Raw genomic sequence first — 65,578 nt, 5'->3', positions numbered from 1 at the left:
CACAAGTCTTTATGTACCACAGCAGAACTTCTCATTGTATTTTGCAAACGCTGCCTGCCTAGACAACATTCTGTAAAGCTACTAAACTGGCTTCCAAGGCAGCATTCCCAAAAGATACTGAGCTGCCTGCTTAAGCAACATTCTCTGAAGTGAGTGCTCTACCTAGACAGTGTTATTGGGCACTACACACTCATTTAAGCTCAAACTGAACCCCTACAGTAGGATGACTTGAAACAAACGGAAAGATGGCCAAAACCGTTGACGAGCCTACTGTAGATACTGTATCTGTGTGGAAGAGTTGACATGTTTAATTCATTTTAAGGTTATGGTCGTTTCGTAACAGTGAATCAAGGAGACCATGTAATCAGTAAGACACTTACGTTCTCCAACCAACAGAATCCTCACGTCTTTTCGCATATTTCTCACTTGTGAAGTCAGAATGACCCTATTATAATCTTCATGATTTTACATACGTCCACAACAACGCACATCAACCCCGACACTAAGTAAGCTTGACATTATGAACAATGAAACTGATTAGAAGATTTTCTTTAAAATCATGGGATACGACGTTCTCTAGATGTTATTAGCATTGGCATCTATTGGTACTGATGGAGTCTAAAGGGATGGAGACACTCAGCGGCTGTTAACTGATGTAGATGTGATGCACACACACCTCCCTCTGACCTCCACCATGCCTACGGGTTTCATTGAGGGACAAACGATGCTAAATGAAAAAGAAAACGCATGATTCATTTGTTTTAAATTAGTTTAAAGTTGTAAGTTGAAAACCACTATTTACATATGTTATCAAGATGCATCAATAACATTACATCTATTTTATTAACCATTAAGTTTACAGTATATTACAGCAATCAGCAGTACATTTGCATGCGTGTAGGCTAGTCTTTAACTTTTATCTATAGCGCCCAAAATACAATGAAGAAAACATCATAAAGGAGCCAACAATTAGCAGTATCACAATCCAAAATTGTAGAAATAATTAGGACAGCAAAAAAGGGACATTCTTTAGTCCTATAGAATAATTGATTGTGTGATAAATGGTTAACAGAAAACCAAATGACATTACAATGAAATACAACATTCCTTTATATAAAATAGCCTACATATTCTGTAAACAAACTGGAGTGTATAAAGTAGCCTATTGTAAATGCTACAGATCTTTGTTATCCTTAACTTAGTGTCTAGGAAAGGTTAAGGCATTGTGTGGCAGTCCACAAATCCAGAAGACAGGTGTGAATCCACCTGGAAACTGTGTAATTCAAGCTGGCTATCACACAGACTCTGAAAGGACAACTGTCCTTTTTCCATGTCTAGAATGACTCTGATCCCATTAGGGATGCAATGCTTAACAGAGGTCTTAATGTTATTGTGCCAAGCTTTCAGTTCTTCCCAACCTCTCTTTACGCATCAGACTGGGATACGCCACACCAACAGCCCATGCAGTGCTGAATGTGGTGTCCACATCCCAGTAAACCCACCCTTCTATAAATTCCTGCTCTGCCATCCACTGACAGGCATCAAAACGCCCCTGTGATGTTCTTGCTTGTCGCGCCGGTTGTATTTCCACTGTACAGCTCTCTGTGTGAAAAAACAGCCGTCTGTTTCCCAGATGGGGAGAAAAGGAAATCTCAACAAACTCTGAATGAAGAGCAGATGGGAGGGAGGGAGAGACATTTAAGTTAGAACATGTATATCACGAAAGACACATTTTTAATTCCAGTGTGCATAAAAATCAATGTTAGCAAAAAAAACATTACCCTCAGCACTGTCTCTGTTGAGCTGCTGCGCACCTAGACTTGGAGTGAGATGAGCATCCTCAAACAGAGATTCTGAATTCTCTGGAGCCTCGTATACAAACTCCTGTGAACTCTCCTGAGAAAGATTATGTTTTTAACAATCAGCTCCTTCCCATGAGTAAATAGCATTGACTATATATTTGTAAATATATTTCTCAGAATTCTTCATTACTTAAATTTGATCAAGATCATTGAATCACTAGTAAATACATGTACTGTACTTGCTAGGTCGATTTAACAAAAAACACTTTGGTTCCCAAACCTCTCATCTAGACATCTCACCAGAACATTACTGGGTCTCATTCACTTCCCATGTGTTCACACTTATGCTTTGAAATAATGTGTATTGTATAAAGTGCTATATAAATAAAGGTGACTTGAAATATAATTTATAACGAATAAGGAATGTTTGCACTAACGTTTACAGTTTTTCTCATTTGCTAAGACACGCTCAGTGAAACTGGGATCCACTTGATCTTCATCATCACATTCTTAGCACAGCAGAAGTCTTCTCTTTCAAATGCCTTAACACTTTTTCATTTGTTTCACACATTTTTCACACCCTTTGTCAAAACAGTCACCACAGATCTCATTGAAAGATCCCAAACTCCATTGGATTCACTGTGTTGAACAAAAGCAAAACATCTATTCACAGTTGATAGAAAGTACTTGCATAATTATGAATCTCCAATGCACCTGTGTGAAACTTGTTTGCTCAACTCTTCAAACAGCAATCAATCCTCATCCCTCTACAAAAGATGCCACCTCTGTATTGCTATTTGCAAGCATGGATCAAAGAGGCCATAGGCATGGAAGGAGAGTAAGAGGCCATGGCAGAGGGGCCCGAGGAAGAGGAGTTTGTATGCGTGGTGGAGGAGCTTCAGCAGCAAGAGGACAAAATCGAGCTCAAGTTTCAAATGAAATTCAGGCAACAATTATTGACCATGTCATCAATCATGGCTTGTCCTTTAGAGAGGCTGGACAAAGGGTCCAGCCCATTCAGAGTCAGAGCACTGTGGCATCTATTGTCAGGCTTTTTCAGAATGAGAACAGGTAATTCACAGTGTTACTGTAATGTATACCACTGTGTATTTCAGCTTTACTTCATTGCCCTGTTAGCAGAACAAACTGTGTCTACAGTAATGCAGATGTTTTATCAATCCCATTTATGTGACTGTCATACAGTAATGTCAATTTTGACATGCTTTTTGCTTTTACTTTATAGAATCCACACATTACCACACACTGGTGGCAGAGGAAAGATATTTGGTATTGAACAGGAGTCTGCCATTGTAGATATGGTAGTGGCAAACAATGCAATCAGACTGCGTGAAATCCAGACAGCAGTAATTGCAGATCAGGGAGCATTTAGAAATATAAACAGTGTGAGTTTGGCAACTATAGATCAAGTCCTTAAACGAAACCACGTCAGAATGAAGCAGCTGTACAGAGTTCCATTTCAAAGAAACTCTGACATCGTAAAGGAGGCACGATTCCAGTATGTGCAGGTACAGATTTTTTATTGTAATACCTTGTTTACCATAGTTACATGCGACTGGAATAATTTGCTTTATGAATTTGCTCTTTTTCTTAGAGAATAATGGAGTTTGAAGCTGAAGGGGCACATCACAAATTCATTTTTGTGGATGAAGCTGGCTTCCACCTCTGTAAAGTGAGGAGACGTGGGAGGAACATCATTGGGCAGAGGGCCACTGTCACAGTGCCAGGTCAGAGGGGTGCCAATATCACCATGTGTGCTGCCATCTCCACTGATGGGGTCCTTTGCAACATACCAACTATTGGCCCATACAATACAGAACGCCTCATCACATTTCTTGATGCGTTGAAAGAAATACTGATTCCACCCGAAGAGAGAGGGCTGTTGAGGCCTGGCATGACTCTGTATGTCATAATTTGGGACAATGTGGCTTTCCATCACTCTTGCCTTGTGAGCACAGCCTCGTATTATGATGCAATTCCTCCCTGCATACTCGCCTTTTCTGAACCCAATCGAAGAGTTCTTCTCTGCTTGGAGGTGGAAGGTGTATGATCACCAGCCATATGAGCAGATGCCCCTCCTGGAGGCAATGAATGCTGGTTGCCTGGCAATAGGTGCAGAGGACTACCAGGGATGGATACGCCATGCAAGGATGTATTTCCCTCGGTGCATTGCAAGGGAAAACATTCAATGCCATGTTGATGAGAACCTGTGGCATAATCGTCAAGAACGAATGGACTAAATGTGAAAGATTGTATATATATATATATATATATATAATTTTTTGATGGTATTTGATGGAAATATTTGCTTATGTTGCATGTTTTTAATGTTTTGTGAGTGTTAGTGCATTTTGCTAACAAAATGAGTAATTTTGGCCATTGAGCTTCAGTTTTATTCTGTGTGTTAACTGTTTTGAAAATGTGATGTCAGAGTGGGCAAATGTGTTTCAGCAATCGAGAAAAATGGTAACAGTTTGGGGTACATAAGATTTTTTTTTTAATACTTTTTGAAAGTCTCCTGTGCTCAGCAAGGCCACATTTATTTGATAAAAAAAAATAGTAAAAGAGTAATATTGTGAAATATTACAATTCACAGTAAATGTTTTTTTTTATTTCATTACAATAATATTTTAATTGTATTAATACATATTGCTGAATACAAATAAGTTGCAAATGGAAATGCAGATTGATATGTTAATAAATTGGATAAATCAGTGGCCTTACAATAAGCATAAAAACTCACCATTTCTAGTTTTTGCCCATATAAATGTCACATTCTTTGTTTAGCAGATCAAAGGACATTTGAGGTGCTTTCTGCATGTCAATCACTTACAATGTCACAGCCAGAATCAGAGAGTGCTTTAGACAAACTATTTGGGAGGTCCAACAACAATAGCTTAAAAACGGCTTAAAGAGACTACAAAAGAAGCAAGACGTATGTAAACATCAGTAAAGCTTTCAGTAAAGGAAGCTGAGAGGGGCAAAGTGCATTTGAACAGATGCAAATCATACTTTGTGGTTTGTAGATAGGGAGTGGCTTATGTTAATAAGTGTTTTCTCACACAGAGAAAATGTACATACAAACACAACTTTTCGTGGGTCTTGCTCGGAGTCATAATGTTATTGTTATAAGGTAGTTACAGTATATCATCAGATACCAAAGGTGTTGTACCTCTTCAGACTGAGAAGGTAGTTCCTGGTGATCCACTGATGTCTGACTAAAACGTTTGCTTGCATAACAACTTGAACCATCACTGTCTAAAGATGAACTGGAAACATCCATCGAAACAATGCAGGAATTGTAAATGCCTAAACCATCCTGAGTGTGATACAAAATTCACTCATTATTTCTTAAGATACATTTTTTTGTCATATACTGCATGCAAATTTACAAGTATTAAGCCTTAAACTTATTACCTCAGAGGCCTGATTTGAATTTAGCTCAGCTGAAAGTATATCTTCCGTCTTTTTGATCTCAGCTTTTAACCAATCCAGACGTTTCATTAAATTATCCTGAAGAGCAAGCAGTTGCGGTAAAAGTTAGAAAGTTAGCAAAAGCTCAAAGTTAGCACTCCAGTGGCCTGTTTCATAAAACAAGTTTACCAAATAGGCCAGGTTTATTTCAGTTAGTCTGATGTATTGTCAGTTAATTTGGTTAAAAATAAGTCAGACTAACTGAAATAAGCCTGGCTTATTTGGTAAACTTGTTTTATGAAACAGGCCCCAGATATTTATCTGCCCTGTACTTATGCATGAGTGTGTGATTAACATCAGGGGTGTATTCCAGAAAGCAGGTTATGTGACATACCCGGGTAAGTTTGAGGATAAGTGAACGGATAAACTCGGCTTTCGGTTCCAAAATCGGAGGTTACTTTTAGGGTATGTAAGTAACCATAGTAACTTGCTCTCTGAAGATAACCTGCTCGGAGCAGGTTATGTTCAAGGTTAGTTCACTTCAGTGCTATCAGTGCATGCGTGACACTGAGCAGCCTTCAGTGGGCCTGACAGATAAAGCACAACATTATATAATATTAGATTATATAATATAGCCTTATATATATATATATATATATATATATATATATATATATATATATATATATATATATAAGCGCTAATATAAGTAATAAATAGGTAATATATTATTCTAATATGGTTATTTTATTTATTTTATTGGCATATATAACAGTTATCTGTATAAATTATAAAGCACTATGACCAGGTAATGTTTAATTTATTATATTATATATACTTATTACATTTTATATTATCATCTCACACATGGACTGGCATTTTCTATAATGTATTTCTATAATAAAAATACATATCTGATATGACTTATATTTTTAGTTTGAAACTAATTATATATTAAGTCATATTCTCAAGGATTAAAGATTAAACGTTAAAAAAATTATTACACAACCATCAATTAGGTGGCGATATGCACTGAGCATGTAAACGACCATTGAATAAAAGAAGAAGAAAGAAACAGCATGGTGCGCTGACCAGTAATAGATTATGGATGCATAGTATATAGCTCAGCATCAGCATCCGAGTTAAAGAAAATAAATGTTATTCAGTCGCAAGCATTACGAATAAGTAGTGGGGCATTCAGAACATCCCCTATCCCAGCAATGCAGGTAGAAATGGCAGAGATGCCTCTGGACGTAAGGAGGCTACAATTAAAAATGTCATATTGGTGTACACTAAAGGGACATGATGAGAATCACCCAGTGAAAAAGATCCTAGAAAAATGCTGGGAGTATGGAAAAAGAGAAATTAATAGTTTTGGATGGAATGTAGGAAAAGAAGCCCAGAACATAGGAATAAATAATATAAATATTAGTCCCACAGTGGTAATGCCATCAATACCTCCATGGCTTTTCCCTAAACCAGATGTAGATCTAACATTGCAAGACAAGATGAAAAAAAAGGAAATAATCATAACAAAGGATACAGTTGTGAAGCAGCATCTAAGTCAAGAATATTACAATAGTATTCAAATATTCACGGATGGATCTAAGAGTCCAGATACTGGACATACAGCGGCAGCAGTTTTCATTCCTCACTTTAAATATAGTATTGAAAAAAGAATTACAGATCATGTTTCAGTGTACACCGCAGAAATGATTGGTATTTTAATGGCACTTCAGTGGGTGGAAGACGTTCATCCTATGGATGTAGTGATATGCTCAGATGCATATTCAGCTTTAATGAGTATAAACAGTGGAAAGTCTACATCCAGGCAGGATATTTTGTATGAAATACTTCAAAATCTGTACAGAATATACAGAATAGGAGTAAAAATTTCATTTTTATGGGTTCCAGCACATGTGGGGGTAGAGGGTAATGAGGAGGTTGATCAGATGGCAAAGAGATCTCTGAAACGTAATGTAATAGATATTAATGTATCACTGAGCAAAACTGAAGTTAAAGCAATAATAAAATCTGCTCTAAACAAAATGTGGCAACAGAAATGGGACAAGGAGACAAAAGGTAGACATCTGTATAAAATTCAAAATAAAGTTGGGGTTGAGAGAAGTAAATACGGAAGCAGAAAAGAAGATGCCATAATATCTAGGCTTCGAATAGGGCACACATGCCTTAATTATTCACTGTTTATCATAGGAAAAAGAGTTTCTGAGAATTGTGATAAATGTGGCTTGCCAGAAACAGTTGAACACGTGTTGATTCATTGCATAGAATACAACAGAGAAAGAATCAACTTTATAGAATCATTAAGATACATAGGTATTAATACACTGTCAGTAAATAGCATATTTCAAAACGCACAGAAAGAGACAAGGGTTTATAGTGCTCTAATGAGGTATCTAAGAGAAACAGAATTGCTTAACAGAATATAGTTTATGTATATAGATAGACGTGTTTTTTTTTTTTTTTTTTATATATATAATTAGTTGACTTTTGCTTCACTCGGTTAACGCTTCACACTCCTGTCCAGTTGGTGGCGGTAAATGCACCATTTAGCTGGTTTGCCAACCGCCATAAAACTCCGAAAGAAGAAGAAGAAGAAGCATGGTGCGCTTTTTCTTAGCGTCCGTTTCCATAGTGACTCGTCGATTCGTCGCTCTGTTGAGAATGTCTTGAGTCTTAACCAGGAACATACTCTGTGTGGACGCGTTTTTGGAACCACATTCCTCGAGTAAGCAATGTTTGGGGTTAATCAACCTGAAGTTCAGGGTTTAGCTGTTTTCGGAATCGAAACTGAAAAACCCACGAATCGCTTTATTTTCTTCAGCAAAGCGTCCACTCGTGCTCGGAACCAAAGTCGCACACGCCGTGTTTCCACACGAGCCCTTTACGTCGGACTCTGAGGGCAATGCATGCAATGGGTCCCTTTCATATGTAAGAGAAACGCAGGGCTGTGGCGATCAAACATGTGGATCGCAAAACGCCTCCTGTCCTCCATCTTTCTCAAAGGTAATAAAAATAACACTTGTAAAGATATTAGGTATGAAATTCAATTGGAACTAACCCTTGCGGTGTCAATCTCAAGAACTATGAGCCAGTTATCTTGCAACATCACAGATCTTGTTCGATGTTGGATTAACAGTTGCACTCATTTTTTTGTTTGTTTAATGAAGTTTCTTAGTTGGGACTTAAAAGACTAAGATCTAACTCTATTGACGCTAATAAGAACACAAAAACTTAAACAGAACTGAGCTGAATAATGACACTTGTCTTTTGTGGAGCTGCTTATAGCTGAAATTTGATTGTGGTTTGATGGTTTACTACGACTATAATAAAAATGTGGCTTGACTTGAATTAACGGTAGATATTGTAGTCTTATAATGCATGCATGTTTGTTTGATTATTTTCTGACTAAATCATTGATTGATTACAGGGCATTACAGTCTGTTCTGTCGCCCCCCGAGCTCCTTGCCTGAATATGAGCTAAAATTTTTGCACTGCACCTGTTGCAGAAGGAGCAGGATCATGATCTCTGGGCTTGACACTCTGAATGCATCTGTTTCCTCTGAATTATGCCAAGAAAAGGACAAACCCCTGGACTCATGTTATACAGCAGAGCAGCGTGCTGTCATCCTCCAGCGTCTCAATGTAGCCACAGAGTCAGAACTGGAACAGGTCAAATTGCTACGAGGACGGAAAGCTGTTAACATTGTCAAATACAGAACCGCACATGGACCATTCAACAGTCTGGAGAGTGTCATGAATGTGCCCTTACTGAAACACAAGAGTGCTGTCATAGTCTTTAACTCTATCCTTAATCCAGCTGACAAGAAAGAGAGGAAAAAGGGAAAAGTCCATCTGGCTAAGTTTATAAGACCTGAGGTTGACCGAACTCTGTTGGAGGTGAGGCAAATCTGTCTAAATTGACTAGCTTTTGTGAGTGATGCATTCTTTGCTATGTTTTATTTCTGAATTTTTTTGCAGGATGCAAGCTCTATAGTGTCCATTGTTTGTGGTACTAATAAAATTGCATGGACACACATGGATCGTGCAAGAACCGTCTTAGACTGGCAGCAAGCAGAGTGCAAGAGTTTTATGAAAGGAATGTACATGGCATCCGATTATTTGGAAGATGTGAGTTAATAAATTGTGCTTTTTGACATTCATTTTTTGAGACTCAGCAGTATTGAGGTTTATATTCATATTACAATGTATGCATATTCTTTTAAGAAAGCAAACCAGCAACCCTTGTGGATTGAAGAACTTACAGCAATGTAACGGAAGTAGCGACAGATCCTTTCCTTTGGTACTGTGACACAGATCTGAGTTAAAAGGATTATTGTAAAGAAACGGATGTAGGGCAGTTCTGTGCAATGGTTGTTGATTGGATGGAGGCAGATCTGAATGCAAGCTTGCAGTCGATAGTAAGAAAGGGGCAAATCAAATCATAAAATGATTGAGAGAATTCTGATCGAATATCCAGTTATGACATTTTGATTAAAAATTATTAGGCCAAAACTGTTTAAAAATGAAACACAGATGAATTTTTCACAGTAAGATCGATAACATGCTTTTAGTAAATAGATTTGTGAATTTCTAATTCAAAGCATCGTTCCTCTAAAAATTTTAAATTCTTTAAAAGAAATGATTTACTCCCCGCCCATGCTGTTCCAGATCTGTATGTATTTCTTTATTACGCAGAACAATGGAAGATATTTTGAGGAATGTTTTAGCTGTTTAAGCTCTCCTTGTCAATTGTTGCTGGTTTACCTTCTGTATAGGGCATCTTATTTGATAGTGAATTTGCACTGGAATAACCATATTCTTTGTCAACACTAGATCTCCACTGTTATTTCAAGCTTCCCTCCTACCGACTTTTTTTTGGTGGAGAAGCCAAGCATCTCTCCCCAGAATACTTCTCTTTATCCAGTCTTGGTCCATCTCCGAACAGTAGAGGCCATGCTATTTGCTTTACTTACTCCAGCGAGGGACCCAGGAAGCCCCCCAAAAGTCCTTAACATGATGCGCACAGCTGTCGGCCGCCATTTCAACCTAATAGTGGGAGATTGTCGGACAAGTGGAGCTGAAACAGTGAGGAAGATGATGACGGAGTCTGTGATGAAGCAAGATCCACGTGTTCTTTTTCCTCATGACTTGGTGTTGAAGCACAGAAATTCCTTTCAGATGAGCAGTAGGAACAGAGGGGAAGAGCTATGCGACGCTCTCCTGCAAGCTGTTGCATTTTTCGAACTCCTGCGGGAGTGAATCGCTACTCATTTGTTGGACATTGGAGCTCCTTCTCCCTTCCACTGAGTAAAACTTCATGCAATGCTTTCTCTGAAACAAAGACTATATATTAAAATAAATGTATGTTGCTTGAAACTGACACAGGATTTTATTTTATTTTCTCTAAGTGTTAAACTAGAACCTAGTCAGTGTTGAGGAGAAACACCTACATTTCACTGCTGGTTATACCCTGTATAATTGTGTATGTGACAAATAAAAACTCTTGAATCTTGAATCTTGAAACTTTACAAATGTAAATGTTGAATAAAATCTGCAGTAACATTCTATTATACACATTGTTATAGCAGTGTTAAAGAGGGACAGTTAACCACAAGATGAAAATTCAAATTTTATTTGTCACATACATATGCATACATAGTACGACATGTAGTGAAATGTATTGTACGACTGTCCAACAAATTGTCCAACAAAATTAAGAAAAAAGCTCAAGTTTACAAAAATACAAATAGAAAAAGTACAGTAAACATATATATAGAAATAAACTAACAATAAAATAAAATAACAAATAGATATGAAGAATAAAAATAGAATATGATTCTATATAGATTCTATAAAAAGTAAAGTGTATGTCAGTGATAAAGTGTCCGTGTGCTGTGCAGTGCAGTAAAGTGTATAAGTGAGTAAAAGGAATACAAAAGACAAATGGTATGTAAGTCCCACTCATTTATCCTTACGTGACCTTCTACAAATTAGTGCAGATTGTAATGAATTGTTATTCATTGTTATCATTTGCTCACCCTCAAATTGTTCCTGTATGAGCTTTGTTCTGTTGAATGTCTTGAAGAATGTGGGTAAGCAAATAGTTGCTGGTAGCCATCGACTTAGTATGAAAAAAAAAACTGGAAATCAGTGGCTTCCAGCAACAGCAAGTTTGGTTTCCAGTGTTCTTCAAAATATTTGTGTGCAACAGAAGAAATTCATTCATACGGGTTTGGAATGACTCAAGGGTGAGTAAATGATGACAACATTAATTTTGAGGGAACTATCACTGCCACACTAAAGTTTATACAATATTTAACTGTTTATACAATATTTAAATTATACTCTTCAGAAAAACACCCGACTCAGAAAGACATCAATTCATTTCTCAACAATATCAACCTACCTCAACTTAGTAAACATCAAATAAATACTCTTGAATCTCCGTTAACAGAACATGAATTTTTTAATGCCCTCAAACTTATGCCGAATAATAAAGCACCAGGTCCTGATGGATACCCTGCTGAGTTCTACAAACACTTTTGGTCCATCTTATCACCACTCTTTATCCGAATGACAAATGAATCAAAACAAAAATCAAAACTCCCAGATAATATGAACACAGCTACAATTTCGCTTCTTCTTAAACCCAATAAAGACCCAACACTACCGTCAAGCTATCGTCCAATTTCCCTAATCAATGTAGACATTAAAATCATCGCCAAAGCACTAGCCTATAGATTAGAAAAAGTCACACCATCTATAATACATCCAGACTGGTTTCATTAAAGGTAGACTTGCATCTAACAACACACGTAGACTTTTTAACTTAATGTATTATTCATCAATTCACAAAGCCAAAACCATCATAGTCACTCTTGATGCAGAAAAAGCTTTCGATAGAGTAAACTGGAAATTCCTGTTTTCCGCATTAGAGAGGTTTGGTTTTGGGGAGTCGTTCATTAATTGGATTAAAATTCGATATACATCACCTTTAGCCACCGTCATCACCAATGGACTAACATCACGTAGCTTCACACTGCACCGCGGGACTAGACAAGGATGCCCACTCTCCCCCTCACTTTTTACCATTTTCATTGAACCATTAGCAGCAGCCATCCGTCAAAACAGCAACATAAAAGGTATTCAAACACTAAATATACACCACAAAATAAGTCTTTACGCTGATGATATATTATTATATTTACAAGATCCTCCATCATCATTACAAGAAACGATTAAACTCATTGACTCTTTTTCAAATATCTCTGAATACTCAATCAACTGGAGTAAATCTGCTATACTTTCATTACATTCCACTAGTTTGGATGTGACATCCCATACATCACCAATTCCTCTGTGCACCGATCATATCAAATATCTAGGTATTAATGTTTCCCCCAGGCTGTCAGAGCTGTTTGGACTCAACTACACTCCACTACTTAAAACAATAGACGAGGATCTTCAACGCTGGATGAACCTACCACTATCTATTATGGGCAGAATATCAACAATTAAAATGACTATACTCCCTAAATGAAACTATTTATTTACAATGACACCAACACAACCCACCCTTTCCTGGTTTAAATCACTAGATTCAATAATTACCAAATTTTACTGGAAAAACAAGACCCCAAGAATCAAATTGACCACCCTACAGAAACAGAGAACACAAGGAAGACTGGAAGCACCACATTTTTACCACTACTTTCTGGCCAATCCGCTCCAAAATATACACAAATGGATTCAACCTAACTCATCAGAAAGCACATGGCTAGATGTTGAACAAACAATTTGTAAGGACATTAATACTTCAGATTTACCCTTCTACAATCAGACAATCGAAAAGCATCACTGTTTTAAAATGCCGACAATAGCAGCAGCTCTGACAGCCTGGTGGAAATTCCATCAAATCACAAACTCTCCTCTTGCACCATCTAAATACACCCCAATTTGGAATAACCCAGATTTTACAGCTAACAAGAAGCCACTCAATTTACGCACATGGGCAGAAAAGGGAATCACACACCTTCAGCATATCTTTCATAATAATAACCTGGCACCATTCTCCCACTTGGTTCAGAGATACGGCATTGGGAGCAATTGTTTTTTGGAATACTCACAAATCAAATCATCAATTCAATCAAAAATTTACACTAGGACAATAAATCTAGACCTCCCCCTCCCAATATCAGCGCTATTAAATATTTCTTCTTCTAAAAAACTACTCTCCAAAATATACAAAATTATATCAAAATCGGACAATACATTAGGTATACCAAATGTTAAATGGGAATCAGATTTATCTATTGCCCCCGATGCCACTTTCTGGACACAAATCTGCAAAAACATTTACTTCATGACGAAAAATGCCAATCTTCAACTTATACAATATAAAGTACTTCATAGATTTCACCTTACTGGACGAAAATTATTTAAAATGGGTTTTACTTCAGAAACATGCTCACACTGTATACAAAACACCCCAGACACCTATCTTCACGCCTTGTGGCATTGCACCCCAGTTAAAGAATTTTGGGAAAATGTTACTGAGTCACTATCCAACCATATGGGATGTCACATCCCATTGTCTCCTTCCCTCTGTATTAGGTGACACATCCATAACCAACTCAAACGATACAGATAGTAAATTACTCTTAGTAGCTCTAACTATCGCCAAGAAAACTATCCTCATGAACTGGAAATCAAGGAATAGCATACACATTTCATCTTGGAAAAACTTAATAACAGACTACATCTCCATGGAAAACCTATCAACTTCCACTCAAAATAATACAACAGAATTTAACCCCTCTTTGTTATCTCTCATAAACTTCCATCAATCATGAATCCGTTGACCCTCTCTGTCTGAAGCCACCCTCAACAACACACCATTCATCAATATCTACATAAGATTTTGGGGGAGGGGGGTTAGGAAGAGGTAGCAACAAAGGCTAATATCAAACTAAATCAAAAACTTAAAATATTTTTCTATTATTAATATTATTATTATTTATTTTTTTATCTTTCTCTATCCTTTCTTACGGTCGCTTTCTGCTCTCTGTACTTTTTTTTTTTTCTTCTCTCTTTTCTTTTCTCTATCTCTTTTCACGCCTCTGGGCCTCGGTTGGCTATGGCCCTGTGTGGTTGGGTTTAGTGGTTGGTGGGTGTGCTGTGGGGCCGGGGGCCTTGTATCTCCAACCTGTACCAGCTTTGGCCTGGTTTTCTTGCCTCTGGCAGGTTCAGCACTACATGCCTTGTTTCTTTTAATGCATCACTAGACGGTATACATACATCTATTTTAAAACAAGCAAGGGAAGAGGAGAGAGGAGGAAGGAGAAGAGGGGAAGGGAAAAAGAAAAAAAAGGGGAAAAAGAGAAAAACAAAAAAAATGCATACATGTATATCAGACACACACAGGCTAAGTGGGACGTGAGCATGGGGGCCTGGGCTTTGCACTGGGCTGGCTCCACACTGCACGTCACACTTTTTTAATGCATCATACACTTAACAATACATATACAGTACATATGTGAGGTAAACATGGCATGTGAGTGGCGGCCGGGGCTGAGACTTTGGTCCTTGTGCCCTGCAGCTCCTCTCCTAGATGGCTCGTCCTGGGCCTAAACTATGCCTTGCCCACGGAGGGCCCAGAGGCAGCCTTACAATATCTTACTCTTTTTAGCTTTATTATTATTATTATTATCTCTCTACTATTATTATTATTATTACTATTTTGTCCTCTTTCTAATCCTCCAACTTTCCCCACATTTATTTATTTTTTAAATTAATTACTATCCTCTAATTTTTGTTATTAATGTTACTCTGCAGGGTTGGTGATGGCGCAGTGGATAAGACACATGCCTTTGGTGTGAGAGACCCGGGTTCGAATCCACTGTGAGACACCAATGTGTCCCTGAGCAAGACACTTAACCCTTAGTTGCTCCAGAGGCGTGCGACCTCTGACATATATAGCAATTGTAAGTCGCTTTGGATAAAAGCGTCAGCTAAATGAATAAATGTATTATTATTATCATTACTGTTGTGCTTTCTTGTTTTTTTTTTTGATTAATTTAATTTTTTATTATTTTGTTTAGTTATACTTCCAAACCCAACACCCAGTCACACACACACACACACACACACACACACACACACACACACACACACACACACACACACACACACACACACACTCATACTCACACAAACCATGTTGGCTGTCATGTATGTTTTGTTGACCCTGGTTACTCTGTATCTGATTTGTCACCTGTAAATAGCATGTTATTTGCATAATAAAAAATAAAATAAAAAAAACTGTTGGTCCTTGCTGCACTTCTCTATCAGTTAATTATAGTGGTTCCCAGTCCTGGACCTGGATACCCCCAACTCTGCACATTTTGTATGTCTCCCTAATAAAACACTCCTGGTTCAATGCATCAACTTCAAGACCTGAAATGGTTGTGTCAGATGAGAGAGACATCCAAAATGTGTACTGTTAGGGATACTCCAGGACAAAATAATGCGAACACCCATTATTATAGGGGTAAATATTGTGTACAGTGAAAAAAAGATAATGCTGTGATTATCTTTTCGTTGTTTATATTCTCTAAGTTGTATACAAATGTAGTATACATTTTGCAAGTATCATTATAAGTATCACTTGGGTGAACTGTCCCTTTAAGGAGAACTGACAGTTGGTTAAAAATAACTGAATAAGTGGTCTAAGAAAATTAAAGTAAAATTAGAGAAAAGTTCTAGTCTTATTTGTTCACAGATGACACTTGGATTGACATTTCACGCTTTACATATTACCCTTGAGAGATATTATCAGGTGTTAGCTTTCACTGTTATGCTGATGATACTATATTTCTTCAAGGCCTGGTGAAACACACCAAATTGAGAAAATAACAGAATGCATAGTCGATATAAAAAACTGGATGACGTGTAACTTCTTGCTGCTAAATTCTGAAAAAAAAAAGGTGTTAATTATCGGACAATAAAACCCCCACATGTAATAACCTAGAACACAATCTAACACTTGACGGCTGCTCTGTCATTTCTTCTTCATCAGTTAGGAACCTAGGTGTGCTGTTTGATAGCAATCTTTCATTTGAAAGCCATGTGTCTAGCATCTGTAAAACTGCGTTTTTCCATCTCAAAAACATATCTAAATTGCAACCTATGTTCTCAAGGTCAAATGCAGAAATGCTAATTCATGCGTTTATGACCTCAAGGTTAGACTATTGTAATGCTTTACTGGGTGATTGTTCTGCATGCTTGATCAACAAATTACAGTTGGTCCAAAATGCAGCAGCTAGAGTTCTTACTAGAACCAGGAAGTATGACCATATTAGCCCGGTTCTGTCTCCCTATCAAACATGGTATAGATTTTAAAATATTGTTAATTACTTATAAAGCCCTGAATGGCTTAGCTCCTCAGTACTTGAGCGAGCTCTTATCACATTATAGTCCTCCACGTCTGCTGCGTTCCCAAAACTTATGTTGGGGCTTTGCAGCAAGCTTCAGTTGCCTGTATTTGAACTGACGGCACTCTGCTGCGGGACTCTAAACACCGTCGAGCCGCTCTTGACAGTCGCGGCACGGTCTCGTGTTGTTTCCACCAGCACGGCAATTTTTTTCATCACTAATTGATGAATGTCTAAAATATAAAAAATAAGGAGAAGCCTAAAACAGGCCCGAGGCCCGGCCCGCCTCTGAACTATGACGTGAAAATTGTCCCGAAGCCCGGCCCTAAAGGCCTAAAAAAGTCGGGGCCGGGATGAAATGAAGGGCTCTAACGTTCCCCTCGGTAGAAATCACGTTTCCCCCTCGGGCCCCCCGATAAGATAAGCCGTTTGCACAATCTGACATGGCTGGGATTGGAATTGAACTGCGGGTTTCGTCTGGCCAGAGGAGAACTGGCCCCCCGACTGAGCCTGGTTTCTCCCAAGGTTTTTTTCTCCATTCTGTCACAGAGGGAGTTTTGGTTCCTTGCCACTGTCGCCTCTGGCTTGCTCAGTTGGGGACACTTAATTTCTATCAATTATCGTCAATTTGATTTCACAGATACTATTTAAACAAAACTGAGCTAGACAATGACATCTCTGAATTCAATGATGAAATCCTTTAACTGAAAATTGAGTGTTTAATCTTATTTTTATACATTACTGACACTCTATCCTCCAATTCGATACTGAACAATCTGTATTGTTAAAAGCCCTATATAAATAAAGGTGACTTGACTTGACATTTTGTGTCTAATACAGTGAAGTTCAAACATTTTTAAACTACATTACGTTGCATTTAGTCATTTAGCAGACGCCTTGATCCAAAGAGGACAATAGAAGCAATCAAAATCAACAAAAGAGCAATGAGATGCAAGTGCTATAACAAGTCTCAGTTAGCTTAACGCAGTACACGTTGCAAGTTTTTTTATTATTATTATATAATAAAAAGAAAACAGATAGAATATAAAAAGATTAGAGCAAGCTAGTGATAGAGGCCTTTTTTGCTTTTGTTAACTATAATAAATAAATAGAATACAAAAAGATTAGAAATGCTAGTGTTAGTTGAATGAAAGTTAAATTAAATGATTTTTAGTGAAACTAAACTTAAGTGTCTTTTTGGTGCCACTGTATACAGATAGTATGAGTGCTACTGAAATACTTAACGAGAATGTCATTATGCCCATTTAAGGCAATGGTGAAAATTCCCACTGCTAATTAGAAAAATATATTTTTTCTTTATTTTGCCAAGAATAAATGATCGATCAGACACATATATCTGTGACTCTACAATCTACAAACACAAGTCACACTCATGTCACAATACAGTAAACAGTTTAGAAGTCATGGAGGATTTTCAAAAGCAGTATGTCAATCACACATCAAGGGAAATCCAAGGCCATGAATTCCAGCAAGCTTCTGGGCAGGTGAAGGCTTGAGAGGTAGTGTGAATGTCTGAAAAGTGAGAAAAAAAAAAAAAGAGCATAAAAAAAAAAAAAAGTTTTTAAATCACATAAATTGTTATGAACACAAGCGCGCTCACACACACAGGTGTACACTCAAGCATTCACATTGGTGTAAAAACGGGTGCTCACAGACACACATTGTTCTGATCTGCTGTTGCTTCAAAACTTATTTTGTAATATTAGTTATGCGTGTTGCTCAATAACATTTAACATTTAGAATTTATTGTGATTCATACAGATGTTGGTTGTTGCTGCAGTTTCTCTGATGTTGTGTCTTCTGTTGTGTCTTCTGTTGTTTTCTCTTTTTGTCAGCAGGTATCGAAGCAAATTGTCTGTTTTTTTTTTTGTTTTGTTTTTTCCTCTCTCTCTCTATCCCCCATTCTCTTTTTTTTCCTCTCTCTCTCTCCCCCTTCTCTGTTGACTTTATCCACAATTTTTTTTTTTTTTTTTTTTTTTATTATTATTATTTTTATTATTATCATTATAATTATAATTTTTTTATTATTATTATTATTATTTTTTTTTTTTTTCTCTCTCTTGTTTTCTCTGTCCCCTGGTCTTGTCGGTCATAGTATGGTTAAATAAAAGGGTATATAAAATTTAATTAATTAATTAATAAAAAAAAAATTATATAAAAAAAAAAAAAAAAAAAAAGGCTGTGAATGATGATAGCATAACTACACATACGTACTGTCATGTGTTATCTGTGTTACTGACAGGCAAAAAAAAAAAAAAAAAAAAAAAAAAAAGAAGAAAAAAAAAAAAAAATCACATAAATTGAACAAATATCAAAGAATTACTATATATACATTTTTCATGACGCATTAGAAGTTTCCTTTCAAAATACCTTACGGAGCGCTGTTCTTTAACTTTCTCAGCTCTGCAGATTGAGCGCATAGTGGGCAGGTAGTCCATGGAAAGAACATGTTTATTACTATAACAGAACTTTTTGCTGGAGATCAGATTGGATACAATCTCATTGCGCTTCTGGACACCACTATAAAATAAGTCAAAATACAACAAAAAATGAGTGTGCACATAATATACGCACAGATGAATTTAAAGCTTCATGTAAACTTAACATTTATTTAAAATGCACACCTAGGTTCACAGAATTTGCATCGACACATTTGGAAGGTTTTTTTGTCAGATGGCAGAGACAGGGCACAAATCATTTGTTCCCATTTCTCTGAAGACAACACCTTCCTCAGTCTTGCGGCTTCCGTCCAGATCCTAGAGAGTTCAGTCCTACACTGATGGAAACCCAAACCTTCTACAATGGCCAATATCTGTGATGGATTCTCAAAACATTGTCCGATCTGCTCCTCTCTTGGTAAGTCCAATAAGCCATCCTTCAATGTGGCGCCCATCCAACCAAGAGTTTCTGACTTACAAAGTCCAGTTCCTCTGAGAGATCGTCTTTGCAAATAAGCATCCAGAAAAGACATGTTTTCAAAAAACTTTGCAATGCACACCATGTGCTGAAAAACCAGAAGGAGTGATTCATCTTGTCCATGGATATCGGTTTCAGAAGCCAAATGTTTTGAAGGGACTGAGGATTTATAAGATGCATCCAAAGAGAAAAGTTTGAGATGTGGGGTCGAATGTGGGTAAGAAAAAGTTTTTGGCTCATAAGATGACAAATGTTTTTTTCTTCTGCATGTAGAGAGCCTGTCTGGTCTAACCTTGTGTACATTTGTGGAGGTCTGTAACATCAAGCCTTTGACTGGCTTTTCTCCTTTCGTCTTCAGATTTATTGACTGTTGCTGATAAGAGGATTGAGATGAGAAATGTGGAGAAAAGAGACTTTCGATGTTAGAGTACAGTAGACCTGCTCCCATTTTCTCTGCCAGGATCTCCAGATGCCTGCTGTTTTCCAGCTCAGTCCAGGATCCACACTGTAATTTAAAACAGATTACATGCATAAATTTCTGCTTATTAATCCGTGCAAGTGGTTTACTAGTTCTGTGAGACAATCAGCATGAAGTGTTGTCCACTTTGATGCTTATTCATGTTAAGATCCATCCACTTAAAGGGGTATAGTTCACAATTCACTCACCCTCATTTTATCACATATATGTGACTTACTTTCTTCAGATGGATTATTAGAAAAATAATCTTGAGTCCAAATAATACAAGTAAATAGGTTCTGAAATTTTGATTCTTCAAAAACTTCTGAAGCAAAGCAGTAGTTGTGTGTAAAGAAAATACTAATATTTTATGTTTTTTTTTTCTTAAACTATAAACCATCGCTTCTAGCCAATTGGTCTAAATGCGTTCATTAGAGGGTCAAGTCTGCTTCGTGTAAACCTAAACACATTGTGAAGCTCGTGCAAGATGTGACAGAAATATCACATGGACTCACAGAGATTATAGGATTATATTTCTAAAAATCTTTGTGAAGGAAAGTCACACATCTGGGATAGAGGACAGGTGAAGTGACCAACCACAGTTCAATTTGTGGGTAAGTATTTTAAACTGATAATGCCATAATAATACACCAAGTCTTTTACACTTCAGTGAAAACTTAGTATAGTAGTAAATGCTTAAGTAAATAAATATAAATCAGGCTCACTTTAAGTATGTTCTTGAGAATTTGTAGTTCTGTGCTCCCTCCACCACTACAGACCCAGAGCTGAAGCTGGAGAATACTCTGTCTGATATCCCCCTTATTCTGACACAGCAGAAAGGCCACGTCCTCTGGATCAGTCCTCATGTTCTCCACCACACACAAACACTGCAGATAGCTCCTGATGGTTTCCTAAGTTTAAAATGATACATAATATCATTACAGTTATCCGAAATAACAACAATGCCATCAGATAACAGCTACTTTAAACAATGCACAACAATTGTGGCATAAAAAGTTGAACAGTAGTTTTCCATATAGGCCTAAGTGGCATAAAAAGGTGTAAAATAATATCTGCTTTCGAATATTGTTTTTTTTTTTTTCTTACCAGTGAAGGAGTTTGGAAATGGATTTCATCAAAACGCCCCTTAAGTCTTCCACTAAATGATGGGTCTGTGAAGAAGAAACATTTTAACAAACAAATAAATGCTTGAGTGCATTTTATGCAGTAAAGCATTGCTCACCATTGGTTGTCAGAATTATTGGTCTTTTGGTTGTGCTCATGAAAGTCTTAATAGCTGCAAGAAATCCAACATCTTCAGGGAAAATGACATCAACCTGGGGGACACATTTAACATTGGCAGCACATTAAAAACTTGTGTCAACAAGTAAAAAGGAGTTTAAATCAGCAAAACCAGTTTTTATACTAATAGACAATTAATTTATTCATTAATTCTGATGTTTTTATAATCATTTAACACAGCAAAGATACAAATCATGAAGTCTTATGTAATCTGTTTCAGCATCCCTATTATCACTCTTACCTCCTCAAATAGTATAAGTGACATGGGGACTGTTTGGCTCTGTCCAAGTGAAGTAGGACCTTTAGAAGGACACGTTGATTTTTGATCACCTTGTCTATTGTCATTAAAACCAGACACTGATCTCTGAAGCCCATCGGGTTTCAGTTTGCCAGCTGTTGTAATTACATTTGTGATGAATAAACATCATATTTATACTATCCTGTACATGCTATTATTTTTTCAGACATTATACAAATGTTTACTTATTTTACCCAGACAAAGCAGAGACATCTATTAAATGCTGTAGTGAACCAGGCCCTTCGTTGTTAATTCAAGTACATTTTTGAAGTTATTATAAAACTAGTTCTAGTGCACTTACCGTGTATATAATGTTCAGGACCATCAGAGGTTTTACCTACAGACGTTTTGCTACTCAACTTGAAAAAGCGAGTGAGTTTTACTGGCTGTGGTTTAGTGCTTAGACGAGAAATGCTAGGAGAACGTGAAGTTTTCCTTAGATGATGATTCATATGGCCTTCCTTGCCTGTGGAAAAAATATACAGTCAATGTTTTCAAAATGATTCAGATTCAATACACAAAATAAAACTATCATTTTATCCATTTTTACTGATGTTTAATGCATGCGAGAATCCATGAGACTCCATTTAGTTTTCACCTGTGCAAAACAACGTCAACTAAACAAGAATTAATATCGTATAATCGAAGAAGTTCACTCACAAGGTGGATCAGGTTTGATTTTGCTTTGGTTAATTATTTCAGATTTGAGGGTTTTCATTTTCTGAATGTCCACCTGATGAGATTGAGTTGCTTCTGTGAGCTGGGAGAGAATGAGACGACCACAGCGCAGGACTGAGCTATTCACCTCAAACACCTGTGAGACCATACAATTAAGGCTGGTTTAACAGACAGTCAGGATTTTGCTTATTGTAATATTTGTAACAGCATTGATATAAAGAGAACACATTGCACCGAGACCTTGAATCCCAGCTCTTGTGCACAGGCATACACAGCAGCCGTTTTGCCCACTCCTGATGGACCAATCATGAGCACTGTGTTACACAGCTCCTGTTCATGGTCTATGGATACAGTATCACCTTCAAAATCACCACAGTCCCATGACTCTACAGGTAAAGGGATTTTATACACCCATTTCTCAGTTTCAGGAATTAAAGAAAAAAATACAGATGACACATGTTATATCATATATTATTACAATAACTGCATGTGTTCTATGTTCATTACCACTACTATTTTCTATCTTCATCCTCCTTTCTTCTTGTCGTCTTCTCCTCTCCTCAGTGTCTGCTCTTATTTTCCATTCTTTCAACCAGCTGCCATTGGAGAAATGAACTAAATGAGATACACTTCCGTATGTCAATACTGTCTAGTATATGAATAATCGGCCATTATTATTGTGTGTAAAATACTTAATAGGGGCCTTAAAGATTGTCTGTTGTCTACAATATTTTTTGTGTGTTTATATAAAATAAGTAACTAGTCACCTTTATTTATACAGTGCTGCTTGAAAGTTTGTGAACCCCTTGCAGAATCTGTGAAAATGTAATTTTAACTAAATAAGAGAGATCATGCATGTTAATGCATGTTTTTTATTTAGTACTGTCCTGAGTAAGATATTTTACATCAAATATGTTTACATTTATCCACAAGATAAAAAAAAAATAGATGAAATGATTAAAATAACCCCATTCAGAAGTTTGGGAACCCTTGGTTCTTAATACTGTGTGTGGCTACCTGGATGATCTACGATGGGTTTTTTTTGTTTTGTTTTGGTGATGGTTGTTCATCGTGTTTCCTTTTGGAACATCAGTAAATGTTTGAACCTTTTTTAATAGTTGTGTTTGAGTCCCTCAATTGTCCTCAGAGTGAAAAGATGGATCTCAAAATCATACAGTCACTGCTGGAAAGGGTTCAAATATGCAAAAGATGCTGGAAAACTGAAGATTCCACAGGACCTGGAGGATTTTTCTGAAGAACAGTGCTCAGATTAACTGTTCAGAACAAACAAGGGACTCATGAACAACCGTCACCAAACAAAAAAAAACAGTCGTGGATCATCCAGGTAACCACACACAGTATTAAGAACCAAGGGTTCCCAAACTTTTGAATGGGGTTATTTTAATAATTTCAGCTATTTTATTTTTATTTTTTTGTCTTGTGGACTAAATGTAAACATCTTTTATGTAAAATATCTAACTCAGGACAGTACTAAAAAAACAACAACATGCATTTTGTATGATCTCTCTTATTTTGTTAAAATTACTCACATTTTCACAGATTCTGAAAGGGGTTCACAAACATTCAAGCAGCACTGTATAGCGTTTTACACAATACAGATTGTGTCAAAGCAGAAATTTGAGGAACATTTAAGAATTCCATAAGTTTTGAGAGCTGGATGTACTTAATAGATTACATTATTTTTAACCAATTAATTTTTCATTAATCTTCAAGGCATTTACTTAATAATGATCAAGAATGATTTTTAGTATAATTTAGTATTTTCTATATTTTTTCCCCCCTGAATTTCACTGAAGGCCACTAGTGGGACCCAGCCCCCTGGTTAAGAACCGCTGTTTTAGAATACTCTAGAACAGGGCTGTCCAAACTCGGTCCTGGAGGGCCGGTGTCCTGCAGAGTTTAGCGCCAACTTGCTTCAACACACGTGCATGGAAGCTTCTAGTATGCTTAGTAAGATCTTGATTAGCTGCTTCAGGTGTGTTTGATTAGGGCTGGAGCTAAACTCTGCAGGACACCGGCCCTCCAGGACCGAGTTTGGCCAGCCCTGCTCTAGAATGTCTAGAATAAACATGTTAATGGGTTAACAATCCCCTCAATTACCAGCTTATACAACAACCATCATTAATGCAATGACATTTCACCTGTGTAGTTGCTCTACAGATGCAGAGTTGCCAATGACTTCACTAGACTGTTGAGGCTGATATTTATCTGTCCACAGAACATCCTCTCTTCGTAGATGACCAGGCCATGGGTCCTGATGAACAGATTCATTTTGCACTGGTTCCGTGACTACAGCACAGAATGTAGTTTGTTGTTGTCTACGTTTTGTTCGGCTCAGTCTGTTTCTGTACTTTGCATGAGAGGGGGCCAAATCATCTGAAAATTGTTCAAAATCCAACTTCTCGGCAGAAACACAGCCTTTGTTTGTCCTGTGACGTTTGTATGTCCTGCCACACGTCTGCTCCTCCAACTCTTGTTTTCTCTTTCTCTGGACAGAAGCTGAAGTATGCTTGGAATCATCAGTTTCATCTGCTTCTGAAAATTAATGGTAGACTAAGAATTCCAACACGGACAAAAATACTTTCACAAAATATATTAAGTATATTATAGTAAAATCATGTCAGATCTTTTTATACCTTTAATGTAATATTGAACAATTCATGTAACAAACATATAGACAATTTTAAGGTAATTTTTTTTTTAAATTACCTATATGCCCACCCTTTTGTTTGAACTCTAACTCTTACTGAAAAGTAATCATAATCCTCTGGTAATTTTTTTTTTTAAGTAATTCTGATTAACCCTGAATAACAATCAGCTATTTCAATAAGATTTTTTTAGCACCTGCTTGGTCACATTTTATTGGCTTGGATTTTCTATACCCAGGGTAAATACAACATAGATAGCTACATCTGTTACCTCCTCTTTTAAATATTGAGAGGTTAAGTTGAGAACAGTTGTTTGTTCTTAAAAACTTGTTTATTTTCCTACCCAAAGCAGAAATATCTTCCTTAGGTGCAGTTCTCTTCCTCAGGAGAAGAGTGAAGAACCTGTGGACAGGAAACTGCAAATCTAGTATCTGAATCTCTTCCAGCAACTCACTGCTTTTTTCATTGCCCAATTCATTTCTCCATCCAGATTTCTGAGGGAAAAAAAGACAAAAGACTGAGCAAATTAATTATTCTGCTGTATCATACATGTATGTTGTTTTGCATACTACACTGTTGAATTATTTTGATATAAATGTCAAGAAGGTGAACCTTACCACCTAACCCAGTGGTTCTCAACCTTTTTGACTCAAAGGCAAAGTTGTACAACAAATGTATTATATTAAATTAATCAACCACAATTCATCTCGGTATTCTACAAGTTGTGCTCTGTATTTCAGAACTGTATATTCCTCAACAAAAACAACAGATATTAAGGGAAAACAAAAAAGAAATATGATTTGATTTCCTTTTACATTTCATTAAGTGTTTATTTATTTTTAATTTAAACTATTTTAATACATTAATAAATCATTTTAATAATTAGATATAAAGTCATCCTGCAGCCCCCTTGGAAGTTCGAGGCCCCTAGAGGACCCCGGCCCCCTGGTTGAGAACTGCTGACCTAACACAAATGCCATCTAACGTTATCTGATTAACATGGGTGACTGACAAGTAATTTACTTAAAAGTCACTTTAAAACTGCATTTAAAACTATTTCAACATTGAAAGCTTGTATATATTTTTCTGACAATAATAAAAAAAAGCTACACTGAAAATTATGAATATATATATATATATACACACACACACACACACACACACACACACAGTACTTGATTCTTGCCTCTTACATCAGCAAAACAGATTTAAGCAAACCCACCATTTCTCTGAGGGTTCTGACATTGGTTGGTTCTCTGCAGATGTGCTGAGCAGCCGGATGAGTGATGGGAGCCAGGGCTTGGCCAGCACCATGTTTAGTGCTCTCTGGGATTTGTCCAGTGTTAACCTCCGGCTGATTCATCAAAAGGTCCTTGTCACTGGTGTTTATTCGTAAACCGCTGGACAACACCTCTTTATCAGCTCTAAAATGACAATCAATGTCTTCTAAGCTTTTGTCACCTGAGCCACGTTCTCTCTCTGCAGTAATGGGGACGACCTGCAAACTCATATTGCTGCTCATCCTCTTTAATGTCAGTTTACTGCGTTTCATATATCCCTCGCTTTGCATTTGAGAAACCTTTTGCACCGTTTGAGAATGGTGTCCTTCCTTCCTCACGCTTTCTGTGGGAAGATCTGGTGATGTAACGGAAGAAGTCTTGATTCTAGTATGCCGAGGTTGAAAGAATGGCGTCTCCATTTGGCCATAAATTAGATATAATCCATTTCGAAAATAAACACTGCAGCAAATAGCAGTCAGCAGTGCCATCTTGAAATACCATTGTTGCCGTTTCTGGCTTTTGACAATGTTATAGCCCTACATTAACGAAGACTACAGTACGCGTTTTGTGCCTTATAACACTTTTTAATTCACTGGATTGATCAAGATTTGTAGTATAAATCTAATGTTAAATCTCGCGCCTAACAGAAGGGCGCTTGCGCTGAGTCGCCTCATCCAATAAGATTCCTTCTCACGTATGACGTTCACTCCGCCCATTGGATATGATTGTTGCGAGAGCGTGGCTTCTAGCTTTACGCCCGTAGAAACCACTGATCTATTAACAGATACCATTTATATAGATCGGTGGTAGAAAGCCACTTCAAGTTTAAAGCATAGATGATAAAGGAAAAAAAACAAGCATTTACTGTTTATGCTAAATAAATACTGTATATGTATAAATAAATAGTTGCTGTAGCATTGTAAACACTTGTTTCCTGAAAATGTTTTGTAATTCATGTGAAATCACGACTCATGAAACATTGTAACTTCGAAAATGCACCCCCATAGCATTTTGAGCACAATTACTTAAAATCCATTTAAACCAAGCATTTACACATCTTTAATTTGTAAATAGTTTTCTTGTGTACACCAAACTTGTGCATTTTGCAGAGGAAACAAATTGAAGGAGAAATGATGCTGTATCTGATATACTTTGGCATGTACAACATCTGAACCTTGTAACAGCAACAAACTATTATATAACCACATACCCAGTATTAACAAAAACTTGACATCACCTACATTGGATTGAAAACTTTTCTGGATCCTCACTTTAAATGGCATAATTAGGTTGGTTTACAAAGATTTATGAAAGGAGGACTTCTAGTGGCTCAAACATGGGCAGTTCTCCTTTTATGAGTGTTCATTTATATTGCTAATTAAGAGAACTGGTATTTAAAAAAAAAAAAAATACAGAGAAGATGCCATTCTAAGAATGAAGGATCTTCACACTCCACGTGTGAAACAAGGACCTGATAACAGACTGCAGCATACTGATTGGTCAAATCTAAAACAGGTAAAAAATCTGTATGTAATTAAAAAAAAAAAAAGAAAATGTAATGTTGCTTAGCTTTCATATCCAACTTGAGAAACCTGAATATCAACTTAAGAGTCCATGTCAACAATTCTGAGTCTACAGCCACTGAATAAGTAACAAGTGCTACCATGTGCTAAACAATCACTGAACTCACAGTGATTAAACAAAATCATATGATGCATATAGAAAATGTCAACTAACTGTACTCCCAATTCTATAGTAACTCACTTAATCGCATAATGGGTTTTCAGAGAAAAAAACAACTAAAGATTATACTAAACATGACTGCCGAAATGATACTGTTCATTGGTATGATAAACTACACTGGAAAAACATTGAAAGATTGCATCAATTTGGTCAACAGCACTTGCTGTTGCAGCAGCTAACTCACTCAAGTCTCAAATGGGCTCCTTATTAATAAATGGGTATATGGGCAGATCAGAAATAGAACAATTGTTCTAAGCCATAGATATTGTTGATTGAGATTGATGATTCCATGGGATAAGTATGGAGAATTTGAGTTCAAACTAGATCTCGTTCATCATGTTCATAATTTGTCTTGTAAAAACCAACCGTTGTCAGTCTGACACTCCACTTTTGGTGCGTTTGCCATGTAGTGAAACACCCGAGGACACAACATGACCATTGCAAGTGGCATCTGACAACTCCTGCCCCTCCTCTAGTTCAGGAAGTGACTCTTCTATCTCCTTCATACGGGCCATGGCCTGGTCAATGGTTGCTGTGGTGACCAGATTGAAGTCATGCAGATTGACCAGGTGAAGCAGAAAGTTCCGACACAGATTCCTGCGCATAATGTATGGCCCGCAGTTCTCCACGAACAGCATGCTCGCCTGACTCATCTGATTATCAGCAATGAATCTAGAGAAAGGAAGTTAGCAAGATAAGAAAAGCAGCAATATTCCACCAGTGTTGGATGTCTTTGTAAATCTATGTGATCAAGTAGGCCTGGGCAATAAAATGGTATCTGTATTTATTGACGGTACACCATCATAGATAACGACAAAAAAAATGTTAAATACAGTGCGTGATATAGGCGTGTGCTATGAGTGACAAGCAGACAGCACACACAAGCACATGCTGAAATGAGAGCTGTGCCTGCCTGTGATGAGGAGATTTTGAATAAAAAATTTATATTAGTCTAATTTAAAATAAAAATTAGCATTTGAATGATTGAATGTTAGGTGTGCATCAGGGAGCCTTATCAGTGGTGCACAAGATGCGGTGATGATGTGTTGCATTTTAATGTTCCGTTAGTCTAAACCATGAGATGCAATGCTGCTACATTACTCATTCAAAATATGAAAGAAATATACAGTGAGGAAAAAAATTATTTGATCCCCTGCTGATTTTGTATGTTTGCCCACTGAAAAAGAAATGATCAGTCTATAATTTTAATGGTAGGTTTATCTGAACAGTGAGAGACAGAATAACAAAAAAATCCAGGAAAACGTATTTCAAAAAAGTAATGAATTGATTTGCATTTTAATGAGTCAAATAAGTATTTGACCCCTTCACGAAACATGACTTAGTACTTGGTGGCAAAACCCTTGTTGGCAATCACTGAGGTCAGACGTTTCTTGTAGTTGGCCTCCAGGTTTGCACACATCTCAGGAGGGATTTTGTCCCACTCCTCTTTGTAGATCCTCTCCAAGTCATGACGTTTGGCAACTCGAACCTTCAGCTCCCTCCACAGATTTTCTATAGGGTTATGGTCTGGAGACTGACTAGGCCACTCCAGGACCTTAATGTGCTTCTTCATGAGCCACTCCTTTGTTGCCATGCTGGAATACCCATCCACAACCTATTTTCAACGCCCTGGTTGGCTTCAATGCCCTGACGGTACATGGCCTGGTCCATCGTCTCTTTGATGCGGTGCAGTTGTCCTCTCCCCTTAGCAGAAAAACACCCCCAAAGCATAATGTTTCCACCTCCATGTTTGATGGTGGGGATGGTGTTCTTGGGGTCATAGGCAGCATTCCTCCTCCTCCAAACACGGCGAGTTGAGTTGATGCCAAAGAGCTGACCACAACACTTTCACCCAGTTCTCCTCTGAATCATTGGCAAACTTCACACGGGCCTGTACATGTGCTTTCTTGAGCAGGGGGACCTTGCGGGAGCTGCAGCACTACAGGGCGTAGTGTGTTACCAAATGTTTTCTTGGTGACTATGGTCCCAGCTGCCTTGAGATCACTGACAAGATCCTCCCGTGTAGTTCTAGGCTGATTCCTCACCGTTCTCATGATCATTGAAACTCCACGAGGTGAGATCTTGCATGGAGCCCCAGACTGAGGGAGACTGACAGTTATTTAGTTTCTTCCATTTGCAAATAATCACACCAACTGTTGTCACCTTCTCACCAAGCTGCTTGGCGATGGTCTTGTTGCCCATTCCAGCCTTGTGTAGGTCTACAATCTTGTCCCTGACATCCTTGGACAGCTATGGTCTTGGCCATGGTGGAGAGTTTGGAATCTGATTGATTGATTGCTTCTGTGGACAGGTTGTCTTTTATATATGTAACAAGCTGAGATTAGCTCCTTACCTGTATAAAAAGACAACTGGGAGCCAAAAAACTTGCTGATTGATAGGGGATCAAATACTTATCTAACTCATTAAAATTCAAATGAATTTATAACTTTTTTGAAATGCGTTTTTATGGATTTTTTTTGTTGTTATTCTGTCTTGCTGTTCAAATAAACCTACCATTAAAATTATAGACTGATCATTTCTTTGTCAGTGGGGAACCATAGAAAATCAGCAGGGGATCAAATAATTTTTCCCCCACTATAGAAGCTCAATGTGGAGAAGATCTTGATTAGATTAAAACTGAAACCAAGTTATTCACACAGAACGCATGTTCAGCGCTTATTTTTTTTTTTTTACAGACAAATATGATTGCTGCACTCACGTCTCACACAAGAGATGTATAGAAAGCCATGCAAGAGTTTCAACTTTTAGAAAACACGTCGCTAATTTGTGGAGGTTTATTCCATTTCACTGCATCTCATATGTTCTTAAATGCAAATGCATGACTTGTTTAATCTGTATATAAAACATAATAAAAGGAGTAAATATTTGTTGAAATTTTATTTTGTTTGACTGTTAATTTTTTTTGTTTGTCTTAATAAATTGGGTAAATTAAAAATACAGTGGTTAAATTCAAATACATTTTTTTCTATTGCTCTTTGTTTTAAAAAAGTTAATAAAAATGTCAATAATTATCAATACCAAATGATACAAAACATTGTTGATATATTTTTTAGCTATAATGCCCAGCCCTATGATCGAGGTTCTAAAAATACAATTAACATAAGGAAGAGAAAGACAGGTATGAATGCATTTTTACCCATTTTTCATAACGTGAAGATTCCACAACTTCATTACTTCCTTCTCTCCTTCATTCACATCTGTGAATTCTTCAATTTGCTTCAGGCAAAATAAAACATACTAATCATGAAGCATGAACTGAATAGTTTCAGTCAGACTCATAATACATAAGAGCATAAACGGTTCAATTCAAATGCAATTAGTGCTGGGCTGTATACCGGTTCATACCGAATACCGGTGTTTATTTTTCTTATGATCTGAATTTTTAAAATACCGCAATACCAGTGTTTGTCATTTAAACAACGTTCGGAACGCGACACTGTTTGAGAGGGCTCTCTTTTCACTATTGCGAGGACATAGCTATACGTGTTACTAAGCGTGAAAGTTCTGAAACTGAAGCTGTAGAACGTGATGACACAGAAGAACATATCCACAATATGCACATTGACCGCCACAAATATCCACCACCCCCTGCCACCAGCTCCCGTGTCTCACACACACGAGCGCGACTTCAGCACTCTTCTACTGAGGGTTTGGAATAATAATTATGAGCATAGTTCATCAATTAATATTATGCACTTTTTTTATTTGTCATTTTTTTTAGTTTGTTACTCAGGCGCAGGCAGTGCGCTGCATGAGACAAAAAGTAATATAGCCAAAACCACCGCATAATGGTTCTTTAGTGTAGATGCATTTTTATTTTATCAGATGATGTCACGATTATAAATAAGAGTGACTCCTGGTTAACGTATCAATGGGTCGTGTCTAGTCACTATTAATGTGGGATGTTTCTACAACATTCACTCATCTCATCAGTCAATCTACTGCAGTACTACAGTAGAAAATGTGGTTAAAAAATAAACACTGTCATATACCGTGAAACCGGTATAATTTTGAAAAATACCGTGATATAAATTTTTGGTCATACTTCCCAGCACTAAATGCAATTATCAATTATTATCTTGTTGGAAAAAAGTACTTATTTGACCAGTCGACTAACCGTTGTGGTCTTTTCTCTGAGCCACTCTGGATCCCGCTCATCCTCACTGTCCACCTCCATCTCCTGTGGACGGAGGGGCATGCAGCTGTCACTGTGGAAATACAGACGATTATGTCCACTCACATAAGTACGCTGCTGCTCCGGCTCACCATCCTCTGACTCTAAAAACTCAGACAGACTTGGCTTGATTCGCTTTGGCCTAAAAGAAAGAAAAAAATCAATGGTTAACAATTCTTGCATGACAACCATATATAAAACAGGAGAATTCTGCATTTATCATGCAGCACACATATGATTTTGTCAACAAAAAGAACACTGAGTGACTGATGAAAAATCGTACATTGATTATGCTTAATATGCCAACAATAAGGTCATGTAAATGCCTAAGCAGTGTTTTATCAAGTAAAACTCATACCCCTGGTTTCACAGACAAGGCTTAAGCATAGTCCCAGACTAAAACGTAAATCTGAGCTGTTTCAACTGAAAGAAACTTCCACTGATGTTATGACTGATCTTAATATATATCAGTGCCTTTGTTTAGTCTCAACATGCACATAAGTAAGGCACGTTTATAAAACTATGAAACGTTTATTGAACTATGGTCTAATCCTGGCTTAAGGCCCGTTCACATCAAGGACAATAACTATAAAGATAACGATTAACGATAAAGTTCTAAAAATCGTTCTCAATATTAAAGAATAGCAGAGCCCACACTACAGCTATAACGATAAAGAAACAGATAAACAATATCGTTGGAATCACTTCCAGAATGATTTTTTCCAGCTGATGAACGATACAAACTTTGACACCTAATCAGAATCCATCCTATCACAAGCTCAAGAATTTATAGCAGCAAATGACCATGATGCACTTAGAATAAACAGACGATATCTGGTCAGCTGGTGTGGACACTGATATCGTTATCTTTATAGTTATCGTTCTTGGTGTAAACAGGGCTTTAGTCTAAGCCCAGTCTGTAAAACCAGGCCATAATGGTTTAAGAAAAACCCTATTGATAGTTTTCAGTCACGTGACCTGCTCAAAGACTTGGAGGGCAAAACATCCATAGAACTGCTACACAAATTTTCATCTTGTTTCCCAGCCATAAATATTTAGATCACCTCTCAAAAGAATAAAACAAAGGTATTTCTGAACAAAATGCAAGTTTTGGCCATTTACAATCCATATTAAGCACCCGTGGCAATATTTCAATCATTAAAACAGTTTTACGTTGTAAAAACACTTAAAAGTGCCTTAATACATTTAAAACAGTAATATTAAAAGATCAAATTCAGTAATCACCACATTAATGATGCATAGTTTACACAGGCAAGCAGATGAGGCCGGAATATGAACGCAGTCCGCTTAACGGTTCAGTGTTTTCCTTATAATGGTTTTCTATGGGAAGCTATTTAACATGAAACTTTGCACATTGCGTTTATATTCTGGCTTCATCTTCTTGCCTGTAGGAAATATACATAATCAATAAGGTGTCCACTGAATCTCGCCTTTTAATATCTGCATTTTACTACATTATTACTTGATGCAATCAGCGTAAAAATAGCTGGCGGTCAGTGGAGCATAGCTGCGTTTTGCCCCCCAGGTGGGCGTTCCTATAAGGGTGTGACGTCACGTGAAAACTATCAATTTGCAGACTTTGGCACATTGACCAGATTTTTTTCTACATTAAATTTGTAAAAAAAAAACTGAACCTTTTTTTGGTTTCTTTGGTAACCTTTTTCTGGTTTTAATTGCTTCTATTGTCCTCATTTGTAAGTCGCTTTGGGTAAAAGCGTCTGCTAAATGACTAAATGTAAATGTAAATTCTTTAAAGGCATTCTGGCAGCTTATTCAATATGCACAACCTTGTATATATTTTGACATCAAAACTGGGGAAAGCTCAATTTAAAAAACAGTTGAGTTGATTTTAAATAGTTGTCAGTGATGACAACACGTATTGCCTATAACAGGTTTAAATTCAAAATGAATAGAAATTGTGACAATGCTTTTTTTGTATGGATAAATCATTTATAATAAAAATATCAAAATTAATAATTGAGAATTGTGAATTTATATTTTATATTTAATGCTGGGTTCAAACATAAAACTAAAATATCAAAATGACCCTGTAATCAACAAAAATAGCATTTTTTCCAAAACACACTGAGACCTGTTTCATACCGACAAACAAGTATGTGGGTGACAGCTGTCCTCTTAACAGGGCCATTGCGGCTAAAGGCAAAGCCAGGCTGGCTATGGATGTCTTGCGGATTGCCAACATATGAGCCATCATAGCACTCATTTATGGACACGTCTATCCGAGCACCTTTAGGATGAGGCTGGAAAACAGCATTCAAGAACAATAAGTTATAGGATAACAAACTCACTTGTAATGTTTTCTTAATTGTTCACAGCTTACTGTAATTCTTACACTTTATTTTCTCATTCATGCATCTTGCTTCACACTAGTGCATCAATAACTTATAATACTGCTTATGCATATATTTACATACCATGTATATTAAAACCTATATACACTGTATATCATTGCCACGATATATATCATCATACCACCCAGCCATACGTATAACTATATAAGGAATTTTTAACCTACTTTTAACTACTGAAATTAAACAGGCAGAGATTAATGAATGTGTCCTACTGTGCTCACCACATAGTTAAAGATGAATCTGCTGTGGGAGAGTTTGAGGTGTTTCAGCAGGCTGTAGAGTTTACGGCAGTTGAGCGTGCACCAGGGACAGTGTAAGTCGTCTCTGGCCTCTGTCTGCTGGCGAGTATTACTGTTGTACAGAAACTGTGGACAAACAGAAATACCAGGATGTTGCATAAAGTTCTTAAGATTTGTTTTTACATTGCAGATGGTTCTCCAGTAAACCTACTGAGTAAATTGTGTTTTCTATTAGGGATGCATCGTTCTGATACTCAGTATTGGTGTCAGCTCCGATACTGCCATTTTCTGCTGGATTGGGTATTGGTCAGAAGAGAACGATCCAAATCCGATATTGTGCGTATACTATTTTGTGTTATTGTTAAGCCCCACGAAAGACACAAAAACATTATAAAGCACCATCAAGTTTGCGTGCACTATATTTGAAGTGTTCTGAAGACGTTCCACAATTTAATGTGAAGTATAGATGAATATTTAAGTCAAGTTCAGGTAAACTCTTCTCCCTGCTGCATTCAGCATTCAAACTGCATGTCGAGTTTGGTTACTACAATCAAAACGATGAAACTCTCTTCAAGAGCACAAAATAATTGAGATTTAAAACTGGGAAAAGAAAAGGCTCAATAAAATATCGCACAGATATAATACACTACACATCAATATCTCTTCCCTTTTTTATGCACAGAACTGCGCGTGTTACTTCAAGCAGATCATTCTGCGCTCAGGATGCACATAAGCGCTTTGTGCCGCTCTGTATTGGAGCCATAACCTTTCATATTATACTTTTGCACATTGAAAGATTTATGCAAAGAAAATTTTTATTTTTGTTCAGTTCCATCTATCATATGTTGCTGCCTTCATTACTGTGCTAAGCATTTAAAATAAATGTCTTTTAATTTTATAGTATATATTATGTATATGTAAATATATATATACACACACACATATATGTATATGTATATATGTTTGTATATATACAGTATCTCACAAAAGTGAGTACACCCCTCACATTTTGGCAATCAATTTAGTATATCTTTTCAAGGGACAATACTATAGAAATTAAACTATTACTCTAAAATAGATATATTTTAGAGTAGCCAATGTGCAACTTGTATAGCAGTAAAGATTTACTGTCCTCTGAAAATAAATCAACATAAAGCCATTATTGTCAAAAAAGCTGGCAACAAAACTGAGTACACCCTAAGTGATAACAGCTATACATCATTTAACCATGCAAAGCCACATGTCCTATTCATCATGTTGTAAGAATCTATAGTCTGCCCCGACCCAGATTCCACTCCACAATATATGTTTGATCATGCTCATTTGCCAAAATGGCTTAATTATTATAGAGAAGAAGAAAGTCAACAGTTATGTTGTTTGTAGACCATTTGGGATGATCACATCCTGAGCAAATGGTCACCAATTGTAGAATGGGAGTGGGTGTGGGACACCATGATCTCACAAAAAAGGGTGTCAGAACTCAATTAACATACAGATCACAGCTGTTACAACAGGAGTTATTTTTTGTCATAGATTATGATTATATATTTATTAGTTTGTTATTTTTCATTAAAATTAAGTTGTCTATAATTAGTAGATTGTGTTTAACACACAAAAGATTTATGATCAGGTCAACACTAGGCATGGGCCGGTGTGAGATTCTGACAGTATGATAACCTTAGATAAAAATACCACGGTACAGTAAATGTATTACAGCTCTAAAATATGTTATTTTTAAATGTCTGGGTGAAAAACACTTTTTTCCACTGAACATAATACATTTTATTTTTAAGAAACATATAGAAATTTTTTTAACAGTAAACATGTCAGGCTAAATAATTAAAATCAATTAAATTATTCTTAATTAAAATAAGTTAGCCTAAACCTGCAGCTCAATAATCAAAAAATAATTTCCGTAAAACTTTTTTTTTTTTAAATGCAGTCATAAAACCAGCAGCTCAACAAGGATTTTGGAGACATGCTCACTTTCTACACATTCATCTTTCAGTCCAAGTTATGATACAGAAATATTCACCTTTCCTGGATTGGAGCAGTGAGGATGTGTGCACATACACATAAGGAGAGAGAAAGCGCGAGTGTTACACACACACACACACACACACACGGTCTCTTTCCGTACAACACTCAAACAGTGGCAAAGTTTGATATTTTTTTTTAAATGTGATTTTGAACAGATGTAAACAATGGCATGAGGCTTAAAAGTATAGACGTGATACTAGCTAAATTTATTTATTGTACTAAATCACAGAAACTTAGTACTTTAGTCTGCTATTCCCCGCTCTGTGAAGTAACGTGAGGGAGGAAACTAGTTGACGTTAGCTAGTTAACATTAATTAGCCATGTTTTCTGCCTTTCTGATTCATTTCAACACTGAAACAAATGGCGGGTGGGTGGCTCACTGTCTTGATCGGAGGTGAAAGAGGGAGAAATGAAGTAGGGGTGGGAGAAACAAATAAATAAAAATCGATCCATCGCGATTCTCTCTCCAACGATTCTGGATCGATTCTGAGCTTAGTTTTTAACCAGATGTGCGATGATGCAGTTTGCTTTAGAAACACCCGTATTCTGCTTGCTTCCAGTTCCTCACACACATACACCACTCAAACCTTCTGTAAAATAATCTTTCATAAAGTTCGGAAAGGTTGAAGCGAATTACAACTACATTCATGAGCTTCATTGCACAGGATGCGCTTTGTTTGATGTTACACGAAGTGTGTGGTCTCGCCCGTCGGTATTTTCCTTACAAATGCTCTATGAAGTCATCATTTATGTGGTTTGTAATGCAGTAGACTTATATATTTAAAGTATAAACCTCACTAACAGAAGGCTGCTTTCAATTTCAAATGCTGAGGCGCGGTTTGTTTGTGTAGACTGCTCACGACTCCGTGCAAGTGGTTTAATGTACTTGCGTCTCAAAATGGTTTTATGATGCAAAATTAATGTAAACACAGCCAGTTATGTCTTAAGGGATTAAACGGACAGGACAAACCACATTACTTCTTATATTTCAAAAGAGATCCGTGCGTGAATGCAGCTTAATAGATCTCCCGCTGTCTATGATGTCATAGTAAAAAACAACAGTAAAGATGAAGAAAAATCACTCACAGTTCTTGAATGGAAAACGTTCAGATAATCTTAAATACTGAAAGCACTCTTTGTTTGTTGTATGTTTCTATGCTCCTCTTTATTATTTGCTACTTGCTTGTAAGTTTTGAAGTTATATTAGGTTAAAAATCTTAAGATACAACTGTTTTATTTATTTTTAAAAATACTTATTACTTATTAATACTTAATTCATTAATAAGGGGGGAAAAAGTAGATCAAGAATCGTTCTGGAATCGGATCGGATCGTGAGGTGACTAAAGATTCCCACCCCTAAAATGAAGATGACACAGATATATCGTTTATGTACGACCTGGAAGTAATTATTTAGCGATATTATTTGAGTAATAAAGGATTTCTAATTTAATTTACAATGTAATTTATTGTTGTGATCAGAGCTGGGTTTTCGGCATCATCGGCGCTAAAACGTCATCTGTACGGAACATGGTTAGTCTAAGTTACCCGAAAAATTCCCATATGGCAGACTTCGTCTTTTTCGACGGGGGAAAAAGTTCCAGGGATTCACCTCTTCAGCCATCATCCTACACACAGGTGACTCTCGCTGACTGCTCACCCCAACCGGAGGATTACGCTCTTCGCTGCACACAACTGAGGGAGTCCTGCACTTTCAGTCTTTGATGACACGTAAAAAAAAAAACTGTGCATACCGCAGAAACAGTATAACGAAAAATTTTAGTGGTTTTGAAACCGTGACTTTTCCAAACCGCGGTATACCTTGAAACCGGTTATCATCCCTTGCCTACTCAACACACAGAAGTATAGAAATTCTACATTGATTTAAAAGAAAAACTGCACTGGTGCTGGTATCGGATCGGAATCGGCCGATACTCAATTTTTGGTATTGGATTGGATCGGTTCTGAAAAATGGTATCGTTGCATCCCTATTTTCTATGAAGTGATATAGTGCATAAATTTGCTATAATACGGAGTTCATAATTCCTACCTGATAAAAGATGCGTAGTTTTTGTCTGGGTTCACAGGGGGATTGCTCTCTCCTGGTCTGCATGCTGGTGTTTACTGAATCCTTCGCCACTGAGAGAATAAAACATTAAACGCGTATATTCACCTTTAAAGGTTCGTCTCAAGCTTTGATCAGATATTATGGAACAGGAAACCTCACAAAAACTAAACAGACAAAGCAGACCATGACTGATAACAAACTTAAACAAGATCAGATGCAAGTTTGCTTCCTTACCAACATGTGCAGTTCGGAGAGTATTGGGTCTGCTCTCTGTGGTGCTGGTGTCAGAACTGCGGGTGGAGAGAGGTTTGGCCACAGTGGCCATTGAAGGGTCACTGGGGTCAACTGTCCAGCGAAGGGTGAACTGCAAAGTAGGTCCCTGAGAGAAGGTCTCAAACGGGGGCAACCTCTTCAAAATAAAAGAATCAACAGTTGCAATCTACTGTGACTGTGACTGTATGAATTCATACATCTACTACAATTTGGGAAATAAAGCTTTATTTCTGAAAGCTAGATTTTTTGTTTCATAGGAAAATATGACAAAATTTTACTGCCAAGCAAAACACCCCACTGGTTTTGTTTAGAACTTTAAATGCTCAACAGGAAAGTTAGCAGTTTATTTTCTGCAGACATAACCAACCTTTCCATCCAGTATGGTCTCCCATGTGGCCCTCTTCTTGCTGACCGGACAGTCTTCAATCTGTTGCATGGAAACCTCATACTCTCCATCCAGCAGCTGCAGCCGTCTGAAGGACAATCATTATACAGCTATACTTTGAAGTTTTTCATCACACGAGGAATTTTTCTGTCAGTTCTAAGTAAATTGAAGCCTTTTGAAAACACTGCTAGTACTAACCGGTTTTTATCAAAAACAGTCATCTGAGCAACAAATATCTCTGGGATCTCTCCGTCACCTCTGTGGGATGAGTTTCTCTTCTTTCTGGGTGGGAGTTCCTCTTTTACATCTACAAATAAAAGCATCACGACTGTTTTGTTCTATCTAGCATTTGTGAGGCTGAGGCTACAATAACTGCAGAAGGCAGTGCTCAATTGACCTATTGGTAAGCCCCTCCCCTCGAACGCAGACTAGCCAATGGCAGTCGAGTATCAGTTGCATCTTTAGGTTTCAGTGCCATAGAGAAACATTGGAAGATCCGAAGCTCGCATCGGTTTTATGGGGTTTATGCTTCAAAAATGGAAAAACTATGTGCCTGGGGTACTTGTAACACTGATTCCAGGTATCCTGAGAGGATGGGCAATATAACTTATTTTATTACATTTCCTGAATCCAAACAAAACAGAGCAAAATATCCCTAAGTATTCAACCCCAATACAAATGAAGACAAAAACGTTCATTTTCTGGTTGTCATACACTCATTAAGTTACAATTTGCATCTGCTCAAGCAGAACGTTAATGTCATCTTGTGCTTTAGCAAGGTTTCTCTGGCAAAAACTAGCTAACATTAAAGTTAGTGAGTCCATGCTAACGTAGAAACGTAAAGAGCGGACTGTTCTCGCGTCTTGTACAGTGTAGGTCAAAACACATAAACGAAGGTCTACATTTCACTGTCTCTTCATATTAAACTGGTTAAATGTACATTACTTTAATAGTACCCTGCGATACATGAACAGTGTTGATCCTGCATAATGTCATCCGCGATCGTGATGACCGACCGCAATATGAGACTTCTCCCTCTTGCATTGTGATCTGTAAACCCTCGCTTCGAGTGACTCACCGTATTTATTTTTAAATATTTTATAAATCCCCCATGGAATATTTAATTCCCATTTGGTGGCCTTATGTGTCCAAAATTGTGCAAAAACCTTGTGGGACAAGGTTATCACACTGTAGCTGTCATTGTAAGACAGTGAGCAACTCCGTTTGTTTGTCCGAGGGAGCAACAGTAACTAAGGGGGGCGGGGCTTACCGATAGGTCCGTTAACTGTATTGACTATATTTGAAAATGTAGGGTGCTGACTTTAATTGTTCTTCACATCATCATGGACAGACGACAGAAAAGGTTCGATTTCAGTCAGTCACTCACCATCAGATTTTCTGAAAAAACATGATACTACTTAAACTGTCATCCATCTCCTTGATATATGGATATTAATGAGCTAATTAAAATGCTGTCTTTGCTTTATCACCCACGTTGTTCCCACCTGTATGACGTTCTTTACTCTCTGGAACACAATATTTAAAAGAACCGTTTTTGTGCTCATAATCAAAGTCAGTGGGGTCCAAAGAACACTGGACCCCACTGACTTTCATTGCATGAACCAAAATATCTTCTTTTCTGTTCCACATAAAAAGTCATACAAGTCTGAAAAAACATGAGAATAAGTAAATGATGACACCATTTTCATTTCTGAGTGAACTCTCTTTAACCTAACACTCTAAGGCCATGAAACAAACGAGGATGAAGTCTGCAGAACCTTTACATAGCATTAAACACTTTTTCTTTTTTTACAGATGTCACACACTGTGTACATACGCTGCCACTCACCAATATTCTCATCTGCCTCACAGTTGATGAAACCGTTGGGGTCTCTTTTGCCTGTACGAGACACCCTGAAGAGAAGAGAATAGGATTTGACCATGTGACTGTTACTTGGCTCAAACTCATTGCTGGACACCAGCAGGGACGGGAAGGCACCAGACTTGGTTCGGCTGAGATCCGGGTTCAAAGGCACCTGCTTTTTCCCCGTAGGCACTTGCTTTATAGGGCAGCTCACATCCTAAGGGAGCAAAATGACCATCATAACAAAAAGAATGAGATCTGAATCAGCGGCATACTTTAATTGTTTTATTCACTTATATGTTTTAAGGGATACTTACCCATAAGTCCCTCCAAACCTAAAATAACATTCATATAAAATAACACGAAAGAGAAGCTCACCTTACGCTTTTTGTGACAGACTTTGACAAGTAGCACCTCAAGTGAAACTGAGTTTTGATCATTTTCTGAGTTTTGACATGGCTTATCTGGTTAAAGAACAAAATTATATCAGAACCCTAAAATGATGGTTGTACATTAATATAATTCAGACGGACTGTACCAGTGTACCACTTTAGGCAAATTTAGACTCACCATTTTTGTGAAAAAATCCAGTGAATGTCAGTTGCAGATGTGAAGTCAAACTGAAATCACAAATGAAGCATAACTAAAAATCACCATTTGGAACCAAATGATCCTATCACACCAATGAAAATGACTAATTACATCCATCTAATGCAAACCGTTTCTCATACTGCTTTATTAACGGCGGCTCAAAACCGTTGTATGAGCATATGATATGCAAACTACAGCCCTCGACTGGATAAAAGAAGCCAGTGTCACACTAGTAGCCTAAAGTTTTGATGGACAACGATTGTAATCAAGGTAAAGATGATTACAGTGACATACAGGATTGTGCATTAGGCGTGCGTTGTGTCTGTTATAATGATGCACAAACGAACCATGTATGTGCACTCTCGGCGCACTGATCACTATAACATCATATTTCTGCTTGAATACAGCTCAGTACATTCACGTAGTTGAACACAGCGAGTGTTTTATAATGGATGCTCGCGTGTTTTGGAGAAGTCTGCGAGAATCTGTGATGTGTATGTATATATGGGCATCAGACGCTCTAAACAGGGTTCTGACAGATGAACTATTCACTGTGGCGTCGAGTTCAGAATGGTTTCATTTTTCATTTGTATTTTGTTGTGTTTAATGATTCTGAATGGACCCGTATGGACCGTAGTTTATATGCAGTCCTTTGGCATCTCCCTGTGGTATTGTTTGGTATGGCCGGTTGACTCGTGCTTATATGTTAAAATTACTGTATAATTGAGCTTTGCATAATTATAAATTGTATAGAATATCTGCTGTGGCATTTTTGCAAAGTATGTTTGCAAAAAAGAACATGCAATATTTAAATCTATTTTGAATTTGTTTTGGTTAAAAAAAATACATGTAATTGAAAAGTAATAACAAATGCAAAGGTTTTAGTGAATAGAAAAGTTTGGGCTTGCAGTATTGATTTGGAGAGGAGGGGGTCTTGGAGTAAAAAAGACTGCTTTTTCTTTAAAAATTAAATGAATGCAATATAAAGCTTTTTTAATTATTTATTTTTTTATGAATTGCATTATTTATTTATTTTTCACTTGGTAGATTTCGGTGAGTTTCTCATTTGAAAAGTAGATAACCACACAAAAAAGTGTGGGCACCCCTGGTGTAGTGTATAAAGCCCAGTTTTCCTCTGTAACCATTTACAAAGTCAGCAAGCCTATGACGCCTATTGTTAAGATGTTAAAAGTTGTGTAGTGTATTCCAACCTTTTAGGCTCATATCTGTGTAAGACAACAGTATGAAAAACATCTGTAGAAGACCAGTACCTCTGAGACTCAGGCTCCCCTTTCATTCTCTCCAGATTGGACAGCAAATCATCCACTTTAAATGTTCTCCTGAAGAAAAAGGCCAGTTTAATCAATAAAAATGCTGTAAGCAAAGCAAAGCAGTAGGGCTGCAAAACCATTAATCACATTCAAAATAAAAGTTTACGTTTATATACTATATGTGTGTGTGCTGTGTATATTTATTATGTGTGTGTATATATATATATATATATATATATATATATATATATATATATATATAAATAAATGTATATATATATATATATATATATATATATATATATATATATATATATATATATATATATATATAAAAATAAATACACATATGTATACATTTAAAAAAGTATTTGTATGTATATAAATTTATACTTGTATATAATTTATATTATATATAAATATATCATAATTGTTCCTTAATATATACATGCATGTGTGTGTATTTATATATACATATAAATATACACAGTACACACATATAGTAAACGAAACAAACTTTTATTTTGAATGCGATTAATAATTTTACAGCCCTACAAAGCACATTTTCAGATAATTATTAGAACATAGAGAAGACCTACCTTTTGGCATTTGTTCGTGAGTTTCTATGAGACATAAAGGTGAGGGTCCTATGAAGTAATATAGGCTGCGAAAGAGCAAGAAAAAATAAATAAAACCAAGTACAAAGAACCCTGACGTTAATATAAATTCAGCATTAAGCCTTATGGTTCATCTATAACGGTATACATACAGCTATTAGGTTCCTTGTTCGTAGAAATCTGTATATTTGAGTAGGCTCTGAAGAGAAAATGCAGAAGTATTAATAAAAACATACTATTTTAAAGTTTGAAAGTGAAAACAACTTTTATCTGTTGCTTTTAAGCCCTTCGTGTACAATAAACTAGAGGGTTTTAAGCAACTGTCTGCAAAATTAGTTATTACTTAGTAATAAAAAACAGCATGTTAAAAAAAACTGCCACAAGACATTATAAAGGTAAATCCAAGGACTCCACATATCTAATGACAGTAATAGCACACCAGAGAACAGATTTGAGTGTGTTAATATATTTTCCCAAAGGCCAAAAGATACTGATAATAGATTTACTATGGTGTGTTAAATTAAGACAGATATAGACTCACTTTCAAAGGCCTGCAGGAAGAGCTCATGGTCGGCCTGCAGTTGCTCCATTTTGGGCTTCTTTATGGAGCTCACGCCAGAGGAAGGGTATACAGCACCATTGGCTTTACAGTTCATCACCTGAGCCGAGTATTTCTGGGGAGCCATCATAAACTAACAACTACCCAAAACTTCATACCAAAACAACACCAGGCGAAATAAATATCTGCACATTAATGCCAGACAGCAGCCCTCGCTCCTTTAACCAGCCCTCTACCATCACCTAAACATCAGATATTGGTGGTCACCAGTCTCTGTGACTAGTACATGTTTTATTATGACTCATATGAATAAATCACATGAGTTGTAAATATGTTCTTGATGCGTGTCCTCAGTCTGGTCACTGCTCCTCAACAGATGAAAATTAGCACGTTAGTTTGCGGTCCTTCACAGCGACGAAAACACACGGGTTATCCATCCATACAGGCAGCCGTTCACGTACCGGATTAAATAAACGACTTGGTTAATAAATATCTGTTATTTGCGACCGAAATTGCGTTTACTTTGGATGGGAAAATCCTACCAAGTGATGGATATCTGTAGTACTGAATCGTCCGAGCTCTTGAGGAAAGTGCGGTGAGAACCCGCCCATGATAATGTGGCAGCCAATCGGAGACGTCGTCTGGTGACATCGAGGTTTTCTATTGGCTGGACTCACCTTGATAGACGCGAGATTAAGATTGGTAGAGGAGACAAATTGCCGCCAAGAATGTTTTGGTTCTGGGAAGAGAGAACGCGGGGAAGAATAACACATATCGCGAGCTCCGTTTAGTTACTTATCTAATGTAAATGATCATTTCAAATAAAAATACTAATGAAAATATGCACCGAAATAATATTTGTGTGGTCTACATTTCAAACGAATGATAGCGTGAAAACTGTTGAAAGCCGTTGGCCCTCGCCACAAAGTTTCGCAATTCAGGAAAACGTGTGTAATGTTAATTATTAATGCTCTAAATTATGATATTTCGCTAAAACAAAGAGGTTCAGACTATAGCAATAAATACCGAGGATCCATCAATCGAGTGCAGAACTCCTGTCGGAGAGTTTTTCTGATGAACAACCGGATGTAGAGCACAACACAACTTCCCGTCTCCACGTGTGTTGGGACGTGAAGCAAGCCAGGTTTCGTTATTCTACTAAACCTCTGAATATCTTACCAATTTATCTGAAGATTTACCTCACAAACCTTAGAAATGGCTGACATTGTGCAACAACGATTAGAGGACAGAATACCAGCTCTTGAACAGTTGGAAAGAGTCGGTTTGTTCACCAATAAAGAAGTTAAGTGAGTATCGCAGAGCACACACAAACACAACAAATAGAAACAAGTGGTTCTCTCCTGAAACAAACAGATTCCTCAATTAAGACTTTTGTTTCAGGTCTATGTTGAAAAGATCTACTGCTCTTGAATACAAGCTGCTCCGAACAGTTCAGAGTAAAGACGATTTTATTACATACATACAGGTCTGTATTGACAAAAAGCTGTTTAATATATTTTTGTCTTGCACACAAATCATCAGTACACACATTGGTTACCTGGAACATGATGGGTTGAATTTTGCAAATGGCCTTTCTAATCAGCTGCAAGGTCCAAATAATTTGGATATGTGACATGTAACTGGGTGTTTTTGTTTCTGATTTGCATCAGTATGAAATAAACGTCCTAGAGCTTATCAAGAAGCGGAGAGCAGTGAGTAGAGCTTTGGATTATTTATTTGTAGAATATATTAAGAAATTGTGGCATTGTGAAATGGTAAATGTAAATATACCATTTGTGTGTACAGAGAATTGGTTACCATTTTAAACGGGAGGAAATTGAGTATCCCATCATTCATCGCATAAACCAAGTCTTCAGAAGGGCTACAACAAAATGGCAGGTTGGTCAACATGAAAAAAAAAAAACTTTATTTTAGATGTTGTGATTTGATGTCCAGTTTTGAACTTAAATCAATGCTTTTTCTGCAGGAAGATGTGCAGCTCTGGCTTTCTCAGGTTGCCTTTAATAAGAAATGGGTATGTGATTTTGTTATTAAACATTAATTAAAAACAAGCAGATCTGTGGTAAAGTGTCTTGTTTTATTATGATTGCCAATTATTTAATTCTGCTCTTATCTTTCAATTAGGGCACAAAGTCTCAGCTCAGCAAGGTTTTGACATCTATGTTAGCTATCCATCCTGACAAACCAGGTAAGCTTTTAAGAAAGTCGTTTTAGTTGGTTTATCTAAAAGATTTATTGTTCTATATAGCGTGCATATTTATTTACTTTAGAGGTGCGCAAAATTAAATAGCAGATGGCCAGAAATAAAATAATTTCGTAATGCTTGCAGCTTTGTGGATAATGTCTGCTAAGTGTGAGATGGAGGACAGGAACTCTTCAGAGAGCGCCCGGCATCTCTTCCTCCGTGCCTTGCGCTTTCATCCTGAGAATAAGAAAGTCTATCAGGAGGTGAGAAAACACTGGCATCTCTTTGAATAATAAAACATTATATTATAAACCGTCCACACACTGATGTTCATTTAATAAAACTTAATTTGTGTGCATGCACAGTATTTCCGGATGGAGCTCATGCATGCTGAGAAACTGAGGAAACAGCAGCAGGAGTTGGAACAAGCTAAAATAGATTTGGTATGGTTATAGGTGTAGATCTGAGTCCTTTCTAATTTTTGCTAATTAAAAAGCAAGTATCAAAACATGTTTTCTAAATTTAGGGGGAATATACTTTTTCTCCGGACATCATGAGTGGAAAACTTGCTGAGGTGGTGTACAGAGATGCTGCACAAAAAATTAAAGGTCAGCTAAATTTCCACAGAATAATTCAACCCAACAGGTTGCATTAGCTGAGTGCTGTACATTTATCTGTCGTGTCTTATCAGGGGCTGAATTCATCTTGTCGCTGCTACAGATTGCTGCCATCTTTGACTTCACAAAGGAGCTACAGGACATCATCCTGCAAGAGTACAGTGTTTTTTCCCCTCTTTGCTTTGCTTATCATTTCTGAGATCGGACAATTTAAGCAGACACATTTCTTATTGGGGTTTTTTTTCTTAGTTTTTGGATGAGCACCTTAATTGACTGACTTGTCATTTTTGTTGAATAATCAGCAATAGAAATGCTGTAGGAGCTATTATAAATGAACAGATTAGCACTGAAGCCAGTATTGGGGAAAATGCATTTACAGGAAGTCATGAAAAAGGTGATATTTGAATGATGTTTGTGTTCAGTGTGCAGAGTCAGTATGTTGATGACTGTATGATGTGGGATTTCATGGCTAAGCGTGAGCTGGATGCTGCTGGGGCCCCGGAGCTCCAGTCTGCGAAAGGAAGAGCTTCTGATACAGCTCGCAGAGAAGAGCGCTGCTGTGTCGTTTATGAGGAGGCTCTAAAGAGCCTTAATACAGGTATCATGATTTAACATGTTCAGTGGTTGCATCTAAGAATACTATGCTTGGATTCAGTGGTGGAATATGAGTTGATTCTCATGGCCTCATTTGCCTACTAATGTGTCATTTATTTTTGTAGAGGCCATGTGGACATGTTATGTCACATTCTGTCTTGAGAGATATAAGAGGAAGACAAACGTCACTGAACTCAAGGAAAAGGTGATAAACCTTTTTTTTTTTTTTTTTTTGGAGCGTTTGTGATAAACTTGATCAGAATAACATGGACTTGCTGTTTTTGGGAAGTTTGATTTCTTATATTAAACCATATTTACAAAAAAGTTGGCGACTTTTATAACCTGAATAATAGGCATAATCCCCCTACAAATTAAAGGCATATGGAACATTAGTTATTTTAACAAGTGGTTAATGTCATCAGGCTAAACAATAGTCGATGCTAAAACATATTACCCTTAATCTGTCTCTCATCTTAAATTAGCTTTATAATCTTAAGTTTATGTATATGTGTGTGTGTGTGTGTATACATGTATATATATTATTTTTATTTATTTAAATAGTTTATTAATACCGAGCTTTGTTCAAATGACAGGTTTTAATCAAAAAACTGTTTTTTTTTTGTTTTTCCTGAGTACTTTTATTATCTGTCTGTGAATACTAATACTAAACTCTTTGCTTTCATATACAAAGTGTTTTTGGTATTTGTTGATTTATTGGTTTCTGGGTGATTTTTTTAATTTAAGTCAGATTGACATATATTGTTTGACTGTTCACTTTTTCAGAGAAAGGAACGATTACTCCAAGTCTTACAGAGTGCTCATGATGCCAAGCTTTTGCAAGAGACATTCTACAAGAACTGGGTAATGTTCACTGTTAACGTTGGAATCTCATTGCAAAACCTCCTCCTTACACACCTTATGCAGCACTTGATGGTGCTGCTGTAGTAATATAGGCCACTTTCTATCGCCTCAAAAAACAGCTACAGGTCCTGTTGTCGTCAGGGGACACAGTATCTGCTACCCAGATCGCCATGACAGCCACCCAGCGTTTCAGCCAATCAGTTGAGATGTGGAGCTTCAGCCTCCAGACATTGGTCCATCTGGAGAGCACAGAGGCGGGACATCTATTCCAGGAAGCCCTGAAACACGTGAATCCCAAGGTAGCAGTTGTGCCACAGCTGCCTCTAAGTGGAACAACAGATTTGCCCTAATTTGTTCACTTGAACAAATTAACTTCTTCTGAATGCTTTTCTTTAAAAAAATATTTTAATAATAATTGGATAACAGTACTATAGTTACATTTATGCACTTACATTAATGACTTTCATTGCTTTTAAGACATACAGTTTTATCAGTTAATGCATTCCCTGGGAATTGAACTTCTGACTTTGGTGTTGCTAGCACCATGCTCTACTGCTTGAGCTACAAGAATTCCTACATATAACTGTAGTTAAGCCTCTGCTCAGTTCTGTCCTCAGCGCTCTTTGTAAACCAGCTAGTGAGAAATAGCCATGTGTGCGGGATTATGAAGCCTGTAGTTACATAACCTAGCAAAGTGGCCGTTATCCAACAACATGGAAACATAGTGCTATAGAGTGATATCCACATGCATAATTGTCCCGTTTCATTTCTCAGTCCTTTGTATCTTTGTTTTTGTCCAAACAACAAAAGTGAAGGAACCCATTACTGCAATGAAATGTAATATAATACAATGAGGTCCAAATACTTGTAGCAGTATTTGTAGCAAATGCTCTTATTTTCATGAATTATATTATCAGCACGACAACTGTACATGAATTTCAGAATTCCTCTGACAGTGTAAAGCATAAATGTTTGTGTAAAACCTGATGATCCAATTTAATTTGAGAATGTTCCAAAGAACATCTTTTGTACTTCACTGAAAGAGAGGAAATTGGATTGAATTGTACAAATGAGCTCCAAATGTCACAAATTTGCATATATATATGGTTTATTTGCAAAAATAATTACTAAATTTTGTTTAATTTTCTAAAAAAGTTTAATTAGCTTTTTTTTTTTTTTACCTAATCAAAATAAGCTTTGTTTGAGATTAATTGGAATGCCCAATGAAAAAATATGATTTTGGAAAAATGGAGTTATGTTTTTTTATTTATTTAGTCATTTAGCAGACACTTTTATCCAAATCCACTTACAAATGAGGACATAAGAAGCAATCAAAACCAACAAAAGAGCAACAACGTGCAAGCGCTATTACAAGTCTTGGTTAGCCTAACGCAGTACAGATAATTATTAATTTTTTTTTTTAAATAAAAAGACATATAGATCAAATAAAATTAGAATAGGGAGTGCTAGAGTTAGAGGGTCAAGTAAAGATGGAACAGATGAGTTTTTAGCCGTTTCTTGAAGATGGGTTAGGATTCGGCTGCTCGGATTATGTTGGTCAGGTCATTCCACCAGATGGGAACAGTTAATGAAAAAGTCTGTGAAAGTGTTTTTGTGTGTCTTTGGGATGGTACAATAATGCGTCATTCACTTGAAGAAAGCAAGCTTCTAGAGGGCACATAAGTCTGAAGTAATGAATTTAGGTAAAGGGGTGCAGAGCCAGTGGTGGTTCTGTAGGCAAACATTAATGCCTAGAATTTAATGCGAGCAGCTATTGGTAGCCAGTGCAAATTGATGAACAGAGGCGTGACGTGCGTTCTTTTCGGCTCATTAAAGATTAATCTTGCAGCGGCATTTTGGATTAATTGTAGAGGTTTAAATGGAATTGGCTGGAAGACCTGCCAAGAGAGCATTGCAATAGTCAAGTCTGGACAGAACAAGAGCCTGAACAAGCAGTTGTGTTGCATGTTCTGAGAGAGAGGGCCTGATCTTAAAAAAATTTTGCATATAAACTTTTCATATATTAATAATTTTTTTTATTTTCACTTTTCCTTTAAACCTTTATATTTTTACTGTGGTATAGGGAGTTTGAACCCAAAGATATATTTAATAATCAGTCTATAATATGTTCAACAGGAAAGTCTGCCATTATGGCAGCTGCAGGCAGATTGGAGCATGACCTCACAGATACCAGAGGACACCGAGACCTTTTTTCAGGTGAGACATGACTTAAAAATGTTTGCACTAAAACTCATCCAAGACCAATTGATTATTGTTGATGTAAAGGCAATCGGATCTGACTTTTTTTATAGTCCTCATTACATAATGTTTAATTTGAATTCTAATGTAGTTAATGTATAAGATGTATCTAAATTGCTCCTGATCCTGTACTTGCAGAAAGGGCTTCTGTCTCCAGTACCTGCAGTGTCATCTGCCATGAAGGAAAAATACCTTGAATGGTCATATAAAACTGGTGGTTACAAAAGGGCTAGAAAAACATTCACAAGGTACACATCAAATACAGCTGTGCTCTGTGGTGGGACCTGAAATTATTTAAATTAATTGTTTTGCAAATCCCTAAACGTTATTTTCAGTATATTTTTAAATCCTAGATTTTCCATTTGTTTTTTAACTTTATGGACACCACTGTACATCTACAAATAAGGTACAAGCAATTTAAAAACAACCTCTTCTCTTGGGTTTCAGCTTACATGAACACAGACCCTTCACTAAGACATTCTTCATGAAGATGATCGAGATTGAAAAAGAGCAGGTAAAAGTGATTTAGCACCTGGTTTAGTGTCTAAAATATTTAGTAACCAGCATACATGTTTATAAACACAGTGTATTACTGATTTGTGTTATTCTCTCAGGAAACACCAAAGATGAGTAACCTGAGAGACTACTATGAGCGAGCGCTTCGTGAATTCGGTTCCTCGGATGAAGGTGAGTGATTCAGTGCTTTTAGCCTTTAAAGAGAGAACTCTTTCATACTTTGAGTAGTATATTTCACTGATCAACCAAAATAATGTAATGTCTTAGATCTCTGGATGGAATACATCAAGGAAGAGCTGGGAAGGCAAGGAAACCCAGAGAACTGCGGGAAGCTCCATTGGAGGGCTGTTAAAACCCTGGAGGGTGAAAATGTTGAGCGCTTTACCACGAAGTACACACTTCTACAGACCGGGCACATGTAAAACCAGCATGAATCTTCAATGTGTTTTCTGTATTGTTCATATTTGGACCATAAACTGGCTTCAACGATTTCTCTTTGAAAACGCTTTGAAAATTTGCTGATCCTTCTGAAATTTTTCAAACATGCTGGTGTGTAGACATTTGTGCTTTTCTGTTTCAGAAATAAACATTTTGTTATGACATTGTCTTTGTTAAAGAAGTGCTTTACATTGAATTTTAACAGATCCTCACTTAGACCAGCACACCAAATAAAACAAAAGTTCAATTCAAACATAGTATAGTAGAGAAATGCTTTAGTAGGTAGCATCAATTCAAAGTCAAAATACTGACTTTTCTTTTGCATTAAAAAATTAGACATTCATTTTGCTATGATAGAACAGGTGTAACATTTTTAATAGTTTTTTTTACCTCAGGAATAAAGGTTTCTGAGGAAATATGGTAAAAATTAGAACCTATAAAACACAATGGTGTGTTAACCGATGAGCTTTAACATGAAATCAAGTTTGACACTTACATATAGTTATTACACTGATAACATTATCAAGTTGACCACATCGGATACCTTTAGCGATTAAGGACACTTCCAAGTTCTCTATCAAGTTGTAAAATCAAGAATTTTATCAAATTCATTGATGCCTTTCATTAACCATAATGTTAAGAAATAAGCTGAGATGTCATAGATTAACATAATAAATAAATTACATTATGCTTTGTCATTGGCAAGTTGAATGTTTTGTTAAAAGTAACCAAGACACACAAGCTGATTCCACTGACGATAGCTGCAAACAGGCTTGAAAAGCTTGCTGATCCAGTAGTTGTTTTGTGTTTGTTCAGTTGTCACCAAGCTTTGTGTAAAGACCCGTGGACAGGTAGCATCTATCAATTTTTTCTCTGTGGTAGCCATCAATGAGCTTAAAAGTCCATTATAAGACATTGTGGAAGACTACTTTTGATTTAGAGATACGCTTACTTTGGTTTACCAGATTACTCTTAATCACATCAACCCAAATAATACAGTAGTGAAATTTTAACAGAATTAGAAACTAATAAAGTTTAGTAAATAATCAATTAGGTAAAAGTCAGACATGTTAAAATCCCTTTAAAATGAACTGAACAAAGCTTGTCATCAACATGGTTCCAGAATTCCCTCTGATGTCACGGATGTAGTCTTGCATACAAAAATATGTCTGAAAACCTGGGTCAGTGCTTCCTTAGCAGAATGTAGGTGAAGAGGGCCACAAGTCCAGCAGAGAGCAGGCCAATGACACACTGGTGGATGGTTATAGCACTCTCCAGTGAGTGAATCCGTTCTTCCATGGCACTGGTGTGGATGTAGTCATAGATATAGGCCCCAATGCTCCACACCGCCCAGACTGCATCCACCAACGCCTTCATTGTGGGAGACACCATTCAGTGTGTGGCTGCCACACAGTGTAGGATCCTCACAGCAGCCCTCACTCACCCCACCCCCACTATGGGACAGAGAATAGAGAGTGAAATTGGTACAGCATTCTGAAAGCCTGAGGTGCAAGTAGTATTGACAGAAGACAGTATAAGGTTGACCAACATGACCTTTTTTAAAAAAAGAACACCTTGGGCATAGTAAAATTAAAATATACCATCAAACTAAAGTAGTAACACTGTCTGGGAGCAATGTATATACTTATACATACATACATATGTGGCCCCGGACCACAAAACCAGTCTTAAGTCGCTGGGGTATATTTGTAGCAATAGCCAAAAATACATTGTATGTATTTCAAAAATGATCGATTTTTCTTTTAGGCCAAAAATCATTGGGATATTAAGTAAAGATCATGCTCCATGATGATATTTTGTACATTTCCTACTCTAGATTTATCAAAACTGAATATGCATTGCTATGAACTTCATTTGGACAACTTTTCTCAATATTTGGATTTCAATATTCTCAGATTCCAGATTTTCAAATAGTTGTATCTCAGCCAAATATTGCCCCTATCCTAAAAAAAAATCTATGTAAAGCTTATTTATTCAGACTACGTATAAATTTCAGTTTCAAAAACTTGATCCTTATGACTGGTTTTGTGGTCCAGTGTCACATATACTTTTAATGTTCTATGCATCATCTATTGGAATATTTCTTATTGTAATATCTTGTTTGGTTCTTCAGCATGTTATAGGGATAGTTCTCCAAAAATGAAATTTCTGTTACCATTTAATCACGTCAACTTTTTCTGAACCATTTTCTTTCTTCTGCAGAACATAGAAGACAGAAATGTCTCATTATTTATGTATGTATTCATTCATGTTGTTGCTGTCATTATTATTATGTCCATACAAGTCAATGGCCACCAACCTTTTTGGTTACCAACATTCTTTAAAATATCTTCTTTCGTGCTCCACAAAAGAAAACAAGTCATACAGGTGTGGAACAATGACAAATTTGCATAATTACGCAATATGTAGTTTCTATAATGGAACACGCAGAATCTCCACTATCCCGTGGTGCCTAATACCCTTATTATTCAAAATAGAAAATAATCAAAACAATGCATGCGTTTGTATGAAGAACTACTCACAGGAAGCTCTATGGCTTTCATACAAACTAAAAGAGATGTGCTGTTTTAAATTTGCGTGTAATAGTGACGTTTAATGTTACTGCATTGACCACCTGACTGAACGAGCCCAGATACAACTCACACCCTCATGTTTACATGTGTAATATAAGCCTGGCATGACACAACAAAAGCAACAGGTCGACATTAGAGCACAATTCAAAAGCTTGTACCACTTCCGACTCAATCTTCAATTTAAAAGGCCATGAGGAGCTGTACAACAACTTTGCACTGATTTACAGGCCATTACTGCTCAGTTTACTAGGCCCATCATATATCTCCCTATGGCTAAAAGCATCATCTGTGCGGATTAAAATGCACTGTGTGTGGGTTAGTATCAGTTTACTAGACAGTTTCCGAAAGACGATAACAGCATTTAGAGCATGATGAGAGAGAGGCGTCAGAGAGATGAAAACAATCAGCTGACATCCCTACTCGCACCAACAGCGTGATGAACAATGATGGAGACTCACCAGAGGATCGCCGATGTTAGCTGAATAACGAATGCAATGTGGATGGTCATTCGTACAGTTGAATATTTTGTGAAAATATACCGGGCAGTATGTCAGAAATCCTCTACCCTCCGCCGCGAGCCCGAGGCAGCTGCCGTGATGACGTCAGTGTAAAGGGCGTGTCTTCCACTGAGAAGCAATTTCAATGAATTAAACAAAACCATAAATCTCTATATAATCTGGAAAAACATCAACAACAGAGAACACGTAAAAAAATTACAAACACAATATTGTTTGTTTAATTTTGCTTTAATTTTTTTTTTACTTGTTCTATATAGGCTCGTAATATTTACCTTTACATCTACAGTCGTGAAAAAGTAGAATAAAACCAGTGTTTTTGAATGGTTTATATTAATGTGTCACCACAGGGGGCCGCTCCACACTGCAATGAGAGCCTGTAGAATGGGAATCCCAAAGAATTAAGAAAAAAAAGCATACAGTCTATAGGAAATGATAGGATCATTTCAGTTTTCAAAAGAGGCCAGAAATTAATTGAACAAAATTTTTAAATGGTGTTACGCGGACATAAAATTTGAACACTTAGACTTTAGAGGCGACATAAATGTAATAATAATGAATTATTCTATATATTAAGTAAAAGCACTAAACAAACCGCGTTTATATATTTCATTCATTTCTTTATTTTTATAAAACGCCACTAAATCAGAAAGTGTTTTGATAGCACATAAACTAAAGGACGTGATTTATTATGACATTGGTTCTACAGAGGATCTTGAAATCTTCGCCATAGTAGGATTTTCTGATTCTGGTCCAAGACACAATTTATTCCGCATGTGGTCGAAGAAACCAGTCGGTGGCGCTTCAGCGCAACATGTACAAATATGATATGTCTACAGCAGCCAGATGGATAATTCATTAATAACGAGCACATGGGGTCGCTCTGGCTAAAACAGCATGCATGGAGAATTTCAAAAGGCTTGCGCATTAACTGTTCCACCGCGTATTATTGACTTTTTCCCTTCGTCCACTTTTGCGCAAAGGGAGAATGTTGTAAGCGGTCCCTGAGGATATACTGTGTCTTCATGAGGAGTTGAGCGCAAATAAGGGGGCGGGTGAGGATAATGTGTGAAGAGTGGCAGCAACTTCTCACTACACGGCAACATTTTCCGTTCTTCTTCAGGCTATATGCCCATTCTTTCTAAAGAAGCTCCGAGGAGGAAGGTTGGTGGTGAAAATGACAGGTAAAAAGTGTGACCCTGGCGTTTGCATAGGCTCGCGCGCTCTTCACTGGACGTGTCGTGGCGTTATTTCTCATGTCATAGGCGCTGGGATGATCGCGTTTCCGAAATATGCCGATGGTCTATTGCAAATGGCATAGATTAACGCAGACTAACGCACTTTTAACGCACGATCACGCAACGTGAGGCAAAATTCAGCAACAATTGAGAGTGTGTCAGAGGCTGGGTCTTTGCGGGCAAGGTGAGTTTTCCTTTTATTCAACTGGCCTACAAAGTCCCAGTTTTCGGCCCATGTGACCATCTCTGTCAATTGACCATGCTGAGAATGTGTGTGCGTATAGTGGAGTTTACCTCTAGTATTGATGAAAATAAAGTACTGAAATAGAGCACAGAAGAATAGAATAGTTAAAGATTATGTTCTATTCGTTGATAATGGGATCAATACTGATAACATAACAATTGTTTAATTTCCGTTCTTCACACTTTTTTTAAAGTTTCTTAAACCTTTGATTTTTAGTTATGTAATGTGTGTTTTCTTAAATACTACATATTACTACATATAATTAAACTAATATAATTAAATACATAGCCTATATATAGGTTGAAATATCTGAAATTATCTTTAGTTGTCATAGGTAGTTTTACAGTATCTGTTAACTTTTAAAAAAAGTTCTATGTGTAGTTAAAAGAGAAAAAAAATAAATGATACAAAAGATTATTTGATACAAATGATTACTAGTTTTTTTTACACATGACATTTTATTTTATTTATTAATATGACAATTATTTTGTGAACTTGCGTTGTTATGAATGTTCAAATTAGATATATAATACACTTTTGTTAATAATTTAGTTATGAGTATTTTTCAGTAGGCGTATAAAACGTAGATAGGTGTCATATTATTTAATATTCAGAGGAATATTTTTACTTTTGTTATTTTTATTTATTTATTTTAAGTAGAAACTATTTGTAAATATGAAGTGGTATGTCAGACATATAGGCCTACTTAAAATCAAAACGTAGAAAATATAAAAATACAAACTTTTTGTTTCGTAAAAAATGACTAACATCACCTTTTTGACTTATTTTTGCAGATTTTGAAATGAATAGACTCAAACACAAAATAAAAGTCTGGTTTTTGAGTGCCCGAAAGTAGGATTCTGAGTTCAAGGACAAGAAGATATCAAAAAGACGTCAAAAAGCAAAAAAAGATAAACTTCATTAGTTTCTGTGAAATTAAAAGTATGTCAGTTCTCATTAAAAAATTTTATTGTATAGGGAGTGGCAGAGGCAGGTTACAGATAGCTTTGTTAGTGTGTGTATGAATTCTGGGATAGCTACCAAGCATGTCTGTCTGATACAGTTTGTCATATTAAGCAGTTCTCAAAGCTGCCTGCCAATAGGATTTATATGTTGTTCTGGCTCAGTCACACATCTTGACTGTTGCAAAAGCCTGTAATCATTGTAAACTAACCTCTTCCAATGCAGCACATGCAACGAATGGAATTATGAGGAATTGTATATTTAAAAGTTATTTCATGAGATGTTACAAGATTAGTTCCTATTCAGATACCATAAAATATCTAATTTGCTATATTTTACCTTACCACCTAATATAGAAATTAAAAGCGTGTATTTACAAATACCCATAATATGATCATAATATAGCCTACAGGTTAAAACATACATTGGTTTTACCAATTATTTCACAAAAACTCAATCTTTCAGTTTCATATTTACTTATTTTCACATTTACCAATGATTAGCAAGTTGTTTTATTATTTTACCAGACCGTTTCTCAGGAGTTGGCATTAAGCACCTACTTTGACTTCTATTAATATAATAATATTTTATATGCATAATTTGATTATAACAAGCAGGGCACACAGTTATGTACTGTGAAAAATGCCTGAATGATCAAGAGGTGTTGTAATTTGTAAATGACAGTTGCTGTAAACCGCTGAAAACCACTTTGTGCTCAGTTAAAAAACAGTTTGTCATTTGAAATATTAGCCATTTAATGCATTCTAATAATAAGGGTCTGACATTATCGTTGGCCCTTGTTCAGGGAGAGGAGGGATATTACAGTGCAGACTGACCTTTACTTTGGGCTTTAGTTTGAGTCTTTAGAGCCATGGTATAAACCTTAAACATTTCTTGAACAGCAGGCAGATGTCAGACAAAGAATCTGTGAATAAGTCAGCAAGAAAAGTGAGGGACTTTTAGGGGCAGCTGTGTTATACTGACCCAGTCATAATGCCCCTAAAAATCCTTATTGCTCTTGCAATGCTCAGCGATTAATGGCTCTTAAATCAGTCCTCACATAACCGCTCCCACAGGATCTGTAATATAATGATTAGCCCCAAAATGTGCTTTCCTTATGGACATCATCCTTTAAAGAAGAGTCTTTATAGAATCTGAGCTTTATTAGTACATTTGGTTATGTTTTAGGTACTAAAAATGTTCTTGTGCAGTAAAATCCAGATCCCAGTGCTTGAGATCTGTTGTGCATTCAAATCAGTAACTCTTAGGTCAAATATATCTGCTTCTCTCATTCACGGCACATTTTGACATCTTGGCAAAGGCCCATCCGTTGTCTCCCAGGCAAACAGTGAGGGGAATTTTTGATGTGAATGGGGGAATACCAATGCTGTTGTTCAGAATGTATGTTCATTTCTAACCAATTGTTCTCCTGCTATTAGTTTCACAAAGGCAGAGAGAGAATGTGAATGACAGGTAGGAAGTGGTGGCACCGTAACTGAAACAGAAATAGTGAAAGAAGTAAAGGGTGGGTAAGAAAGAAAAGAGACAAGGCAGCATGGTTGAAGCAAGAGAAAGAAAAGCTAGCTGATGACTCAGGCTCATACGCTTCATATGTAGGGAGGGAGGGATGGAGTGGGGGATGAGGAAGAGAGGGAGGGAGGGAGAAATGACTCATCAGAGCATGTGGAATCTCATATGGCTATCACAGGATCGAGGTTCTCTCTTCCTCTTCGCTGCTGCCTGCCTGTCTGAGGTAAGTGAAGACTGCCCACTCTGTCTGTCTCCAGCAACAACCTGTGTCCACAGGGACAGCAAATTGCAGTGCACTCGAGAGCTGTTGAAATATATATATATATATCTTCGGATAAGACCATATTGGCTGAGCTTAGAACTGCATATGCTACTATCTATGAACTCCAGAGCAAGGCCCCCCAAACACACATACAGTGGTCCCAAAAATTATTTGTTCATAGAATGTGTAACTGAATTTATGACAAAATTACTTGACCTTTTCTTTGAACCATTTTCACTGTTTTTGCAATGACTATTAAGGAACTGGTGTCAGAGTTATTGGCTGCATCCAGAATCTTGACTTGTTGCCGCTCTGCTCTATCAGGCAATGACTTTGTAGGCGGTGTTTGTGTGCGAAGGTGCGTAATGAAACTGATTTTAGACAGGCTTCTGATGCAGCATAATGGTCCAATGATCTACAACAAAACAGAGAGAGCTTTGGTGAGAATTAAGCCAATACTTGATTACCACAGTACTAATTTCTTGGTACATATGAAATCAAAAGTTGAAAAAGTTGTTAAGAAACGTACATTTACAAATACAGCAACTTTCAGACACAATTTATTTATTTAGCTTAACTGTCACAAATGTGCCCAGGATAGTGGAATAATACAGACAGCGAAGTGATACAATAGCTGGATTTGGACTGTTGTTTCCTCCATATTCTGAAACGTATGGTTGATCTGTATTTTGTAATTCCACTTGGTTTGATATTATGATGACAAAATGCAAAGACATTTATACATGTTTAGGGGATACTGTGTACATGTATACACTACCAGTCAAAGTTTGGAATAAGTCTTTAGTTTTCATGTTTTTGAAAGTCTATTATGCTCACCAAGGCTGCATTTATTTGACTGAAAATACTGAATAAACAGTAAAACTGTAAAATATTATAACAAGTTAAAAATAAATGTTTTATATTTTATTTATATGATGCAAAAGCTGAATTTTCAGAAACCATTTCTCCAGTATTCAGTGACACATTGTCATTCAGAAACCACAATATTACATTCGGTCTCATGAAAATGCGTACAAAAACTAGTGGTATTGATACGCAAAAATGGGACTTTTGAAATTTGTTGCCGTACATAACCCTACCCATTGCGTAGCATATACATGCCAAAGCCCATTTTTGCGTATCAATACCACGAGTTTTCATTTTTATTTGGCGTACTATTTATACGCACATTCATGAGATCGGGTAGCAATATTTGATCACATAAATGCAGTCTCGTTGAGCATAAGAGACTTTCTTCAAAAACAATTTAAAAACGTAATGATTACTGGTAGTGTATGTTTATAATATGCAGTCATCTGCCAAGCAAAAATGCAATTAGCCCTGATTAAAAATGTGTTTCTGTTCTCACGTTTGTAAAACCACACATTCAGTATACAGGTGAATCACAGGGAGGTTGATGAGTCACCACTGGAATAGGACGCACCCTATTAACAAGTGTCAACTCCAAACATCTCCTTGGGTTCAGCAGTCATTTGGGTGTGGGATCCAAAAAAAGCTGGTCCACATACAACAACTGAGAAGCAATGTGCAAACAAAATGTAGAAAGGCAACAGCAACCACCCCCACCCCCAACACTCCTTGGTCCCCTTCAGGCTAAACTTACCCGACCTGATTTATGCAGCCACCTTCCAATATAAAAGTTGGAAAACGCATAGTTGAACAACCTCCAGAGCAAATAAGAGGTCATAGTTGTATCCTTGGAAAGGGTGGCGAGGGATTATATATATATAAATAAAATGTGCATTCTCTTTCATTTTAAACATGATTTAGTGTCATTGGTATTTATGCAACAGTAAACTCTATTGAAACAGCATGAAACAATTTAGGACATTAAGAACTAATATGGATGTGTTCTACCATAAGGTCTTAGCATTTTTCAACATGACTGAATGAAAGGGAGGAGGAAAGGTTAAATAAACAACTCACTGAAATCCCAGTCTTGGCTCTTGGCAAATACAGCTTTTTGAATCGGCATGATTATATATCTATGATTAATGTTCGGCATGAGGGTTATTGAGTATATGCATTAAAAAAAAAAAAAAAAAAAAAAAAAACCTAAATGGGAGCTCAAATGTTTAAGCCTTTAAATCAACAAAGTCAGGTTCTGTTTTTTTCCTTCTTGAGTGTTTGATGGTACTGAAAATCTGGTAGTATGTTTTTGGCTGTTTATGCACAGTGATTCGTGGTTAATTGCCACGGCTTTCTGCATGATGAAATCAGGCTTAACCTGTATCCTGAAAAGCTTATTCCACAGGAGAGCAATTCACTTATGTTTAATATCGCTGATATGTGGATGGATTACTTGATGGAGGCAGGGGTTTCATCAGGAAGCTTGCAGTGGTACCCTGGAGAGGCTGCTAGAATTAATGTTCCTAATGGACAGCTGGATCCAGACAGTTCATACATTTTTATTTTTAAAATGAATTTTAAATGATCATGTAATATTATGTATAATGAATATAATATAATACAGTAATGGTTCTGTGTATTGTATAACAATGCGATTTTTCTTTTCTTATTCGGAGGAAAAAGTGCCTCAAATGGCATTGCTGGAATTAAAGAGTTAAAAAAGCTTACCAGGCTACCCATTGAGGAAATAAACACACTGAAGCACTCCACAAATTTTGTTAGTGAATATATTTATTCTACTTTTGGATTTTCTGATGTATTTTTGATAAGTAGTTATTTAATAGTTGTCTAACATTGTTTATTGAAAACTGAGACCATGTGAAAAACTTCACCTCATTGAAGATTTTTTTTTTTGCGATCAATTATATTGTAGCATGTATTTAAATATTTATGGAAATTGAAATGTTTGTACTAATTATACATGATAATTCTATCTTTGCATAAGCCTTGTGTTCTGTAGAGAAAGGGGCAACATTGAGTCAGCAGTGAGGATGGCAGGGTTTTAGAAAAATATTGAAAGATAAATTAACAGTACTTTTTCAAAATTAGAATGAATTACTTTTAATTCTTAAAATACCATGAATTCAATTAGAGGGAGAATTTATACTTAAAACAGTAGTGTATTTAAGAAACACTATTCCACTGTAGTACCTAATTTCCAAACATTTACCAAAAAAGGCTCCGAAAATTTCTGATATTATAAAATAATAATAATTTTTATAATTAGACATATTGCATGCCTAAGAATCTTGCCTATCTGCATACATATGGTTTTATATCAAAACCATAATATCTTAACACATAAGCACACAATTTAAATTTCATGTAAAATGAGAGCACTCATGGAAGAACTAATTCAATTTCTGGAGGGACCTGTCTGACATTGTATTATCTGTGTTCTGTAACCGTTATATTTTGATATGCTGTCTGTGTGCAGAACATCTAAGGTGTGAGTGTTCTGTGCCAGAATTACCAACTTGAGAAGCAAAGAGTGAGTTTACCATGGCAGGCCCATGCAGTGAACCTACAAAAAGTCAACAGTATTGAATTATGGCCACCGTTGCAGAGCTGCGCGAGGTGAACCTCCATTAAACTGTATTGAGATTTCTTGGGGAAACCAATGTAAATGAACCAGACAAACAAGACAATTTGCAATACAAACTGTTATTCAAACCTGCAGACATTAAATTTTGCTATTCGCATATGCAGGTCTTTAGTGGGTCTGTTAGGCTTTGTTTTAAATTCACAGTCAAGACCATAAAGGTTTGTTGAGATTTGCGTGGGTGAGGATTGATTGTTCCTGTGAGGTATGTGGAAGTTTTCCTGATAGCTAAGAATCCTTGACCCATAACCCCTTCACCCACTCGTTTAGACCAGTCACACGCATATTCACACACAGGCACACATTAATTTAAAGGAATTTTTTTATTTTTTTTAATAGATGTAATGCCTCTCCCACTCTCTCCTCCAGCACACCCATATCTGCACCAAAGACTACGACGCCCAAAGGAGTAACTTTTTTGTAATGAACAAACTAGAGCCTGGTTTGAAGCCTAGTCTATGAACTTAAGCATTAAACCAGATGTTACAATATTTTCTTTGTATACTGTGATGCCAGTTGATCAAAAGGAAGCTATTTTTACATCTTTAACATTTTCTTGTGTGATGGCGGCTGCATATGAATTCTAATTTGTTTACTCAGTTGTTAGCATTGCTTTCAAGTAGCTAACATTCTCACACACTGTGTGTGCGTGTGTGCGTGTGTGTGTGTGTGTGTGTGTGTGTGTGTGTGTGTGTTTGTGTGTGTGTGTTTGTGTGTTCTCTACACACATCTTCTGTCCCAAAGAGGGCATGCACATGACATGAAGCCTGAGGCTAAATCTCTTATCAGATAGCAGTGAAACTAAGATGAACGGACTGTTCATTCAGAGTAATATTAACAATATTCAAGTGGTTCTGGCCTTTTATATAATAATGAAATACTCAATTTACAATGTATGTAAATAAAGCTAAAAAGTTAATAAAAGTAAAGTTATTAAAAACAGAATCAATGTCAGATCTATTTATGATGAATGACTGTTCTATGACTAAATTCTGTGAATCCATGTAAAATTTAATTGAAGATGTTATGATGTCATCTGATATCACAAGATCCTTAAATTCTCAGAAATTGCCTCTGGTACTTGACAAACTGCCAAACTAAGCCATTTAAAATCGAGCCTTTCTGTTGAGAATGCAGAATATAAAATGGCGTTTATTGCTTTTGTACAGTTTAAAATTCTTGGGCATGCTAATACTTTCTTTGATGGATAGCCGCATAAATCACAGCTTTAAATATCTTCTACTTTTTTTCTACACGTTATTGAAGTTTTACTGTAAAATGCTTACTGTTTGTAGAAATTAACCATGTCATAAAACAATACAAAATATGCATATTTGATCATGTCAGAAAATAATACAATTATGGTTGCATAAAATTCAAATGAAATCATTGGCCATCATATAAAGTAAAGTAAGTCTAAAGGAAGTAAAAATTCCCAAAATCATTCTAAACCAGCAATACTGAGATTCTAATAGAACAGAATTTCTTAATAACAGCATGTGCTTGGCCCAGTTGTAGTTCTGTTTTCAGTGTGTTAGCATTAAACAAATCAACTCAAATGAAAACAACTTCAACTCATATCATGATAAATATTACTCCGGTAAAAGAGTCATTCTTTGTAATTGTCCACTTGATAATCAATTATGCAATTTGAATCAATTCAATCGTTTTTCATTATGCTCTACATACCTATTTAGACACAGATTAGAGCTTTTATGAGGTTAGAGCTCAGCCTGGCAATATTATGAGTTATGACTAATCAGCAAAATAATTCATTTCGGTGGATGCAGACACTAAATAAACATGATTTGCAAATATTTTTAATTAAATTATTTTTTAATTAAAATATTATTTGTTTGTATTTTTAATATGAACAAAAAATTAAAATGGAAAAAAAATGAAAAATTACAAATTTGTCAGGGTTAGGGTGTGGATTAGTCTATAGTATTTTATAACTGGCTGTAAAAAAAAGTGGAAGTCTATGGTATGGGTAAGTATAGTAATATCCCCACAAATATAGTAATACCTTGTCAGGACTTTGTTTTTTTTTCCTGAAAAATGTAAAAATGTAAAAATGCAAAAATAAATAAATAAATAAATTGTGTGAGAGGTAGGGTTAGGGTAAGATGATAGAAAATACAGTTTGTGCAGTGTAAAAACCATAAAACATGGAAACCCAATGTGTGTGTGTGTGTGTGTGTGTGTGTGTGTGTGAATATAATTATAATACAATAAGTTTGAAGTTTTACAAAATAGTTTAAGTGTATTTCATATTTCCTTTGAGTATTTGTGCATCTGTGCATGTATTTCCATATACAAAGAAGTGTGAATAATTTTGTATATGAGTTTCTATTTACAGGCATTTGTGTGTATGCATGGTAACAGTGTAAATTATTGAAAAAAACAAGACTCCCTTGGGGCAGAGCATTAAAATGTGTAACATTAACAATACTATTTTAAGACAGATATTGTATTATTACATAGCAGCATTTAACCATTCTAAAAAATAAAAAAAAGACAAAAAGCACCATAAAAGCTGATGCATATTGCAAATCTTCTGAAGGCATATAATAGCGTTGTGTAATTCAGTTTTATTAATTACAAATATGCCATGTGAAGATGCATTGCACCAAGTTTGACGTCAGTGATTCTCAATGCCACTG

The 65,578-nt window shown here is 36.6% G+C and overlaps 4 protein-coding genes across 6 annotated transcripts; 2 read left to right on the top strand and 2 right to left on the bottom strand.

Annotated features, from left to right (window-relative positions):
- The first annotated feature begins 6,287 nt into the window (after positions 1–6,287).
- LOC306845494 (transcription elongation factor, mitochondrial-like) lies at positions 6,288–10,964 on the top strand. Of its 2 annotated transcripts, XM_079378339.1 has the most exons (5): positions 6,288–6,316; positions 7,856–8,261; positions 8,686–9,155; positions 9,237–9,386; positions 10,092–10,964. In XM_079378339.1, the coding sequence occupies exons 2-5, from the start codon at positions 8,165–8,167 to the stop codon at positions 10,515–10,517; spliced, it is 1,143 nt and encodes a 380-aa protein (XP_079234465.1). In that variant the 5' UTR covers positions 6,288–6,316; positions 7,856–8,164; the 3' UTR covers positions 10,518–10,964. The 2 variants fall into 2 exon arrangements, with proteins under 2 accessions (XP_079234465.1, XP_079234466.1); XM_079378340.1 differs by lacking the exon at positions 6,288–6,316 and having other exon boundaries at positions 8,137–8,261; positions 8,765–9,155.
- Positions 10,965–17,984: 7,020 nt separating this feature from the next.
- LOC306844908 (ATPase family AAA domain-containing protein 5-like) lies at positions 17,985–26,973 on the bottom strand. 2 transcript variants are annotated; one of them, XM_079377341.1, is made up of 14 exons: positions 26,254–26,961; positions 25,375–25,525; positions 24,525–24,918; positions 22,870–22,958; positions 22,603–22,748; positions 22,345–22,498; positions 21,986–22,150; positions 21,628–21,686; positions 21,328–21,421; positions 21,192–21,256; positions 20,810–20,995; positions 19,336–20,132; positions 19,082–19,231; positions 17,985–18,223 (listed from the first exon to the last, which is right to left on the bottom strand). In XM_079377341.1, the coding sequence occupies exons 1-14, from the start codon at positions 26,797–26,799 to the stop codon at positions 18,151–18,153; spliced, it is 3,069 nt and encodes a 1,022-aa protein (XP_079233467.1). In that variant the 5' UTR covers positions 26,800–26,961; the 3' UTR covers positions 17,985–18,150. The 2 variants fall into 2 exon arrangements, with proteins under 2 accessions (XP_079233467.1, XP_079233466.1); XM_079377340.1 differs by having other exon boundaries at positions 17,989–18,223; positions 21,628–21,779; positions 26,254–26,973.
- Positions 26,974–27,349: 376 nt separating this feature from the next.
- On the bottom strand, positions 27,350–45,168 carry LOC306844854 (polycomb protein suz12-B-like). The gene is made up of 16 exons (XM_079377269.1): positions 44,529–45,168; positions 44,140–44,186; positions 43,970–44,034; positions 43,371–43,439; positions 42,079–42,128; positions 41,887–41,972; positions 41,494–41,725; positions 39,843–39,951; positions 39,627–39,732; positions 39,221–39,395; positions 38,969–39,057; positions 34,864–35,007; positions 34,374–34,531; positions 32,193–32,391; positions 31,212–31,291; positions 27,350–28,726 (listed from the first exon to the last, which is right to left on the bottom strand). The coding sequence occupies exons 1-16, from the start codon at positions 44,674–44,676 to the stop codon at positions 28,426–28,428; spliced, it is 2,058 nt and encodes a 685-aa protein (XP_079233395.1). The 5' UTR covers positions 44,677–45,168; the 3' UTR covers positions 27,350–28,425.
- Positions 45,169–45,229: 61 nt separating this feature from the next.
- Positions 45,230–52,287, top strand: utp6 (UTP6 small subunit processome component). Its single transcript, XM_079376790.1, has 19 exons — positions 45,230–45,853; positions 45,948–46,032; positions 46,217–46,258; positions 46,353–46,445; positions 46,534–46,581; positions 46,692–46,755; positions 46,897–47,015; positions 47,118–47,195; positions 47,279–47,360; positions 47,444–47,525; positions 47,792–47,967; positions 48,089–48,168; positions 48,747–48,824; positions 48,944–49,123; positions 50,961–51,041; positions 51,222–51,331; positions 51,531–51,597; positions 51,698–51,770; positions 51,867–52,287. Exons 1-19 carry the CDS (start codon positions 45,762–45,764, stop codon positions 52,019–52,021), a joined length of 1,785 nt encoding a protein of 594 aa, XP_079232916.1. The 5' UTR covers positions 45,230–45,761; the 3' UTR covers positions 52,022–52,287.
- The last annotated feature ends 13,291 nt before the right edge of the window (positions 52,288–65,578 follow it).

The sequence above is a fragment of the Barbus barbus genome, assembly GCF_936440315.1.
Source record: "Barbus barbus genome assembly, chromosome: 25".
In the NCBI taxonomy this organism is placed as follows: domain Eukaryota; kingdom Metazoa; phylum Chordata; class Actinopteri; order Cypriniformes; family Cyprinidae; genus Barbus; species Barbus barbus.
Note: the sequence above shows the minus strand (reverse complement) of the source record. Positions and strands in the feature narration are given on the sequence as shown.

Coding starts and splice junctions, on each gene's coding strand:
- LOC306845494 (XM_079378339.1), top strand. CDS start 8,165: ATGCAATGGGTCCCTTTCATATGTAAGAGAAACGCAGGGCTGTGGCGA. Junction 8,262..8,685: donor GTCCTCCATCTTTCTCAAAG/GTAATAAAAATA, acceptor GATTGATTACAG/GGCATTACAGTCTGTTCTGT. Junction 9,387..10,091: donor CATCCGATTATTTGGAAGAT/GTGAGTTAATAA, acceptor TGTCAACACTAG/ATCTCCACTGTTATTTCAAG.
- LOC306844908 (XM_079377340.1), bottom strand. CDS start 26,799: ATGGCACTGCTGACTGCTATTTGCTGCAGTGTTTATTTTCGAAATGGA. Junction 22,499..22,602: donor CACAAGAGCTGGGATTCAAG/GTCTCGGTGCAA, acceptor ATGGTCTCACAG/GTGTTTGAGGTGAATAGCTC. Junction 20,133..20,809: donor TTCTCAAGAACATACTTAAA/GTGAGCCTGATT, acceptor TTTAAATTACAG/TGTGGATCCTGGACTGAGCT.
- LOC306844854 (XM_079377269.1), bottom strand. CDS start 44,676: ATGATGGCTCCCCAGAAATACTCGGCTCAGGTGATGAACTGTAAAGCC. Junction 42,129..43,370: donor GGGGAGCCTGAGTCTCAGAG/GTACTGGTCTTC, acceptor TTGTGATTTCAG/TTTGACTTCACATCTGCAAC. Junction 39,733..39,842: donor ACTGTTTTTGATAAAAACCG/GTTAGTACTAGC, acceptor ATTGTCCTTCAG/ACGGCTGCAGCTGCTGGATG.
- utp6 (XM_079376790.1), top strand. CDS start 45,762: ATGGCTGACATTGTGCAACAACGATTAGAGGACAGAATACCAGCTCTT. Junction 48,169..48,746: donor TCACTGAACTCAAGGAAAAG/GTGATAAACCTT, acceptor TCACTTTTTCAG/AGAAAGGAACGATTACTCCA. Junction 51,771..51,866: donor ATTCGGTTCCTCGGATGAAG/GTGAGTGATTCA, acceptor GTAATGTCTTAG/ATCTCTGGATGGAATACATC.